Source organism: Cannabis sativa, chromosome X, assembly GCF_029168945.1.
Source record: "Cannabis sativa cultivar Pink pepper isolate KNU-18-1 chromosome X, ASM2916894v1, whole genome shotgun sequence".
NCBI classification, from domain to species: domain Eukaryota; kingdom Viridiplantae; phylum Streptophyta; class Magnoliopsida; order Rosales; family Cannabaceae; genus Cannabis; species Cannabis sativa.
Genome location: NC_083610.1, coordinates 58756115 through 58828203, shown reverse-complemented (window position 1 = coordinate 58828203; position 72089 = coordinate 58756115). Strand labels below are relative to the sequence as shown.

At 35.2% G+C, this 72089-nt stretch overlaps 3 protein-coding genes across 3 annotated transcripts; 2 read left to right on the top strand and 1 right to left on the bottom strand.

The window, feature by feature from the left end:
- The first annotated feature begins 33197 nt into the window (after positions 1 to 33197).
- Positions 33198 to 34762, top strand: LOC133031907 (uncharacterized). Its single transcript, XM_061105675.1, has 2 exons — positions 33198 to 33447; positions 33861 to 34762. The coding sequence occupies exons 1-2, from the start codon at positions 33426 to 33428 to the stop codon at positions 34631 to 34633; spliced, it is 795 nt and encodes a 264-aa protein (XP_060961658.1). The 5' UTR covers positions 33198 to 33425; the 3' UTR covers positions 34634 to 34762.
- Positions 34763 to 35039: 277 nt separating this feature from the next.
- Positions 35040 to 37544, top strand: LOC115703923 (uncharacterized). The gene is made up of 3 exons (XM_061106191.1): positions 35040 to 35110; positions 35194 to 37288; positions 37372 to 37544. The coding sequence occupies exons 1-3, from the start codon at positions 35040 to 35042 to the stop codon at positions 37507 to 37509; spliced, it is 2304 nt and encodes a 767-aa protein (XP_060962174.1). The 3' UTR covers positions 37510 to 37544.
- A 666-nt stretch (positions 37545 to 38210) lies between these two features.
- LOC115721423 (uncharacterized) lies at positions 38211 to 39312 on the bottom strand. Its single transcript, XM_030650720.2, has 2 exons — positions 38912 to 39312; positions 38211 to 38499 (listed from the first exon to the last, which is right to left on the bottom strand). Exons 1-2 carry the CDS (start codon positions 39089 to 39091, stop codon positions 38236 to 38238), a joined length of 444 nt encoding a protein of 147 aa, XP_030506580.2. The 5' UTR covers positions 39092 to 39312; the 3' UTR covers positions 38211 to 38235.
- Positions 39313 to 72089: the final 32777 nt, after the last annotated feature.

Sequence of the window (72089 nt, the reverse complement as noted above, 5' to 3'; positions counted from 1 at the left end):
TCGAGCTTAGCAAATAGAAGTAAATGGATGAGCTCTTGTTTAACTGACTAATTATTAGATCACTAAACACCATTTACAGGTAGCTAAGTGTTTTAAGGGGCAAAATACATTGAGGGGTGAGAACGGTAAAGAAATCCCATCTCGATTTAGATCATCTATATAGAGGATCTTTAAATCACAATAAGATTATAACAATGGTTAAATGAGATAGTATATTGATATCGTGGAACATACAATATGCTCTATATAAGTTTGAGAGTGCAATTTTAAGTTCTAAGAGTGGATTCAACGAAGAATTAATAAGTAGGAATTTACTTGGTAAATTTAGTTCACTTATTGGAAGCTCAGCATATAGATCCATGGTCCCCATTCTAGTTGAGAACATTCTGCTTGTAAGACTCATTAATTGATTCGTGATTGATCAATTATAATTCTAAAGTTAGACTATGTCTAATTTTATGAATTTTCACTAAGCAGGGGTGAAATTGTAAAGAAAAGAGTTTCTAGGTTTATTTATTTATTAATGGACTTTATATGTCTAATTAATAATTAAATTAAATGACAATATTATTTAATAATCTATTTTAGTTATTAAATAATTAGTTTTGGCATTTAAAAGGTTAGAATTGGAAAATTGGCGTTTTTGAGAAAATAGAGATAAAATTTGATAAAACTGCAAAATCAAGTGAACCCCACTAACACACCATGGCCGGCCACTTAGATGAGGTTTTTCAAATTAATATTTTCATTATTTTAATGCCAAATAAATCCTAACCTAAACCTAGTAGTTGCCTATAAATAGAAAGTGATGGCTCAGTCACAAAACATGCTTTCACATGCTTTCATTAGTAATCTGACAGAAATTTCTCTCTTCAGAAAAACTGAGCCTTCCCCACTTGCTATACCTGGCTGAAATCATCCCTCTCTTTTCTCCTTCATCAATTTCGTGACCCTAGTGAAAGAGTAAGTGCCCACACACAGCAAGTAGTAACTCAATCATAGATTGAAAGATTGTGAAGGATCAAACTTGAAGAAGAAGGACATTCGGGCTCAGATCTTGATTATACTCTGCTACAGAAAGGATTCAAGTGTTAGAGATCTGAGTGGAAGGAGACATTAATTCCGCTGCATCAATGTAAGATTTTCTTAACTTTATATGTGTTTAATTTATCGTTTTAGAAAGTTCATATTTAGGGTGTTTAAACAACATACTTGTGAGTAGATCTAAGATCCTGGTAAAAATATTCCAACATAATGGACCCCATTTGGTATTTTTCCAATTTTGACAATTTTCACTTCTATTTTCTAAAAAACGCCAAATTTCCAATTCTAACCATTTAAATGCCAAAACTAATTATTTAATAACTTAAATAAATTGTTAAATAATATTGTCATTTAAAATATTTATTAATTAGACATAATAAAGTCTTCCAATTAATACATAAAACCTAGAATCTCTTTTCTTCACAATTTAGCCCTTGCTTAGTGAAAATTCATAAACTAGACGTAGTCTAATTTTAGAATTATAATTATTTAATCAAAATAAAGTATTTGAGTCTTACAAGCAGTATGGTCTCAACTAGAATGGGGACCATGGGCCTATATAACTGAGCTTCCAAGAAGCCAAACTAGAACTTACCAGGTTAATTCCCTGACTTATTAATTCCTTGTTGCATCCACTCATAGAACTTGGAATTGCACTCTCAGTCATATAGAACGCTCTATATGTTCCACCATATAGATATGCTATCACATTTAACCATCATTCTAATATCGATAATCAAAGATCCTCTATAGATGATTTACACCGAGTAGAAATAAATTTACCGTTTCACACCTCAATGTATTTTATCCTTGAAACACTTAGCTACCTATAAATGATATTTTAGTGAACTAAAATATAATCACTGAAACAAGAGCTCTTCCATTTACATATATTAAGCCAAAATCGAAGGAAATCATCGTTTCACTTCTAAGTACCTATAGAAGCTATAGATTCCATATCTATGTTTAGCGCTCCCACTCAATCATACTACCATGTTCCTAAAATGTACGTATCACCCTGACCAGAAACTAGGTTTAACTAACAAATCAAAGAACATGAATAGCACTCCTAAGATTGAACCTAAGCATATCAAGATTAAGATCTTTTGATCTAAGATCAACTAGTGATATTGACTGAGAAAGATATAACGGTAAGATTTTAATATCTTAACCAAGATCAATATCGGTCCAGTCCCATGTATACTCCATACATTCTGTTATCCCAAATTTGGCACTCGGACATGGCATCACGAGAATGGTGACACGTGGACTCCACTTGGAGCATCTGCTCGAAATGATATGCCGAACAGGACGCCTCGCTGGCACATCCAGAATGAAATATTCAACGAGCCGTGCAGAATGATCGATACTTAGCGAATTCAGCTTGACGCATCATGAGTCATCAGCTCAATCCCTACAACTCAAGGATCAACTTACGTGGATGTGGCATACACACGATCCCCCTATCAGTGTATTCAGCCTCAATCCCACGATCCTTGCATTTAGCATTGATCACACGATCTTTCTATTTATGCGCGTTGGAACGAGAGAGGAAACTCTTCCTCCTCAAGTTTCCAGCCCTATAAATAGTGAGGAATGTTCATTGGGCAAAGGACCGAGAAATTATAAGCCGATACGCAGTTAGGCTAAGGTGATATTATTATCAAAGAATTATATATTCAGAGATACTATTGTAAGAGCTATAAGAGAAGGAAACTTCTTCCTTGTTCTTAAGTCAATACAAATAACGAGGATTAGGCTATTACCGAACTGCTCGGGGCTGAACCTCTATAAAATTCTTGTGTCTTACTATTGCTTTCTTATATATTCTCATTACGATATATCGTTATCGCTTATCAAAAAGACTCATTGTCGTTGGCTAAAAGCGAAGTCAACATTTTGGTGCTTTCATTGAGAGTAGAATCGTAGATCGCTCTTTTAAACATTCGACACGATGGTGCAAACTCGTAGAGGCCTGTTTGACCCAACAAACTCACAGACGCTGGATCCGACATTGCAGGACCCAGGGAGTTCAAGGGTTCCACCCGCTGTCAAGCCTGGATAGACGGGAAGCATGGTGAATGGTTGGACAACTCCTGTTACTGAAACTGCGCCTGGTGTGCAAGAGACTGGGAATAACAGTTCCGCACACAGCCAGGGCGTTCATAACACGACAATTCCACCAGGCATCAACGCCCAGACGACCATCAGAGACGCAACCAAATTGCAAAATCTTCGTGCTGTGCTCAGACTCATGCAGGGTCATAGCAATACTCTGCATCATGATCAGGAGGAACTGCGTGCCGCAGTAAACCTCGCGTTTGACGAACAGAGGTGTATTTTCGCCGAATGGAGGGACAAAGAGATGGAGGCGTTAAGGGCTCACCATGTAGAGATCGAAGATCACAGTCGGCAAGCTATTGTGCTGATACGAAGAGCCTACCAAACTGTAGGCCAACAAACGTCGAGCGTCATTCCCCTAGGAGAAACGGAGGACGACCCGATGATGAATGCTTCCCAGACAACCAACCGGTCAGCCGTCCAATCCCCGGTCACGAGTTCCACTTGTGGGCCAAGAGGTAGGCGGGCAGACCTTATCTGGGAATTCATCAGGAAGAGCCATACCCGACGGATCCACTCAAAATAATGAAGCCATTCCGCCTGTCAGCCAAGCGAATCAATCGTTGAGGCAAGCAGGCTCTTCTGTGTTCGATAGGTTGGGAACGACCCATGACCTAAGGGACGATCTAAACAGAAGAAGGGGGAGAGACGAGCAGAATACTACAACGATCGTGCACCCCAGAGCCCATACTCAAATCCCCGCTCAGAAAGACGCTGACGTAATCCAACCTGACCAAAACACCAATCAAGTCAGCCCAGCCGTACAGGCCCAGCTCGACGAATTGAAGAATATGTTTCATGGCATGGCCAAACAGCGTAACAATGATCTTGAGTTAGACAGTGCACGCGGAACTCCCTTCTCACCAGAGATCAATCTCCTGCCACTGCCCCACAAGTTCAAAATGCCAACGTGGAAGATGTACACTGGGAGAGAAGATCCTCTCTCCCATCTCAAGTATTTTGAGGTGCAAATGGATTTATAAGGAGTGCGAGGGGACGTATGTTGTAGAATCTTCCCCGCCACTTTGTTGGAAGCCACACAACAATGGTATTTCAAGTTGTCTCCTGGAAAGTTTAGTTCATGGAAAACCTTCTCTTCGGAATTCCAAGCACAATTCTCTTCCTCACATCAGCTCACATTGCATCTGGGAGATTGGGTCGAAGTAAAACAGCGACCAGGCGAGCCACTCCGGGCATACATCACCAGATTCATGACGGAAGCGACCAAGGTGTCGCGGGTAACCGAGGATCGAAAGTTATCCGCGATACTGGGGGGCATTGAAGTCCTTGGCAAATTGTGGAAGGATATAAGGAAAAACAGACTGGTCGACTCAATGAGTGATTTCCTTGACTGAGCCGAAGGTTTCATCAAGCTCGAGCAAGCCATTCAGCGAGCAGAAGGTGAGCAAAAGCCGAGCAAAACGAAGGCTCCTTCCATTGGAATTTCTGCCCAAATTCCTAATTATTCTAGCAATTCAAGTGGCAAGCGTTCAGGCAATAGCCACAAGCAAGGAAACGGGAAGAAGGGAAAGTTCGCCAAAAGGTTCGGACAGAATCTGCGTGATCATGCCAAACACACTGCATTCACTCTCCTAACTGAAGATATAGAGAGTGTGTATATGGCAACTCAGTCGTTAATTCTGTACAAGAAGCCCGGGCCCATGAAGAAAGATACCAACACAAGGGACATGACAAAATTTTATCGGTTCCATGGAGACTACGACCACGACACCAATGAATGCTACAACTTGAAACAGGAAATAGAACATCTGATCAAGAAAAACAACCTGCACTTATAGAAGTATGTCAAGGCCAACCAAGGTCAGAATAACTAGGGTCTGTTGCCTCCACCGATAGATGGACACTTGAAAGTCATTATTGGAGGCCCACACATCGCAGGAGATACGTGCAAAGCTCGAGAGAGATATGCCCGAACAACTTAGTACGAGCAAGAAGAAGTTATCCTGGCCGTGGAAGAGAGGAAGCTGAAAGTTCCACGAGTAGGAGAGCCAACCATAACTTTCAACGATGAAGATTCTATCTAGATCAGATTCTCGCACAATGACCCGCTGGTCGTGGAAGTCCAGATAGCGAACAAAATGGTGGCTAGAACCATGATTGATAATGGAGCTTCCTCAAACATTTTGTTCAAGACTGCTTACGAGAAGATGGGGCTCCAACTCAAGGATCTAACTCCATGCCTCCAGCATGTCTATGGTTTCTCCGGTCAAGGAGTTGCACCTCTAGGACAAATACGGCTACCCCTCACAGTTGGACAAGCTCCGACGAGCATAACTATCATGGCACAGTTTCTAATATTGGATGTTCCTTCAGCCTTTAACGTAATGCTAGGTCGAACAGCCTTGTATGACCTAAAAGTTGTCACATCAATATTTCACTCGTGCCTGAAGTTCCCAACCAAAAATGGGGTAGCGTGTCTTAGAGGGAATCAACAATCTGCTCGGGAATGTTACAACCTTGCACTGGCCAAGGCTAAGAAGAAAATATCCTCCAGCCAGAGCTCAGACAAGGGAACAAACATTTCCAAGTAGGAAACTTCCCAAGGCGAGGATGAAGATGTGGATCCTCGACTTGGGGACCCAAGCAGCAATGTTGGACCTGTGGAAGAGTTAGAAGAGATCGAGATCGATCCAGCTATCCCGGCCAGAAAGCTAAAAATTTGAAAGGGTTTGTTGCTCGAAGTAAAATCAGAATTGATAAAATTTCTGAGAGCAAACCTAGATGTTTTTTCCTGGTCACATGCGGATATGGTCGGAATCGATCCTTCTATTATTTCGCACGTCTTGAATATCGATCCTAACATCCAGTCAGTTCAACAAAAATGAAGATTGATGGATAAAGAACGAGCAGTAGCCCTGAAAGATAAAGTTAAAAAGCTACGCAACAACAACTTCATCATTGAAGCCTTTTACCCGGCTTGGGTCGCGAACCCCGTACTCGTACCTAAGCCAAACAAGAAATGGCGAGTCGGTATTGATTTCACAGACCTCAACAAAGCATGCCCTAAAGACTGTTTTCCACTTCCAAGAATTGATCAGCTCACCGATGCAACTGTCGGGCACGAGATATTAAGCTTCATGGATGCTTATTCGGGCTACAATCAAATTAAAATGCATCCACCAGACCAAGAACATACAAGTTTCTGGACAGATATGGGTCTCTACTGCTACAAAGTCATGTCATTTGGTCTTAAAAACGCCGGAGCTACATACCAAAGATTGGTCAACAAGATGTTTAAGGACCAGATCGGCAGAAACATGGAAGTGTACGTGGATGATATGCTCGTCAAATCCGGAAAGGCTGGGGGCACATAGACAACCTGGATGAATGTTTCAAAGTCCTTAGGAAATACAACATGAAACTAAATCCTTTAAAATGCTCCTTTGGAGTCAGCTCGGGAAAGTTTCTAGGCTTCATCGTCAATGCTCGAGGAATTGAAGCCAATCCAGAGAAAATCCAAGCCTTCCTGGATATGAACTCGCCAACAAAAACCAAAGAGGTGCAAAGCCTAACTAGTCGAATCGCCGCACTTAGAAGATTCGTGTCAAAATCAACGGATAAATGTGTTCCATTCTTCAACATCCTGCGAGGAAACAAAAAGTTCGAATGGATAGAAGAATGTGAAAGAGCTTTTCAAGATCTAAAAGCACAGCTCGCAAAACCTCCCGTCCTTTCTAAACCTCTGGACGGTGAGGAACTGGGGATATACCTAGCAGTAACGGAGCATGCCGTGAGCACTGTACTGGTCAGAGAAGAAGACAGCGTGCAACATCCAGTCTATTACATCAGTAAAAGACTCGTCGAGGCCGAAGGCCGATATCCATTGATAGAAAAGATCGCCTACTGCCTCATTCTAGCAACAAGAAAGTTGAGGCCTTACTTTCAAGCTCATTCTGTTCGGGTGTATACCGACCAACCACTACGACAAATACTGCAAAAATCAGATGCCTCTGAACGGTTACTCAAGTGGGCGGTAGAATTGGGTCAGTACGAAATCAACTTCCAACCCCGAATAGCTATCAAAGGCCAAGCCTTGGCTGACTTTGTGGTGGAATGCATAGGAAAAACTGAAAGCATACCAGAAAGCGATCTCGAGTCAATACCACAACCAAGTAATTTTGAAAACAAACCGACCTAGAAGCTACATGTGGATGGGTCGGCAACAGATCAACTATCCGGCGCATGAATTGCCCTTATCACACCTGGGGGAAACACCTACACGCAACAGTCAAATTCGGATTCAAAGCCTCTAACAACGAGGCCGAATACGAAGCCCTAATCGCTGGACTTAAACTAGCGAAGGAAATGAAGGCCGAGCACATTGAGATCTACAGTGATTCACATCTAGTGGTAAATCATGTATCTAGCGAATACGAGGCTCAGGGATAAAAAATGATAGCATATCTGAGCAAAATACATGATCTGCTCGCACAATTCACAAGCTACAACCTCAGACGAATTCCAAGAGAAGAAAATACAATGGCAGATGCGTTAGCCCGATTGGCGAGCAGCAATATAAGTGACAAGGCAAACCTGGTCCCTATCCAGTTCCTCGAAGAGCCTAGCATCACTGGCACGGAATAAATCGAAATGATCGACACATCTCCAAACTGGATGACGCCAATAGCAGCCTACCTCAATTCTGGGGAACTCTCAGATAACCGAAATGAAGCTCAGAAAATGAGAAAAAAGGCAGCACAGTACATCATAGTAGAAGGGATCACGTACAGAAGAGGATTCTCAATGCCATTACTCAAATGTGTCACACCAAATGAAGCTGCACGGCTTCTATACGAAATTCATGATGGATTCTGTGGAAATCATGCAGCCGGACAGAGCTTATCAAAGAAAATTCTAAGGCAAGGCTACTTCTGGCCAACGATGATTGAAGATTAGAGAGCCTATGTCAAGAAGTGCGAAAAATGCCAGAGATTTTCAAAGATACCAAGAGCTCCGCCCAACGAGCTGACACAAATGCAAAGTCCGTGGCCCTTTGCCATTTGGGGAATTGACCTAATTGGACAGTTACCTAAAGGTAAAGGCGGAGTGCAGTACGCAGTGGTAGTAGTCGACTACTTTACTAAGTGGACTGAAGCTGAACCACTCGCAACTATCACATCAAAGGAGGTTCAAGACTTTATAGTGAAGAACATCATATGCCGGTTTGAACTACCGTACAAAATAGTCTCGGACAATGGCAAGAAGTTTGACAGCCAATCTTTCACTGATTTCTGTGCGAACCATGGTATCATCAAAAGTTTCTCCGCAGTGGCACATCCTCAAGCAAACGGTCAAGTTGAAGCAGTCAACAAAACCTTAACGGATACAGTAAAAAAGAAACTCAAAGATGCCAAAGGAAATTGGCTAGAAGAACTCCCCAAAGTTCTATGGTCATACCGTACAACGGAAAAAACAGCAACCGGTCAGACACCATTTGCAATGGCGTACGGTTATGAAGTTATGCTGCCCGTCGAACTCGAGCCACCATCCCACAGAAGATTGACGTATGATCAAGGTACCAATCGCATACTCCTTGCAGAATCATTTGATGCAATCGAAGAAAAATGAGCAACTGCAAACTTAAAGTCGGTAGCTCATCAACAAAAAGTAGCTCGGTATTTCAAGAAACAAGTAAAAGCTCAGAAATTCTTCCTGGGAGATATGGTCCTAAGAAGGGTAGTCCTAAACACCAAAGACAACACGTCAGGTGTACTAGGACCTAACTGTGAAGGACCATACCAGGTGGTCAAAGTTCTCGACTCCAGAGCATACAAACTGGTAAGTATGACAAAAAAAATGCAACTCATTCTAGTACTACGGTACTGGAACAGAGAACATTTAAAGAAATACTAACAATAAAGTACTCAAGTCGGGTAGACCACTTCAAAGTACTAAGGTCAGCTAGACCACTTCAAAGTACTCAGGTCGGGTAGACCACATTAAAGTACTAAATGAACATTCACTTCTAAGTGAATGGCCTTTTGGGCGGACTACGCGCAAAGGTTTTAGAAACAAAGTACTTAAGTCGGGTAGACCACTTTAAAGTACAGTTTCTTATTTGTTTTATGTCATGTTAAGCTAAAAGATCAGTTTAGATCACTAGCTCTGATGTAAGTTACTACGATAACAAATACATTTTCGATCAATAAATGAATAAAGATAGTATTTCCGATTCTATTGAGTCGAAAAAATTAGCATGATTATAATTTACCTAAAGTGCGTACAAAAGGTTTAGTCGAACCCAAAACACCGAACAGATAAGCAATATATTTGCGAAAGACAAGTGACCAAGAGTCATACATCTGCTCGGTCACTTGTGGGGCACCTATACCTGTACAAAGCATTTGGTAAACATAAAGCAATCACAATTGCACGGCAATTGTAAACAGAGAATGAAATTCATTAAGGATGAAAAAAGCACCTAGTACCGGGATTAAAAGTTGTCCGGTCAGCCCGTTGTCCAAAAAATGAAAAATAATTCCAAGTTTAAAGACCGCTTGATCAATCACGATGTCTTAAAGGGCTTGAGGCTGCATATAATATATATATATATATAAACAGGAGATAAAAAAAGAAATGTTCAAAAAGTTGGAGTCCAAGGCTCTTGGTTCGGTTCTTCTGAGCCAACTGGAGCAGGAGGATCTGTTGTTCGAGTAGGAGAAGCATCAGCAGCCTGCCTAGAGGCTTGGCCGGAGGTTGAAGCAGCCGCCTCTTTCCCACCATAAGCAATTTGGGTCGCGCAGTACTCAAGGTACATGTCTTTAGCATCGCCCAAGTAGTCGAAATTGGCCTGGGGATTAGCCTTCCAGAAATCGAAGAAGAGCTCGAGGCTGGCAGTCTCCAAAGCATTGACCTTCCCCTTCAATTGGTCTGCCTCGGTCACCTTGGCGTCCCTCTCCTCCTTCAGCCGAAGAAGAACTTGCCGTAGAGAACTCCTCTCATCCTGAAGACTGTTAACTTCAGCAGATAAGATCTCGATGGTCTCCTAAAAGCGATCAGCAGCTTCGAGGTCCTTTGTTAGCACGGAGATCTTCTTCTCGGTAGCAAACAGCTTCTTGTTGGCTTCGCCCAACTCCACCCTAACAGCTCCAATTTTTGCCCTGGCCTCCTTGGCTTCCTTTTTGGCCAAGTCCGCCTCCGCCCTTAAGGTGTCGGACAAAGTCGCACTCTTGGAAGTAGCAGATTTGGCCCGGGAGTAAGTGTAAGCCAACTTCAAACCGGCCTGCACAAAGGAAAAAAGTCAGCATATGGAGCTAAGTGTGGAAAGTTAAAAGGGAAGTTTCAAAAAAGACTTACCCTGGTGAGCTCCTTCAGGACTCCGCCCACCAACACATCCAGAGATGAGTCACTATCAGCACCAGCCAGTTGCTCACTGACCTCAGGAACCAGCCGGTTCATATAGTGGGACAGCATCTCCTTGCCCTTTTTAGCCTCTTGCAGCACGGGCAAAGGTGGAGTTGGTGCCTGCAGCAATCATTGGTGGTCCAGACTCCTTGGACTTGGCAGATTCGGGGGTAGAAGGGTTTGCAGCAGTCAGCTCCTCGGAAAGATCAATAACCTCTCCAAAAGGTGTCTTCTCCAGAGGAGAGGCGCCAGAGCTTCCGCCCATCCTCTTCCTGAGAGCATCAAGCATCTACCGAGACATGTCTGCACAGACCAAAAATAGTGTGGTTAGAAAACAGCCATCAGAAAATACAAGGCATGAAAGTCAAGAAGCTCAAAAAAGAAGTAAAATGCAGAGTGACTGCCCGCCCACAAAATCAGAAGTCCATCATCACCTGACATCGACTTTATCTCAGACATGACAGCCTTCCCTTTTCCAGCAAAGGGATAGGACGACCAAACATGTGAAGTGGGCTCCCTTATGCGAGTTGCATGTTCAACAGGCCTAAGCGTGGCCGGGAGTTTCTTCTTCCTCTTCAATGGGGTCACCTACTCAGCCTCAGCCTCAACCTTGGCTTCATCTTCAAGATTCAAGGGCTCCTGAGCATACTGCTTAGCCCTGACACCTCCCTTCAACTTGGCTTCACGCTTAAGTTGAATGAGCTCATCCTCCTTATGAGCTCGTTCAAGCCGGTCAGCATCAGACCTCCCCTTATTCCCCGCCACGAACTTAGGAGAAAAGTCTTCTGCGTAAAGCCCATACTTCACCAAATTATCATTGAAGGTCAACTGGATGATATTCCTGTCTTCCTGCAGCAACCAGGCAAGTTTTTGAGCTCTATCTCTAAGAGCAAGGGTGAGGGGAGGATGGTGATATGTCGGGATCTGCTGAAACTGAGTCTGGGTGATGCTCGGATCCTTCACCATAAAGTACTCATCAACAAAATGCCCTATTTGCTGATGGCCTTGTCGTCTGTGCCGCTCAACCACTTAAAGCCTGGCTGAGAGAAGTAAAAATACCCCGACCTGCCTTGCTTGGGGGTAGACTTCAGGTCGAAGAACCAGGCGACCTCGTGGGGGGAAGGAGCATCCCATCCTTGGGAAGCGTAGAGGATGAAGAGAGCGGACAAATACTTGATGCCCTTTGGAGTAATCTGGGTCGGGCAGAGGCCAAAGAAGTCCGCCACATCCCTGAAGTACTTATGCAAGGGCATCAACGCCCCTTGCTGGCCGTGAGCCCCCGACCAGGCGCACATTCCCTTATCAGGATTTGTGGCGCGATTGTCGTGGGCGGGAATATAGCAGTCCAGTTCGCCCAGGTACCCGTCCTGGTCGAGAGTGTGGAGACGTGCTTTCGAAATCTTGGATGGAGAACTTACCCACCTGGCGCCCATGGCACCCTGCCTCCTATGAGGAACTGTTAGGTTTTATGCCCTAAATAAAACTCTTTACAATCTGATTAGTTATCAATATAAGAAATTTGAAGTGATTGATGTTTGCATGAATTTTACATGCTAATGGTTTAATATGTTTAATATGTTTATTACATTCATACACACAAAATCAGTTAAATCCAGATCATATGTTTATTTACAATTACAGTATCGTCAACACAGTGGAATGTGTTTGTGATCATATGAATCAAAAGTTTTGGTCCCTGTTTCATCAGTGTTATTGGATTTACACTAATGTGATAATCAGCGATGATGTGTACTTACACTTGGAGTAAGTGTTATGTTCTTTCCAGGACATTAGTAAAGTATACTAGTTTCGAATGTATGGAGTATACATTGGACTGGACCGATATTGCAACTAAGTTAAGATATTACAAACTTACCGTTATACATATCTTTCCAAGTCAATATCAGTAGTTGATCTTAAGATTGAAAAGAATCTAAATCCTGATATGCTTGGGCTCAACTCAGGAGTGCTATTCATGTTCTTTGATTTATTAGTTAAGCCTACTTTTGGGTCAGGGTGATACGTATATTTTGGGAACATGATAGTATGATTGAGTGGGAGTGCTGAACATAAATATGGAATCTATAAACTTCTACCGGTGTATGGGTTAAGTGATGATTCCCTTCGAGCTTAGCAAATTAAGTAAATGGATGAGCTCTTGTTTAACCGACTAATTATTAGATCATTAAACACCATTTACAGTGTAGCTAAGTGTTTTAAGTGGGCAAAATACATTGAGGGTGAGAACGGTGAAAGAAATCCCATCTCGATGTAAATCATCTATATAGAGGATCTTTAAATCACAATAAGATTATAACAATGGTTAAATGAGATAGTATATTGGTATCGTGAAACATACAATATGCTCTATATAAGTCTGAGAGTGCAATTCTAAGTTCTAAGAGTGGATTCAACGAAGAATTAATAAGTAGGAATTTACTTGGTAAATTTGGTTCACTTATTGGAAGCTCAGCATATAGATCCATGGTCCCCATTCTAGTTGAGAACATTCTGCTTATAAGACTCATTAATTGATTCGTGATTGATCAATTATAATTCTAAAGTTAGACTATGTCTGATTTTATGAATTTTCACTATTCAGGGGTGAAATTGTAAGGAAAAGATTTTTTCTGGGTTTATTTATTTATTAATGGACTTTATATGTCTAATTAATAATTAAATTAAATGACAATATTATTTAATAATGTATTTTAATTATTAAATAATTAGTTTTGGCATTTAAAAGGTTAGAATTGGAAAATTGGCATTTTTGAGAAAATAGAGATAAAATTTGATAAAATTGCAAAATTAAGTGGGGCCCATTACAACACCTATGGCCGGCCACTTATAAGTTTTTTTTTAAATTAATATTTTCATTATTTTAATGCCAAATAATTCTAAACCTAAACCTAGTAAGTTGCCTATAAATAGAAAGTGATGGCTCATTCACAATACATGCTTTCATTAGCTTTCTGACAGAAATTTCTCTTCGTAAAAACCGAGCCTTCCTCACTCTCTACCTTGGCCGAAACCTCTCTCCCTCTTTTCCTTCATCTTTTCGTGACCCTAGTGAAAGAGTAAGTGCCCACACACAAGCAAGTAACTCAATCATAGATTGGAAGACCGTGAAGGATCAAAGCTTGAAGAAGAAGGAGATTCGGCTCGCATCTTCGATTATACTCGCTACGTAAAGGAATCAAGGGTTAGAGATTCGAGTGGAAGGAGACATTTATTCCGCCGCATCAATGTAAGGTTTTCTTAACTTTATATGTGTTTATTTTATCGTTTTAGAAAGCTCATATTTGTGGGATGTTAATAAACATACTTGTGAGTAGATCTAAGATCCCGGTAAAATAATTCCCAAATAACCGGCCTCGCAGCCATGGTAATTGATTTACTTTGCATGTAATTTGGACTTTAAAACGATTGTTTGTATGTTCTTTGGATGGTATTATGTTGTATTGAGTGTTATTTGATGATTGATGATTATGAAATTTTCGTGAAAAATAATTGTTATTTCGGTTCTGGAATTATTTTTATTGATAGTATGGAAAAAATTAAGCAAGTTAGCCTTTTACGAACTCAATTTGGATTTTATTTGAATTAGTTATGATTTTTGGAAGATTTGACAAAATCGGGTCAATCCATAGCTTCCTCATGATCGCAGAGCCTGTCCGTACAGTTTCGATTTTTTTCAATTTTCTTCAATTTTTCATACCTTTTCATGAAATTAACTTCCAATTTTTTGTATGGTTTTATATATATACTATTACTATTCCTAATTCAATTCTAATTATCATTTTGAATTAATTTAATTTTTTTTAATTTAATTCAAGATATTAGTGTAATTTGAATTCGAATAACTAAGATTTATCTTTGCTTAAAAATCTATCTTATTTTTAAATTTGATTATATTTTTTTAAATTTAGTCGATATTTTTTCGATATTTAAAATATCTTTAAGATATTTAAAAATATCCTATCTTTTAAGATATTTTAAAAATATCTTATCTATTAAGATTTTTTAAATCTTTTTAGATATTTTGACCTTATTTAAATTTAAAATAAGATATTTATAATCAGCGTAATTTTAAATAGATATAAGATATTTTGCTAACTTTTAAATTTTGTTATTTTATTTATTTAAATTAAATTTAAAAATCTGAAAAGATATTTTATTTATCTTTTCTAATTTTTATTTAATTTTTATTTTTAAAATAACATTTAATTTTTAAAAAGTAGTTAGCAAATTTTGAAATGATATTTTAAAGGTTGAAACCTAATTTTTCAAATAGTAGGTTTAATTTTAAATTTTTTTTTAAAAAATAATTTCGAAATTTTAAATATTTTTTATTTTTTTTTATTTTTCGAAATTAATTAAATTTTTTTTATTTTTTCGAAATTAATTAAAATATTTTATTTAATTATTTATTTTTCGAAATTATTTATTCAAAATTAAATAAATCCTACTTCCAACTATCCAAATTAACCTTGTATGCAGGAGTATGTGTTTTTTACCTTGTATGTAAGTTTTAAAACCTATTATTACTTGATTGCAAATAGCCATGGTTACTTTTTGCCGCATCTAATGATCCGATGGCTCCCTTGGTCAAGTAAATAATTTGTAACAAAATTTTACAATCTTCTTTCATCCGTGTATGACCTAGCAACATGATAGATCCATCCAAAGTGTGCCCGTGTGAGCCTATATGTTTATTTTATTATATAGATGCATATAGGTTGTTGCTAAATAAAATGTCACACCATGATAGATTTTATTTAGGTCCATTTAGTTATCGACCTATTCAATTAATAACATGCTTATTCATTTTAAGGTTAAATTCCTCTCTTTGGGCCTGTGTGAGAGTTGGGTGCCATAGAAGTGGGTACGACATACCGAACCCAAAGACCCCCTCACATGAACTACCCCAATTGTGAAGGCCCATTTGCTCGATTTGAATAATCGTACTAGGTTAATTATAATAGTTTGACCTAATAAAATTGAATTAGCAACATAATTAACTTTTAAAATATATGAAAATTTATTTTCATTTTAATATTTTAAAGTTAATTTTAAGAAAAACACTTTTAGTTTAGATATTATTTCTAGATAAACTACTTGTATTTTTCTTGTATTTAATTAAATATAGAATTTTAACTAACTAAGATTCTTTCGGAGCTTTATTTAATTAAATATTCCTATTTAAGTTATAAATTAGTTGTATCAACTGATTTTTCTTAACTAACTTAAATTTGAATATTTGATTTAAATTTTAAATCAAGTTGAGGAATCTTAGGCATTAGTTATTAAAGATTCTTAAGATATTTTTTTTAAGTTAATATCTTTTCAAATATTAACTTGAAATGGAATATCTTAGATATTTTTTTGTTAATATCTTTTCAAATATTAACTTTAAAAGATATCTTCAAATTAAGTGGTTACAACTTAATTTGTGATATTTAATTAAATCTAGATTTGAAATTATTTAAGTTTTAGATTTTTTCTATATAACTTAAATTAGATATTTTTCAAATTTTGAAAAGATACTTAGTCAAATAAGATATTTTCTAGATAGTAATTTCTAGACTACTTTATTATTTCTAATACTTATATAGGAAAATATTATACTTTTGTGAAATTAATTATTTAAATAATTAATTTTGGTACAATTTTATTAAGTATATTTTTCCTAGTATTAAATAGAAATTAATAATTAAGGCTTCTCTACACTTAATTATTTATTTCTTGAATTTAATACAAATTAATTAAGTTGAAAAATCTAAATATCTAAGTTGATTTTCATCATGATACTTAAATATTTATTGATTTTTCATGACACTTAATTAAATAGAAAATTAATTTTAGGTTGAAATTTAATTTTTCAACTTAAATTTAAATAATTTTCAAAATATATATTTTTCTTTATTTTATTAATCAATTTCGAAATTGCATTTTAATTATGCAATATTTTCGATTTTTTTGAAAAATAGATTGAGTTGTAAATTAATTATTTATTTTAATTAATTCTTGGACCAACTCAAGTCAATGATTTTTTCATTTAATAGATTAATTTAAAATAAGTGAATTTAAAATATATATATTAGAAATTGAATTAACTAGTCAAAAGAATATCTAGATAGGTGATATTTTTGCTTGAAGTATTGCTTTTCTATTTTTATTATTTTCGAAAATTGTATAATTTTTTTTTATACTTAATTTTCGAACCCAATAAATATATTCTCAAAGGAAATTTTTAAGTTGTTAATTATTTATTTAATTCATCTTAAATTAATTTCCTTAATATTTATATTTAAGATTATTACTAAGATGGAAATAATTAATTTTATTTCAATCACCATCTAGTATAATTTTATAAATATTATATTAAATTCTTATTTTTGAATTTTAATTCTTAAATAGAATTTAATGAGATTTATTTATTAGAATAATAAGAAAATACATTTTAAACAATGAGCTTTATTATTATTAAGATATTCGATCTCCATTGTGGGTTTTACACCGCGTTTGTTTTAGTGAGTAATCCTCCCTAATGGAGGAACGTTCATTAGCAATTTCGCACCGTTTAATCTCGCATGATAAGTGGTTTGTAAGTGTTTTATATGGTATAGATCACCCTAATGGTGGCGACCATATTTGACTTGCAAATTGCGAAACAATGGTAGAAGCTCATGAGATAGAATAGCCTTGACTCTCGCCTAAACGGACAACGCCGGATTCGATCTCGATCGAATAAAAGGTTGCTAGAATGTTTAACATTTTAGATGAGCTGACAACTCTATTCAATGGATGGTAGCTTTGACTCTCGCCTAAACGGACACCGATATCGCCTTGTTGAAAACCTTGGAAATTATTTAGATTGAATTTTTAAGTATTTTCTCATATCATTCCTACTTGCTATGTGCTTATAATTTCTGAATTGATTTTGTGTGTTAAACCATTATTAATTTCTATTTGTTGATTTCTATTATTTTGTAGTATCCTGTTTGTCAAAATGAATCCCATGTTATCACTGTTGACTGAAAATAAGCTGAATGGATCTAACTTTAATAAATGGAATGAGAACATTAATATTGCTCTCATAGAGAAAGTTGCCTTGTTTGTTTTAACCGAGCCGTCACCCGAAGTGCCCGGGGGATAATGCATCCAAAGTCGTGAAAGAAAAGTATGAGCGTTGCGTAAGGCAAATGACAAAGCTCTATACTTTATGCTTTCTAGCATGGTTGACACCCTCAAAACTCCTATTTTAAAACCGAGAAGGCCGCCGAAGTTATGACGAAGTTAAATGAGCTATTCGAGAAGGCATCACTTCGCTCACGCTTTGACGCGACTAAGAAGTACATTAACGCACGGATGGAACCTCATCAAAACGTGCGTGATCATGTTCTTCTCATGTCCAAGCTATTTCCAAGAAGCCCAGTGATCATGGTGCCGAAATGGACAAGGCTACTCAAGTAAGTCTTATCTTGAACAATGTACTCGACTCCAAAGCATTTCTACCATACACATCAAATTATGTCATGAATAAGAAGGAAATTGACTTTCATGAATTAGTCAATGACCTTCAAACTTATGAAAATTTGATTGGAGGACCCAAGAAGAAAGTGGAGTAAACCTCATCCCGGTAATGGTAATGGGACGATGAAACCCGAAGCAAATGTCGCCTCTGCTTCAAAGCCCAAATCGAAGAAGAAGTGGAAGAACACCAAGAAGCGAACAAAAGTCATGAAAAAGATCGCTCCTTCTGGTGATGCTACACTTAAAGGAAAGTGTTTCCACTGCAATAAAAAAGGCCATTGGAAACCCCAATGTCCTAAACTTCTTGCAAAGAAACAAGGTATTTCCTTTCATAAACTTTAAGAGTTTTAGTGAATTATTATCCAATTGGATTTATAATTGACTAACTTTTGTTTATTTGTTTTCTTCTTCTTATAGGCCAAGCTACTTGAACTCAATTGAGTTGATCGCAAGCCGGACCAAGGGTGAAATCGCCAGTATGAAGATGAAGCTCTTCAATTTATTTTTTGAATTAATTGTTTTAGTTTAAAGACAATTTGGATTTCAAATTTTAGTTAGGGATATTTATCCCTGTTTCTATCATATTGTTGCAATATTTTTTTATTATTAATAAAGTTTATTTTTTTCGAAATTCCCTATTGCAATTTATGAGATTGAGCTTCATTTAATTTATCTTCATCAATTATTACCACATTATATTTGTATGTTTGTATGTGTAAGTGTTTTTATTATTGATGCAAATTCTATAATATTTACAACTCTTCATAGAGTTATATTATATAAACATTAGAAATTATTTCTATGTTTATCATAATTGTTAATTCTCATACAATTATTAAGAATTTGTTTAATAAAAGGATCTTATGATCCGACAGGGTGGAGAAAAGTTAAGAAAACTATGCTTCAACGATCTTTTATATCTAATGAACTCTGGATAGTATTCAACTCCACATAAACTCTATCACACTTAGAGAATCATGATCTTTACAACCTTTAGGGGTGGATCATAATCTCTATATACTTAGGGGTGGAGGTTATCCATAGTACCCTATATGTATAGTCTTAGGGGTGGAGTCTATTCCACAATTCCCTATGAAACACATATCTTGTTTAAACATAGAAGTAATATAATGAGTCAGCTATTGTCAATATAAATTCTTGATCTTGATTGTATGTTCCATTTCAATTTTACTGTTGTAAGTAAGAGTTTGATACCTTTGAAAGTTCTTTGTTAAAGTTTCACACTACCTTAATTGAGTGGGAGAATTTTAAAGTTCTATACCCATCTTTATTAGGTTGATAATTGTGATAGGTACTTAAGAACACTACTGAAAAGCAAATCTAACCATTCACATGGATAGGTATAGCTTATCAGAATTATGAGAATAAGATAAAGAACTCTAGTTCGCCTATTCGAATGACTTGAGCCAAGAATTCTTAATCCTCATAAAATTTGATGGTATCTTAATTTTGATTACTTTATCTCCGGCATGTATTTTTCACTTCAAATACTAGTCTCATTATGTCGATGACTTAGTCTTAACTTAAAGTTTCCGTACTAATACAAAAGTCACAACTAGGTAACTCTCCAAACAATCGTAGGTTAAAAGTATTATTTAACCGACATCCGCTATTGAGTGGGAGCTATCCGAGATGTAATCAAATAGTGGAACATTAGAAGATATTCAAGAAGGATTTATGAAAGTGATCTATATGTCGATATTAAGGAACTGTGTATCGCTTGTCTTTGTATCACACCATCTAATTTCGAAATTATTAAGATGGTGCTTACTTTGGGGGTGGAGGAATTATTGTATAATAATTCAAGCTCTACCAGAGAAGAACTATAACTTGGTCTATTCGAAAATACCGTAAAGTTATATCACCGAAGAAAAGTCTACACCGTATTATCTCAATTACATATTTTAAAATATGAGAGATATGTCCTCTCGTTAATCTCGTATGTACTTTTAAAACAAGAAAGATTTCAAAATATCCCTTAATGAGTAAAGCATATAGTAAAGGATGTTTCATAAGAGTATTTATGAACTTGTTTCCGTAAGTTTGGGTGGATTCAAATATACTACACTTGATCTAAAGTTCAAGACATCGATTGACCTATTTGCACGCTTGTTTTATATTAGTGCAAGTGGGAGTTTGTTAGGTTTTATGCCCTAAATAAAACTCTTTACAATCCGATTAGTTATCAATATAAGAAATTTGAAGTGATCGATGTTTGCATGAATTTTACATGCTAATGGTTTAATATGTTTAATATGTTTATTACATTCATACACACAAAATCGCTTAAATCCAGCATCATATGTTTATTCACAATTACAAGATCGTCAACACAAAGTGGAATGTGTTTGTGATCATATGAATCAAAAGTTTTGGTCCCCGTTTCATCGTTGTTATTGGATTTACACTAATGTGATAATCCGATGATGTGTACTTACACTTGGAGTAAGTGTTATGTTCTTTCCAGACATTAGTAAAGTATACTAGTTTCGAATGTATGGAGTATACATTGGATCGGACCGATATTGCAACTAAGTTAAGATATTACAAACTTACCGTTATACATATCTTTCCAAGTCAATATCAGTAGTTGATCTTAAGATTGAAAAGAATCTAAATCCTGATATGCTTCGGGGCTCAACTCGTGAGTGCTATTCATGTTCTTTGATTTATTAGTTAAGCTCTACTTTTGGGTCGTGTGATACGTATATTTTGGGAACATGATAGTATGATTGAGTGGGAGTGCCGAACATAAATATGGAATCTATAGCTTCTACCTGGTGTATGGGTTAAGTGATGATTCCCTTCGAGCTTAGCAAATAAGTAAATGGATGAGCTCTTGTTTAACCGACTAATTATTAGATCATTAAACACCATTTACAGTAGCTAAGTGTTTTAAGTGGGCAAAATACATTGAGGGGTGAGAACGCGTAAAGAAATCCCATCTCGATGTAAATCATCTATATAGTAGGATCTTTAAATCACAATAAGATTATAACAATGGTTAAATGAGATAGTATATTGGTATCGTGAAACATACAATATGCTCTATATAAGTCTGAGAGTGCAATTCTAAGTTCTAAGAGTGGATTCAACGAAGAATTAATAAGTAGGAATTTACTTGGTAAATTTGGTTCACTTATTGGAAGCTCAAAGATATAGATCCATGGTCCCCATTCTAGTTGAGAACATTCGGCTTATAAGACTCATTAATTGATTCGTGATTGATCAATTATAATTCTAAAGTTAGACTATGTCTGATTTTATGAATTTTCACTATTCAGGGGTGAAATTGTAAGGAAAAGAGTTTTTCTGGGTTTATTTATTTATTAATGGACTTTATATGTCTAATTAATAATTAAATTAAATGACAATATTATTTAATAATGTATTTTAATTATTAAATAATTAGTTTTGGCATTTAAAAGGTTAGAATTGGAAAATTGGCATTTTTGAGAAAATAGAGATAAAATTTGATAAAATTGCAAAATTAAGTGGGGCCCATTACAACACCTATGGCCGGCCACTTATAAGTTTTTTTTTAAATTAATATTTTCATTATTTTAATGCCAAATAATTCTAAACCTAAACCTAGTAAGTTGCCTATAAATAGAAAGTGATGGCTCATTCACAATACATGCTTTCATTAGCTTTCCTCGACGTAAATTTCTCTCTTCGTAAAAAACTGAGCCTTCCCTCACTCTCTACCTTGGCCGAAACCTCTCTCCCTCTTTTCCTTCATCTTTTTCGTGACCCTAGTGAAAGAGTAAGTGCCCACACATTACGTAAGCGTAACTCAATCATAGATTGGAAGACCGTGAAGGATCAAAGCTTGAAGAAGAAGGAGATTCTGGCTCGTATCTCGATTATACTCGCTACGTAAAAGGAATCAAGTGGTTAGAGATTCAGTGGAAGGAGACATTTATTCCGCTGCATCAATGTAAGGTTTTCTTAACTTTATATGTGTTTATTTTATCGTTTTAGAAAGTTCATATTTAGGATGTTAATAAACATACTTGTGAGTAGATCTAAGATCCTGGTAAAATAATTCCCAACAGGAACTGCCTCAACAAGCTCCTCACTCACGTAGTCCATGCCCTCAACCAGGACGTCTCCGTCAGCATCGACTGGCTGCCCTGCCTCATTGTACTCCCCAAAGTCAAGGGGTCCAACCACTTCCTCTCCCTCCGCAGCGGGAGGACTGCCCAAGCGCACCTCGGCCAGCTCCTTAACCTCCTGGACCTCAGCGTCCCCCTCACGGTCCTCCTCTATTGGGACGGGTGAATCTTGTTCGGCGTCGGGCAGAGTGGCGAGCCGAGCAACTTGAGGATCAGAAGCGTCGGTCAGACGCGTGGTTTTCTTTGTACGAGCCATCATCCTATGGCTGGGTACGAGGTCAGAAGAATTTCTTTCGTTAGAAGGAGGACTAGCACGAAGACAAGGATGAACTTCGTGGAGAAGTTGAAGCAAATCCTGGTCGATCTGATGCCCGAATTCCCAAGACTCACCTGGGTTCATCTACAAAAGACAACACACAAGATGAGTGTTGGACGGAGTATCAAACGGAAAACAAGCAAATATACCGACCAGGAGTACTCAACAGATTAAAGAATAACTATGTTCAAAGAAAAGTCAAAACTCAAGAAGCCAGAAAGTTTTCTTGAGTTAGGGCAAAAAAGTTCATGAAGCTTGGAATAAGCAAGATGGAAGACAGACGCAATGCAGTTCAAAAATAAGCTCTACGACTGAAAGCCAACATAAGGACATGGAAAAGAAGAGTCGCAGAAGTTTCTAACCCTAGGGTTTCCTAAGCATTCTTTCTACAGCATAGTTACATTCAAAGCGTAAACATGCAAAGGAAAGCATAAAGGGAATCAGAAACTTACTCAAAGATTCGAATGTCCAAGTTCAAGCCAGCAATCGTCTGTAGGCACTTCGACAACTTTGAAGCCAGAAAACTCTCTCTTTTCACTCTGGAGTTTACTTAACAACGAAGGGTGATAAAATGATTAATGTGCCAGTACAATGAGTATTTATAGGCAAAAGGGGTAACTGCATACAAAGGAACCTTAGACGCCTCGACTTCCCGCCTCAAAAGTGAATATGGGAAATCAAAAGTAACCGAGTGCAACCGTCAACCGTGGAGAGAGAAATTCGGATTTTCAAAATATTAATTGTTAGAGCATTAATTAGCCAAAAACTGAAGGGACGCCCAGTCAACTTCACATCGAGTCTCGAACGGTCATGCTTGACACATGTCCCCATCCAAAGGCAGAGCCAGCTCGGAATAAGTCTACACGCAACCTCGGAGGTCCCGTAAAGACTTGGGGGGCAAATGTTATCCCAAATTTGGCACTCTGACGTGGCATCACGAGAATGGTGACACGTGGACTCCACTTGGAGCATCTGCTCGGAACGATATGCCGAACAGGACGCCTCGCTGGCACATCCAGAATGAAATATTCAACGAGCCGTGCAGAATGATCGACACTTAGCGAATTCAGCTTGACGCATCATGAGTCATCAGCTCAATCCCTACAACTCAGGGATCAACTTACCTGGATGTGGCATACACACGATCCCACTATTAGTGTATTCAGCCTCAATCCCACGATCCTTACATTTAGCTTTGATCACACGATCTTTCTGTTTATGCGCATTGTAATGAGAGAGGAAACTCTTCCTCCTCAAGTTTTCAACCCTATAAATAGTGAGGAATGTTCACTAGGCAAAGGACCGAAAAATTATATGCCGATACGCAGTTATGCTAAGGCGATATTATTATCAAAGAATTATATATTCAGAGATACTATTGTAAGAGCTATAAGAAAATGAAACTTCTTCCTTGTTCTTAAGTCAATACAAATAACGAGGATTAGGCTATTACCGAACTGCTCGGGGCTGAACCTCTATAACACTCCTGTGTCTTATTATTGCTTTCTTATATATTCTCATTACGACGTATCGTTTATCGCTTATCAAAAAGACTCATTGTCGTTGGCTAAAAGCGAAGTCAACAACAAGAAATAAATAATTAAGTGTGGATGAAACTTAATTATTAATTATAATTTAATACTAGGAAAATATACTTTATTTAAATTGATCCAAAATTTATTATTAAACAATTAATTTTCAATCTAAAATATTTTCCTATTTAATATTAGAAAATATAACTAGTACTAGAAATAACTATCTAGAATATATTTCAATTAACTAAGTGTTTTTCTAAAATTAAGTTTAAAATATTAAAATGAAAAAATAAATTTCATATATTTTTAAAGTTAATTATGTTGCTAATTCAATTTTAATTTGGTTATACTAATATAATTAACCTAATACAATTATTTAAATAAGGAAAATGGGCCTTCACAATTGGGGTAGTTCATGTGAGGGAGGGTTGTGTCCAGTATGTCGTACCCACTGCTATTGGTCCCCTAACTCTTACACAAGGCCCAAAGGAGAGGAATTTAACCTTTAAATAAACAATTGTTATTAATTGAATAAGCTCAATTCTAATTGGGCCTAAATAAAATTACCTAAGTGTAATTTTATTTTAGCAACCTAGTCCATTTAATTAGTACAACTTAAATGGGCTTCCTATATGCATCCTAGCCCAATAAGCTAACACATAGGCTCACACAGGTCAAATAATTTGGATAGGCCCTATCATGTTACTAGGTTTACACAGATGAAAGAAATACAAAATTTACCTGTTACAAATTATTTATAAGATCTATTGACAATTGGACTATGATTAAAATCAGATCATTGGATCTGTCAACAAATTAATCATAGCAATTTAGATCAAATAAATAACAGGTTTGTAAAAAAAAATTGAACATATATATAATATAATAATCAAAAAATACAAACAAATAGGTAACTGATCTGGAATGCCTCGAAAGTAAGCTAAAATATCTCAATTTTAAAATTTTAAAAAAAAAATAAATTTTAAAATAAATATCTTAACTAGAATTCAAATTTAGGTTGTTAGAGAATATTTAAAAAAAAATTAAAAATTCCACAAACTCCTAAATTTCCTAGATTCTAACAAAAAAAATCAAAAAAAAAATATCTAGCCAATTTTCAAATATCAAGTTTATTCAAAATTTAAATTTATTTAAAATTTCTAATAAGATAATACAATAAAATATCTTGAATTTTAAATTTATATATTTCAATATTATATTCTAAGTCTTATAATTTAATAAATTTAAATATTACATAAATAAAATAATTTAAAAAATAAGATATTTTATATGGTTAGAATATTTTATTAAAATAATAAAATAAAATAAGTTTGAAAATTGATGGTTAGAAACCCTAAAATTTCTATTCAAACCTAAACTAACCAAACTTTTCAAATTTCATGTTATTTTTGCCAAAACATAATTTAATAAAAGAATGTCTAATAAGATAAAAGGTTAAACCTAACATATTACTAATCTTATAATTTTAATTTATAAAATATATTTTAAAAATAACAAATTTGAAAAAAAAAATATGATATAGTTAGCAAATTTAAAAAATTTGAGCAAGATAATTTAAAAGATAATATTATAATATCAAAGTAAGATCATTCAAATTTTAAAAATAATATCTGATCTTATAATTAAAATAAATAAAATAATCTAAAATTTCAAAATTAACCATAAGGCTCTTTTTGTGAGAAATCAAAGCCTACTAATATCTAAAACTAATTTTAATTAATTAAAAAATTAATAAAAATTAATTTTATTCTGACAATTAGATTTTTGATTGAAAAATCAGATTCCACACAAAATTCTACCAAAAATTGGCTTTTGTTTCAATGAAAAACGATTTTGAATCAAAAGATATGAAGAAAATAAGTTTCAGGCACAGGGGTATGCAATGCATACCCCTACGCGAGCGGAAGCATGCAAGCAGCCTCATTTGACCGAGGGAGCTCAGCGCTGGCAGCCTGTTCAGACAGGGCATGTCTGAGAAAACTCGATCATTTCTTTCTGAATGGTCGAGCGTGTCCGAGCGGCTCCAAGGCTCGTGCGCGCGCGTGTATGACTAAAATCCTGATATTTTCGTTTAAATTCAAAAAATCATATCTAATTCATAATAAATCCTAATTAGGTTCTCTAAAAGCCTAAATTTATCAATTTTTTGTCTACTTTGTAGTAAAAATAATTCCAGATCGAAATAAAAAATATTTCAGTAACATACATTGCGATTTCTAAACTATCATCACATAAGCACATAAACCACATGAAACCATCCAAATCAATGCAAATCATAGTTTTAATTCATATTTCATTAAAGTAAATTATTACCATGGCTTTGAGGCCAGTTGTTGGAATATGTTTTACCAGGATCTAGATTTACTAACAAGTATGTTTCATTAACATCCTAATATGAATTTCTAAAACAATGAAATTAAACACATATAAAGTTTCAGAAAACCTTACATTGGGTGCAGCGGAATAATATGTCTCCTTCCACTCAGATCTCTAACCCTTGTATCCTGTCTTTCACATAGTATCACCAAAATCTGAGACTGAATGTCCTTCTCTTCAATTTGGATTCTTCACAATCTTCCAGACTAGGATTGAGATACCACTTGATGTGTGTGGGCAATCACTCTATCACTCAAGGTTTTGAAAAATAGAAGAAGAAAATAGGGAGAGAGAGGTTCGGCTATAGACAATAGGATAGGAGGCTCAATTTATCTAAAGGCAAAAATTCATCAGATTCTACATTCTCTTTAAGTTGTGAGCCATCACTATCTATTTATCGGTAACCACTAGGTTTAGGTTAGGAATTACTTGGCATTTAAATAATGAAAATATTAATTGAAAAATTATCATTAAGTGGCCGACCATAAGGTAATGGGCCCCACTTGGTATTTTTCCAATTTTGACAATTTTCACTTCTATTTTCTCAAAAACACCAATTTTTCAATTCTAACCATTTAAATGTCAAAACTAATTATTTAATAACTTAAATAAATTATTAAATAATATTGTCATTTAAAATATTTATTAATTAGACATCATAAAGTCTTCCAATTAATAAATAAAACCTAGAATCTATTTTCTTCACAATTTAGCCCTTGCTTAGTGAAAATTCATAAACTAGACATAGTCTAATTTTAGAATTATAATTGATTAATCAAAATCAATTATTTGAGTCTTAAAAGCAGTATGGTCTCAACTAGAATGGGGACCATCGGCCTATATAACTGTGCTACTAATAAGCTGAACTAGAACTTAACAGGTAAATTTCCTAACTGATTAATTCCTTGTTGCATCCACTCATAGAACTTGGAATTGCAATCTCAGTCATATAGAACGCTCTATATGTTCCACCATATAGATACGCTATCACATTTAACGATCGTTCTAATCTCAATAATCAAAGATCCTCTATAGATAATTTACACCGAGTAGAAATAAATTTATCGTTTCACTCCTCAATGTATTTTATCGTTAAAACACTTAGCTACCTGTAAATGATATTTCAATGAACTAAAATATAATCACTGAAACAAGAGCTCTTCCATTTACATCTATTAATCCAAGCTCGAAGGAAATCATCGTTTCACTTCTAAGTACCTATAGAAGCTATAGATTCCATATCTATGTTTAGCGCTCCCACTCAATCCTACTACCATGTTCCCAAAATGTACGTATCACCCTGACCAGAAAGTAGGTTTAACTAACAAATCAAAGAACATGAATAGTACTCCTGAGATTGAACCTAAGCAGATCAGGATTAAGATCTTTTGATCTAAGATCAACTAGTGATATTGACCTAGAAAGATACAACGGTAAGATTGTAATATCTTAACCGAGATCAATATCGGTCCAGTCCAATGTATACTCCATACATTCGAAACTAGTATACTTTGCCAATGTTCTGGAAAGAACATAACACTTATGCAAAGTGTAAGTACACTTCATCACTGATCATCACATCAGTATAAATCCAATCCACTGATGAAATAGGGACTTTGTCTTTCAAAGCATATAATCACAATCACATTCCACTGTGTTGACATCACTGTAATTGTAAATGACTATATGTTCTGGACTTAACAGATTTTGTACATACATTAAACCTCAAACATAAAAACAATATGTAAACATAAATGACTTCTAACCTTTTATTGATAACAAATCAGATTAGATTTTAATGTGTTTTATTTAGTGCATAAAATCCCAACAAATTGTTATTTGCATTTTGTCATCATGAAACATGGATTATTAATCAAGAAAGGCTAAGAAGTCATCAGCTGTCCTGCTTCCTCAATTGATGCTCCAGGAAGATAAAGGCACCAACTTCGTGGGAAGGGCCTCTGTAAAGAGGAGTTCCCTGACTGCTAGCTACACGGAGGGTATCCGTGAGCGAAGGTCTCCCTCGTTCCAGGTACTAAAGCCATCTGCTCCCGAGAATAGTATGGATTTTCCTAGAAAGGACCAAGGCATTCTGAGACACACTAAATCGGGCTACGCCTTTAGCCTACGGAAGCCTCACCTAAATGCGTCAGACTATGGACATAATGATCGGGCTTTTTCGGGTACAATGGTAGAGGTTGTCTCCAGTGACAGGCTATCGTACAGAGCATGTGTATCCTTGTGTACTTGACCAAAATAATCCAACGGCTAGGGATAAGGAAATTCAAAAAGGAGAAGCCCTTAGCTGACACGCGTCCGAGGCCCAGCTCGTACGATCTGATACCCTTAAATGTCATATGGGAAAAATGCCACCTACAAATCCAATGGTCGGATTTTGCCCCAACGATAATCCATCTATGGAAGCACATACAAAGGAGTTGGTCTATAAATACCCTCGAAAAAGCATTAGAGAGGAGGACCTTTTTTTTGGGGATAGAAGACTCATTCTTCATCATCCCAAGAAAACACATTTTTGTAACCCTATTATCAACTCCAAAATATTCTTACTATGCTTTCTCTTCTTCAAGAGGAACATGGTGGAAAGGAGTTTTAGTCCATTGTATCTCTATTTGTATAAACAGTTACCTGCCGATGAGCCTAATAAAATGGACTCATGGACTAAGGATAGTTAACGCTTGAACCACGTAAAAATCTCTTATTTGTTATCTTGCTATTTAACCTGCCTTTAAAGAAAAAGACAATTAAAAATTACTCTAGACAATTAAAAAGTGAAAAGAAAAAGACATGCTATAGTCTAGAGCCTAGAGGATAAAGCCATATCAAGATAGAAATAAAAATTACTCTGATTTTGAATCTATCCACATTTAACAAGCCTCGAACAGTAGCGTTGACCGACGTGAATAGTGTAATTTGTAGTAGTGCAATGAAACGCGGAAGTACATGCCATCTTGTTGAAGCTCAACATAGATGTACTCAAATAAGTATTGTATATCCTATTGTAAAAATTATTTATCAATGCTCAAAATAGCAAGGAAACATAAGGTTTCTACTCCACCAGCTTCGTCGCCCTTGCACGAGAAATGCAATTGTGCAAGTATCCATAACAATCTCTAGTTTCGTTGATAGAAAGAGAATAGAGAAAATAAAGGGAGAAAGTCATATAAAAAGACAGACTAGGAAAGTTAGGGAAAGAGGAGATGAAGATTTAGAGCTCTCTTTTTCTTATATATATATATAGTATAGGTGGGAAACTAAAAATTATAAAATATTTCAGAGCCTTATTCTTTGCCATTGCTTTTTTTAAAGAAAATAAATAAATAAATAGTTAGAGTTAGAGTTAGAGTTAGACTCACACCCAACGTAAATTTTTGGAAAAAAATTATATCCATAAATTTAAAAAGTAATTATTTAATTAAATTTTAAATATATAGCACCCCTCTACTTTTTTATGTCCAACATTGTCTGACATAATACAAATTTTTTTTCTAGTCCATTAATATTGTATATGAAATCTTCTTACAAAAATTTTCATGTCCAACACTAATTTTGTTGAACATAAAAGAAAAGACATGAAAAGGGTTATTTGTAGTAATGATCCCTGGTAAGATAAAAATAATACGACAATGGATAGTGAGTTATGAAGACATCGGAAGGATAAATGTGTGCAGGAGAAGAGATAATTTTCCAAAAAAATTTGTCTTCGAAGTCAGGGGACTTGTTAGGGAGTTAGATGATTATCCAACGGTCGTGAGTGTTGGTGGACAGGTAATAAAAGCCATCAAATTTCGATTTCTAGATGGGGCAACCTTCAAGGTGTAAAATTAGCTAATTTGATAGGGAGTTAAGGTCTCTCATCCCATCATCTTCTATAAAGACTTCAAGGATGCCAAGATCGTGTCTCTAGTTAGAATTAGTTTGAACGAAGCTATTCCTACAAAGTCTATAAATTCTTTCAAGAAATTTTTGAGTGGTAGCAGAGCCCCAACCATTATGTACTCCATGCTCTAAGCACCGACTCGAGAAGAGCCACTTGTATTGCACTCCTATAATTCATCAAACTTAGTAGGAGGTATGTAACTCTTTTCATCCGGGTTGGTCGAGCGACGGTAGAAACCATCTGTGTACTTTGTGCTGCATTCCTTAAAGCATCAACCATGTAATGAAACAAGGTGATTTTAAAAAGGGAACTGATCGACTTCAAAAGGATACATTGGGATTTTGTGAATCTTTTGATATGAGAGGTTTAGAAGCCATGCTTTAGAATTCAAACTCACCATGTGGAAAAGCAACTGCTACAGTGGATTTATTGTAAGGCTTATTTAAAGAAAATTTGGTTAAAAATATCAGCTCAAGCAATGTTACATCTTGTAGAAAATACCTTTACCTTAATTTACTTCATCAATTAAACGTCTATAGTGAGTAGAGATATCTACTCCGCCTTACCTTTCATCATTTTCCCTAATTCGTTTGTCATTGATTTCTAACATAGTTGTAAAGACTGAGAGCAACACCAAGGAGACACCAAATATCATATATGACGTGAATGGAGGGTCTAACGAGGCTGCATTTCTTGCAGCATTTTGAAGTTTTGTCTACAGTGCACGACATATATGTCGTGCACTGTAGACACTGCATATTTTTTTTTAATTTAATTAATTTTTATATATATTTATAAAATTAAGAATTGTTTTTTGAGAAATTTTACAATGCACTTTTTTAAAAGTGATGCACGAATTTATTCCTATTTGTTTCGGCACATGACAGATTTTTTTAGTCTATTTTTTATATAGTCGTGTATATTATAGTTATTTAAGACATCCTGCAAAATTTTGAAAAATTTAAAAAAAAAAATTAACACGCCGAAAATAATGCACTTCTTTAAAAGTGGCGCACTGATATACTCCTACCTGTAATTAGCACTCGAGAGATTTATTTAGTCTTTTTTTTATAGTCGTGTAAATTATAGTTATTTAAGGCATCATGCAGAATATCGAAAAATTTAAAAAAATTTAATATGTTGAAAATAAAATTCAAACTTTCTGTCGCGTGACTCTTTTATTTAGAGAGATGCATTGTAAAAGCACCTTATAATATTTATATTATTGCAATATAATATTTTAATTTATCGACTTTAGTCGATTTTACAGCATTATTATCTTTAATCTAATTAGTAAGTTTATTTAAATTATTAGTTAAATATAAAAATTGTGGTAATTTTTGTTAATTAATATGATATTAATTTTTTTATTTTATTAAAAATTTAATATAATAATAAAAAATATTTTTTAGTGTAATTTTTAGTATTGTGGTTGGAGTGAAAATATTTTTTAATGCTAGATTTGGTGATAGTGTAACACAAAATTTAGTGTATCATTGGAGATGCTCTGAGTTTTGAGTAAAAGGGTAACACTGTGCATACGTCAATGGGCATGGGTCCCTCCCAAATTCTGGGATTTTTGTTTCATGATAAAAAACAAACATTTCTTTAAAAATGTTTGGGAAATTTCAGCTTTTTCTAGATTTTAAACCCTAAAAATTCAAATACCTTGAAAAGAAATAATCTACAACTATCGTATAATAAGAAATAACGATTAAATGAAATAAACCAAAAAAAAAAATACACAGTGAAAAATGAGAACTTATTGTTTTCAAGACAAGGGATGGATTTATAGTGTGTACTTCACTTGAAACCAACAATATCAGGGTCTGGTATATAACAGGATGTTCATTTAGAAAAAATAGTGATGTGGACGATAGAGTACTCGAAAAAACAGTGAGGGCATATATGACTCACAAGGAAGAGAAGAAATAGATAATCTTTAAGCACTCTAAGAGCATCTCCAAGGCAAGCAATATTGAAAGTTGTCATAAAACTTCACATTACTCAAAAATATAATATTTTATTTTCTCTTTCCTCCATATCATTTTTGGTCACTTTCTACTAAAAAATACTCCAATGCTAAGCAACTCTAGAAATTATATCTCATACACGTATCATTCATTTTAATTATAATATTCTATTTTATTATTTTCTTTTGTTTAAGCAAATAACAATTATTTGAAATTAAAAAAAAAAAAAAAAAAGGAAGAGAAAAGTCATATCACCATTGCTCCTGTCAAGCTACTGTAGTTGCTAACTATTTTTATCCAATGATATAGCTAAAGCTAAATGTAGCCCACCTCCTGACAAGCTTTGATGAGCAACATTAATATATAGAGCATTGGAGCTGCTCTAAGCATCTCCAATGGAAGTGTAAATAAGTGGTAAAAAACTAAAATATAACTCATTTAACAAAAAGTGTGCTCCAATAGTGTGTTAAAAAGTGATGTAAATTAATTTACACCACAATAAATGCACTACTTTTTCATTTACATTAATGTTATTTTTATTATTTTATTAAGGGATAATTGCGGCAAAAGTCCCCAAAAACTTGAGGTTGATGCCGATTAGTCCTCAACCTCAAAAATTGGCGGTGAAAATACCCAAGGTGGACAAAGTTGTTTGTCTGTTCATACTCAGTCCGTTAGTGAGACTAACGGGACACGTGGACGCACCAGATTTAATCCCCTTTTTTTTTTAATTTTCCCCTAAAATATAAAAGTATTAACTAAAAAAAATTAATAAAACCTAAAAAAATAAATAAAACAAATTAATATAACAAATTAATTAAACAAATTAATTCAAAACCTGAAAACATTTCAAAAAAAAAAAAACTTCATTACAGAAGTAAAAACCAAACACAGTGAACACGAAATCGAGGCCCTCTGTCCACACCCAAACCCTAATCACGAATTTGAAACTAAATCCCTCAAAATCGAAGGCGAACACTGTGTATCCATTAAAATGCAGTCGATTTTTCGAATATTGACCCCATTCGAAGAGCATTCTTAAGGTAAATCCCTAAAGGTTGAAGATACAGCAAAGGAGGTCCCCAAAAAACCAGTCGTATAATGGAGGACGACGATGGTGAAGGTACAATCCCATTTTTCATTTCCTTGCTTATTCATAGTTTATTATGTAATTTTAGTGAAGAAAAATGGTTTGCAGTAAATTTTTTGTCTATGGTTTTACTGAGAAATGGTTTGGACTAAGTTTTACTATGTATTTTTTTTTCCATTTCCCATTCACTGTATGAAAAAAGTGTGCAGATGATGGCAGTTTGATATTTATATAGGGTTGAGTATAATGTGTTAGGTGTACACATTTAATTGATCTATATTGTTTTTGTTGGGACATGATAAAGTTGGTATTAAACTATTTTTCAATGTTGTGTGGGGTATAGGCTTTGACTAGTGAGCATGTGAGCATGTGAGCATCTTTGCACATAGTTTTAGGCTCTATGTCATCAACTTTATTGTAAATTGGCCTTGGTTTGTTGCTGGCAGGTTTGTATTTTAGTGTGAATATGCACCATGGGGGTTCTTGGTGCACTAGAAATGGGTTGAAACACTATGTGGGTGGCACTACAACCGAGTTTGATAAGTGCCATACAGATTTCTTCAACATGATGGAACTTGAAGGGATGCTTTTGCAAGTACAGTGGTGTCATGGTTCCCCTCTGTATTTCTGGTTTAAGCCTAAAGACAAAGAACTACATGATGGATTTGAGCTTAAGACTGACAAGGATTTGTTGGCTATGTTTGAGGACATGAGACAACAGAGATATAGGAAGGTGGATGTTTATGCTGATTTATCTGGAACTTTTGGAGGCAACAATGGTGAATTAGCAATTGTGCCTGTTGATGCAAATGTCAGTGTTGAGAATACACCACCTGCTGGAAGTAAGCTGAAAAGATGCATAATAGAGGAGCTACCAGATGATGCAAATGTGATTGTTGATGCTCGGGTAAGTGCTAGACCAGATGACTATGTTATGTCCAAAGCAGCAATGAGGGATGTTGAAGAGGAATTGGCAGAGAATTTACAGGATTCCAGTGGTGATTCTGATAATGGGGTTGATGAGTTTGTTGTGTACATGCCAGATATTGACATGCCAGAGTTTGACATGGAAGATGGTGTTGGAGGAAGTGATGAAGACACTCATTCTAGTGTCCAAATTATTGAGACAGTGGTGGATATTGAGTCTGACAATGAAGGCCCAACAGAGGAAGCCCATTTACACCCCCAATACCCAAACACATGCCCAAAACATATTTGAAACACCATCCAAACCAAAAAAAGCCCAAACCAGTAAAAGAACACCAAAAACCAGATCCCAAACACAAGGCAAAACTAGCCATTTAAATCCCTGCACATCACCCAATAGAAGGTCCCAATTAACATCCAAAACACCACTCCAACCAAGAAGAAAAGTTGCCAGACTGAGCTGTTCCAATCACCCAAAAGTAGGTCAAAAACTCCATCCAAAACACCACCCCAAACCAGGAAAAACAAAGGGCAGTCAGACCTCAACAAATCACCCCAAAACAGAGCTCAAACAACATCTAGAACTAGGAAAGGAGAGGGTTGTTCGAGAACACCACAAACCAGATCCCAAAGAGCTTCTACAACACCTCAAAACAGTCACACATTAGCCCAAACACCACCCTGTACCAGATCCAGTAATGTATCTCAAACACCACCCCAAACCAGATCCAAAAGTGTATCTCGAACACCAGCTCAAACTAGACAGAGAGTAAGAGAAACACCATCCAAAACACCAACCCAAACTAGAAAAAGACCAAGAGAAACACCAACCAAAACACCAACCCAAAGCAGAAAAAGAGGAAGAGAAATACAAACCAAAACACCAACCCAAACCAGAAAGAGACCAAGACAAACACCATCCAAAACACCAACCAAGAAGAAAAAAAACCAATCAGTGGAAGAGGAAGATTTTTTGGAAGAGGAATATGCTGCAGATACCCAAGATCTTGAATTAGCAGAAGAAGGAGCAGCTGACCCTAGCCAATGGTGGGGGTCAGTCAATGATCTATGCAGTCAAGCTTACCAAGATGATGATGATGGTGGAGGATATGAAGAGGATGATGATTTGGTGAGCTTGGTTAGTGATGAAGAAGATGGACCAGTGCTTAAAAAGAAACACATTGAGTTTGATCCACACTTCAAGCCTGAGAACATCAAGTTTGAGTTGGGAATGGAATTCCCTACTGTTGAGCACTTGAGGGAAGCATTGAAGGAGCATTTCATCAGCATTGACAGGCAGTACAAGTATATTCACAATGACAGGTTAAGAATTAGAATTGTATGCCAAGGAGAAGGCTGCAAATGGTTAATGTATGCTCGAAGGATGAGAGATGATTGCACTACAATGCGAATCAACAAATTTGAGGAAGAACACAACTGTGGAATTTTATGGGAGAACAGGCTGGTAGATGCTAATTGGATTGCAAAAGAGTTCTTGGAGAAGTTCAGAGCAAATCCAGCCATGTCTTTTGGTGATTTCAAGAAAGCAAATCCTGAGGGTAAGTACTCCAAACTTTCCTCCTGGACTTTTTATCGAGCTAAGAACAAAGCAATGGCCAAGATACATGGAACCGTTAAAGATCAATATGCTATTCTGCATGATTATTGTGCTATATTAGTGAAACTGAATCCTGGTAGCACAGCTTTCATCAGAACAAGCTTAGTGGATGATGTAAGGTATTTCAAGAGGATTTACATATGCCTTGCAGCATGTAAAGCTGGTTTCAAGTTCTGTAGGCCCATCATCGGGTTAGATGGTTGCTTTTTGAAAGGGTATTGCAGGGGTATGTTGCTTGTAGCCATTGGTATAGATGCAAACAACAGCATGTTTCCTCTTGCATATGCTGTTGTTGAGAAGGAAAACACTGATAGTTGGACTTGGTTTGTGCAACTACTGAAAGAGGATCTGGATGTACAAGACACAAGATTGTTCACATTCATTTCAGACAGGCAGAAGGGGCTGGAAAGGGCTGTAGCAGAAATTTATGAAGGTTCTGAAATACGTTTTTGTGTTAGGCATCTTTATGCCAACTTCAAGAAGGAGTTCCCTGGATTGTTGTTGAAGCAACAATTATGGGCTTGTGCTAGAGCTACAACAGTGGAAGAATTCAAAAGGAGAATGGATGAACTGAAGGAGACTAATGCAGCAGCTTTTGAATGGTTGTCCAAAAAGTCACCATCTGAATGGACCAAGTCCCATTTTAGGACTTTCAGTAAGTGTGATATGTTGCTAAATAATCTCTGTGAGAGTTTCAACTCAGCCATACTAGATGGAAGAGACAAGGCAATCATAACTCTGTTAGAGTATGTAAGATACTGGCTGATGGATAGAATGAGAAAGCAAAGAGAAAGTGTTAGTAAGTGGACAAAACCAGTTGGGAAGAGAATCTTTGATATCCTGCAGAAGAATAGGAAGTTAGCAATGAAATGTCAGTGTACAAAATCTGTTGGAGGCTTGTTCCAAGTGACAGTGTCTACTGGCCAGGTGGAAGCAACAAATTTGGAGACCAAAACATGCTCTTGCAGAACTTATGACCTCACAGGTATTCCCTGTGGTCATGCATTAGCTTGCATATGGTATTCCAACCTCAGTGAGTATGGTTTTCTTGCTGAATGTTACAAGAAAGAAGCCTTCTTAGCAACTTATGAAGGGTCAATTGCACCTATGCCTGGTCCTGAGCATTGGCCTAATAAAGGCCTGAATCCAATCCTTCCACCAGCAGAAACTGTTCTACCTGGCAGGCCTAAGAAATCAAGGAGAAGAGAAGTAGATGAACCTCCACCTGGTGCAACTAAAATGAGGAGATTCGGGCAGTCTAACAACTGTTCTAATTGCAAAAAACCAGGCCATACAAAGACCACTTGCAAACAACCAGTACAGGAGAAGGTATATTATTTCATTAATGTCAATTAACTTTGTATTGATTTTTCCATGGTATACATATAACCTAACATTTATCATGGTATCAGGAACCTCCTCAGAAGAAAAAGATGGGTCGTCCTCCCAAAAAGAATCCAGATCCTCAAACTGTTCAGAGGAACATGAGGAGAACCAAGCAGCAACAAAGGGAATCAAGAAACACTCAACCACCATCTTCTGCAAATTAGTTGCTGCACTACTCAACTTTTGTATTGTATTTTGGATTATGTCATAATAATTAAAGCCATATTTTGTGAACACCTTAGATGGCATATTATTAGTAGTGAATGTTATGTTTTATGATCTTTTTTATCACATTGCCTAGTGCTTTGTGGTTTGATGACAGACTTAAAACATTGCCTTTGTGCATTTTTAATGGTATCTGTAGTGAATGTGATATTGTATGATCTTTTTGATCACATTGCCTACTGCTTTGTGCTTTGATCACTAAATTAGAACATTGCCCTGTGCTTTTTTAAAGGGTATTGTCTTAATAGTTCAATATTTTGTTGTGTGAAGTTCTTCATTACAGGTTTATATACTGTTTTTGTGATATTGCATTACCAAAAATCAAATTACAGGTTTTGCTTCAAATGACATAGTTCTAATTGTACCAAAACTACAATTTCAGTAATGCATTGCCATATTGTTTGAAAAATACATTCCATTAACAACTTTTGTTGTACACACACCAAAACCAGTACCACCTACTTGACAAAAATACATTCAATTAACAATGGCAATACAAGTGCCATGTCCATTACATAATACCATTACATATTGTACCAAAACCAGTACCAGTACCACATATTGTACCAAAAATACATTCCATTAACAATGGCAATACAAGTGCCATGTCCATTAAATAATACCATTACATAAAATTGAAAATTGCCATTACATAGAGATTAGCACTACTTCACCAGATAACTTACAAAAACAAATACACAAGTAATCATCAGAATTTTTCTCCAATTTCTCAGTACCCATATGTGCCCACAATCACAACCATGAACCTTTCCCAAATCTTGATTTGCTTGCAAATGTTCATTTGCTTCATACAACATCAATTGATCTTCAAGTTTGGTTATCTTTCTCAAAAGTCCTGGAATTATTTCTCTGCACCTTCCACAAGATTCAACATCCATCCATTCAAAGAACTTACATCCTCCATCAGCCTGAAAAAATAATGACAAATAACTACTGAGTGAACACAAGTGAAGACAGTTGAATTCAAGTGTATTACATATATTTGTACTTAATCTGGCTAAACCTTTCATTTGCTATATAAGCAAGCCAACATTCTGCAAACTTCAATTGCTCATTTTTAACTAATTTAATATATTTTGAAAGTAAAAGTAAAATATAGATGTGGTGGGATCAAGTAAAAGATCCATTATTCACAAAACACTGACTTTTCACAACAAAATACATATTATGTCTAACTTGATCATCTTCAAGTTAGTGTTGCTCTAAAGTTGAACAAACCGTGAAAAATAATATCGAAAGTTGAAAAATAAGCTGCTGCACACATAAGGTTCTAAGTTCAATTTATATGATGTAGGGATAATTCAAAAATTAAATCCTTACACTTGAAAATCTGCACCTCCTGAAACGACGACCTGGGTTTGCCTCTGTGTTCGATGTTCTTGAAATCCACGGGATACCACAGTAGCAATTTTGAGGTTCCCTTTCATGGTTTGAACCACCAGCTACTCTCAACCTTCTATTATTGACACCAGAACTACTGTACGAACCTTCCCCATCCATTCTTCTCAACCTTCGTCCAAGCTTCGTTGTTGTTAAGCTTCGTCCATCATCGTCGTTCTTAAACCTTCGACCTAGGGATTTAGGGATTTAGGTTTGATTTAGGGCTTCGTGTTTTCAGTGTGTTTGGTTTTTACTTCTGTAATGAAGTTTTTTTTTTTTTGAAATGTTTTCAGGTTTTGAATTAATTTGTTTAATTAATTTGTTATATTAATTTGTTTTATTTATTTTTTTAGGTTTTATTAATTTTTTTAGTTAATACTTTTATATTTTAGGGGAAAATTAAAAAAAAAAAAGGGATTAAATCTGGTGCGTCCACGTGTCCCGTTAGTCTCACTAACGGACTGAGTATGAACGGACAAACAACTTTGTCCACCTTGAGTATTTTCACCGCCAATTTTTGAGGTTGAGGACTAATCGGTATCAACCTCAAGTTTTTGGGGACTTTTGCCGCAATTATCCCTTTTATTAATATATTTAACTATCACATTAAATTATGAAATATTTATATATATATTATTTTTTTTATTGTCTTACATATTAAAATAATAATAAAATTGATTATAAAGTTATTAAATTTTATTTTTTTTAATAGAACATTAATGAGATATTAAATTTTACATCAAAATTTTGCAATTGTGCATTAGAGAACAAAGCTAAAATTTACCACAAAATTACTTTTTGTGCTAAATATAGCACAATTTTTACATCTCCCATTGAAAATGGTCTAAGTTTTTGACAAAATTGGCAAAAATATGAAATGAGAAGAATGGTTTTCAACATATATGGAGACGAAGCCCATGAAAACCATTTGATCAAAATGAACATCTAAGGTGCCTGGTGTAACACCCCACCTTTTTGTAAATAATTAAGAAGAGTGCTAATCACACCCTAATTTACACTCTCTATATTCTAATGACAAGTGTCATTTTTTAAACAATATTTATTTATACTTAATATCTAGTCATAGTATTATAACTTTATTACACTTGTGCCATTTATTAAATTATTCTACTAGTTAAATAATTTGTTCATTTATTTATAAAAAAAAATGAATATTTTTAAGTGAAATAATATTTACACCCCAAAATATAAATATATCTTGCATAAAATATATATATAATTCATTTTTTTTCTTTCTACGTTGTGAAAAAATGCACACATGTAAAAAAGAATATATTTTGAATATTAATACAAAGAAATTAAAAAACAATATAGACAAATATTAGAGTGAAAATAAAATAAAATTATTATTTAAAAAAATATATGAAAACAAGATTAGAAAAATAACTAAAAATTAACAAAGAAGAAATATATATTAAAAAAAGTATTAAGTGTAAATTTTAAAATAATTTTAGTTGATTTATTCTATTGGGATGTATAAATAAATTTGTAGAGTATAGATATAAAGTTTTTTAGTTTATTTTAGTTCTCCCATCTTAAATTGAACAAATTAAATTAATTATCATTATATATTTTTGTCCAACATCAATAAATTACTGATATGATACATACAATTAAAGTAAAATCAACTTTGACTCAATATATAAATATATTAGAGCTTATTTTCATTTATAAATAATGACTAAAAATTTAATTAGTTCCATAAATATTAATTTATCATTAGAACATTATAATGAAAATAATGACTAAAGATTCTCTCTCCTTCTTTGCTCCTGTCAGCTCTCTAGGAATTGGTGCCATGGCGAAAACAAGGGCCAAGAATGTGGGAATATCGAAGGTTTTGAGCAAGAAAATCAAGAAGAAAGGATCGAATTCAATAGTAGAGGTGAAAAAGACAAAATCAATGGAAGAAATCCTTGGGGTGGAACCCCTGGAGTTTACTGATGATGAAGGAGACAGAGATATATCGGACCCTCTTCTTCGCGATAATTTTCAACCACCTCTGTCTCTTGATTCATTGCTGCAATTGATGAAACAATACGATGAGATAGCTGCAGACTTTGGCTTCCTCCTAACTGCTAATCAGGAATGTCAAAGTTCTATCTCAAAAGGTCATAATGTTAACCCACCGATGCTTAGGTTTGAGAATGTGATGAGAAGCTTGGACTCTTCCTTTGCTAGCTCGAAGAAGGTGGAGAAAGTTAGGATAACGATGGATGATATAGAAGAGGAAATGTCCTGCTGGAGATCTGCAATAGTCTACTACGTGTTGGGTGCCAACCCACCTCTCTTAGTTCTGGAAGGTTTTGCTCGAAGGATCTGGAAAGATAAAGTGGATAAAATAGGTATGATTTCCTATGCCATTTTCTTAATTCGATTCTAGTATCAAGGATAGAGATGTTATCCTATAAAGAGGTTACATTTTCTTTAATAAAAGGCTAGTAATAATGAAGGCCTAGGATCCGAATCTTAATCTTCAAAAAGAAGATGTCAGAACCGTTCCTATTTGGATTCAATTAATGGATCTGGAGTTGAAATACTGGGGTTAGAAAGCCCTTTTCAAAATAGTTGGACAGCTAGGGAACCCGATTATGGTGGATGAAGTCATTAAAGGAAGAGACAAGCTCACCTACCTCAAAATTCTAATTGAAGTTTCTGTTGGAAATTATTTTACCAGGATCTTAGATCTACTCACAAGTATGTTTATTAACACCCTAAATATGAACTTTCTAAAACGATGAAATTAAACACATATAAAGTTTAAGAAACCTTACATTGGGTGCAGCGGAATAATATGACTCCTTCCGTTCAGATATCTAGCCCTTGATTCCTTTCTGTAGCAGAGCATTATCAATATCTGAACCTGGATCTCTTTCTCTGAATCTTTGATGCTTAAACTCCTTTGCTCATGATCTTTCTTCACGATCTTCCTCACTATGATTGAGGTATCACTTGCTGTGTGTGGGCACTACTCTCACACTAAGATTTTCGAAATTGAAGAGGGAAGGAGAAAGAGAAGGGTCAGCCAAAGATAGGGAGAGAGAAGGCTCAGTTTTTTTCTAAATCAGAAGTGTAGAAATTTAAGTGTAAATTTCCTGAAGCCTTCACTCTCTATTTATAGCATTCCACTAGGGTTAGGTTTGAATTATTTGGCATTAAAATAATGAAAAAAATCAGTTTAAATTTCCTACAAAAGTGGCTGGCCCTACACTTAGTGGATTGGGCCTTGCTTTTTGCAATTTTGCAATTTTAACACCTTTTGTATATGATTTTCTCAAAAATGCCAATTTCCTAATTCAACCATTTAAATGCCAATTCTAACTATTTAATAACTTTAAATAATTATTAAATAGCATTGTCATTTATCATATTTATTAATTGAACCATACAAAGTATCATAATTAACAAATATGCCCCTATTAACTCTTTCTTTACAATTTTGCCCTTACTTAGTAAAAAATTCACAAATAGACATAGTCTAATTTGAGAATTATAATTGATTAATCAAAACCAATTACATGAGTCTTACAAGCAATATTATCTCAACTAGTGGGGGGACCATGGGTCTATATAACCGAGCTTCCAATAAGTAGATCAAGAATTTAGCACTAAAATTCACTAACTTATTAATTCTTCGTTGAATCCACGCATAGAACTTAGAATTGCACTCTCTCAGTATATAGAATGCTCTATATGTTCCACCATATAGACACATCATTAGTTATCCATTGTTATAATCCTAATTTGATCAATTATCCTCTATATGAATGATCTACACTGTAAAGGGATTAGATTACCGTAACACCCTACTATGTATTTTATCCTTAAAACACTTGACCCCGTATAAATGATATTTCAGCTTATGTGAAATGAGATCTCCACCATTTATGCTCGTTTGGTCAAGCTCGAAGGAGATCATCCTTTGCTTACTATTCGCCAGATAGAAGCTATAGATTCCATGTTTATACTAGCGCTCCCACTCAATTGCACTACCGTGTTCCCAAAATGTACGTATCACCCTGACCTAAAAGTAGGCTTAACTAACAAATCAAAGAACACGAATAGCCTCTCGAGATTGAGCCTAATCATATCAGGATTAAGATCATTTGATCTAGGATCAACTAGGCGATATTAACTTGAATAGATATTACAGTAAGTTTAATAAATCTAAGTCAAAGTTCAATATCGGTCCCTTCCGATGCATACTCCATGCATCCAACCTGAGCTTTACTTTAACCAATGCTCTGGAAAGAACATAGCACTTCTCCAAATGCAAGTAAACTCTGTTGTAGATTATCATATCAGTAAAACCCTGTTTCTGATAAATCTAGGAAACTTTATTCACATAGTCATGTTTACTTTCCAATGTGTTGACTGCACAATAAACAGGATCAAGTATGTGAAAAGGGTTTCAGATGAATTTATACATTATGTACATATAATCATGAAATAAATCATGTGAACCATGCAACATTAAATGTTATTTCTGATCTATATTAATAAGTAAATCTGATTATATTGAAATGAGTTTTATTTAGGGCATAAAACCCAACAGTTTCAATTGAACATGAGTTTCCAGGTTTGATTTACTTTGAGAATGAATTGGGAGTGAGGTTTCAGTCATTGTTAACTGTGAATGGAAATCTATTACTTGCAAACATTACAACAGAATGGGACATTCAATTGAAGATTGTAGGAGGAAAGAGGGGAAAAATAAGAATGGACCATTAAAGATAAGAGTAAACAAGGGAATAGAGATGCAGGGGAACATTAGGATGTTGAAGATTTCAAGCCTGTTGTTAAAGGCTAGAGACCCAAAACTCCAACACAAACAATAGAAGCTCAGATGTCAAATTCATTTACTACTTTAGAAGCAAAAGAAGAGAAAGGGGAGCAGGTGGCACAACAGAAGGAAGGTAGTGTTAATGAGGGAAATAAAGGAGGAGGGGAACAAGCTCCTTTTCTGAATGGATAAAATAATAAGTTGGAACGTTCGAGGAATCAACAATCCACATAAGTAAAATGAAGTAAGGCAATTTATTGCTAAGAATAATGTGGGTCTTGTTGGTCTCCTTGAGACGAGAGTTAAGGCTCTAAATCTTGGAGCCCTTATATGTTAAGATGTTTTCCAATTGGTGTTTTACAACTAATATAGCTTGGCGTAAAGGAGGGAGAATAATTGTTGTGTGGAATCCATTAAGCTTTATGGTGAATATCATTTTTTGCTCGAGTCAAGTTGTTCATCTTTATGTTTCTACTATGGACAAGAGGAACAAGTTCTTTGTTTCTTTTGTTTATGGGGTTAACAATGAAGAGGGGAGAAGCATGTTATGGAAAGAATTAAAGGAGTTGAATACAAATGAACCATGGATGGTTCTAGGGGATTTAATGACATATTTGAAAGAGGTGAAAGAATTGGAGCTCGGGTTAGGTATAATCCTTCATCTTTTAAGGACTGTACTATAGCTTGTAAGCTTGAAGATATCAAATTTGGTGGAAGTTTTTTCACCTGGAACAACAAACAGAAGGGTGAAAACAGGATCTATTCTAAAATCGATAGAGTGATGGCAAACAATAGTTGGTTGAATGGATACCCTAATGCTGAAGCAATTTTTCTAAACAAAGGTGTGTTTGACCACACTCATGCTTTACTTACTGTGTATCCTAATATCCCTAGTGGTAGGAAACCTTTTAAGTATTTTAGGATGTGGTTTAGTCATCTTCAGTTCAAGAAGTAGTTGGAAACTGTATGGGGCCAAATTGTGAGGGGATCCAAAATGTTTCAAGTAGTTTCAAAGATGAAAGCTCTTAAACCTGTCTAGAAAACAATCAACAAGCAAGGATTCTGTGATATCCAAGCTACTGAGATGAGAGCCAAATAAAGGTTGTTGGAATGTCAAAAGAATACTCAAAGAGATCCCACCAATCTTGAGCTTCAACAACAAGAGCTGGATGCAAGGGATAATTATGCAGAGCTTCATAATGCATACATTTCTTTCTTGCAACAAAAATCCAAGATCAATTGTATTAAAAATGGTGACTCTAATACAGCATTGTTCAATTCGAGCATAAGGGATAAAAGAATTCAGAATAAAAAATTTTTTGATTACTAATGCTATGGGGAGAGAATTGATGATCAAAATAAAATTACTGCTGCTTTTTTGGAGTATTACAGAGGCCTACTGGGAACTAAAATGTAGGGAAGACATCATGATGTCCTTCCATAATTCCTAATCAAATCCTGACATATCATAATGTTATGTGCAATATATCTACCTTTAATGAATCCCCCCTGATTTAGAGATCCTAGATTAGGAAGGATATTTTTAAGTCTAGAGCAAATAAGTTTGGTAGCAACCTTATAAAGCACATTACAACTTGATATAGGCCTAAAATCACTCACCTTATCAAGGCATTTGATTTTAGGGATTAGGGTTATGACTGTAGAATTTATTTCTTTTAGGAGGTTACCTGATTAAAGGAAGGAGGAGGAGATAGCTTCACAAACATCATTTCCAATTCGATCCAAGTTGTCTTGAAAAAAGAAACTACCAAAACCATCCGGTCCAGGGCTCTTTACTCCAGGCATACTGAACACTGCATTCTTGATTTCTTCTTTAGTAAATTCTTGCATCAACATCTCAGCCTGTGTCACAGATAGCAGTTGCATGATTAAGCTTGATCTGCAAAAGGCCTATGAGACTTTAGATTGGGATTTTTTGGAAGAAATGTTGCAGGCTTTAAAGTTTATAGGAAGGTTCCTTAATTTGGTTATCACTTGTGTCAAAACCCTTGAATATTCATTAATGTTCAATGAATCTATGCATGGATTCTTTGAAGCTTAAAGAAGGTTGAGACAAGGAGACCCAATGTCTCCTTTGCTCTTTGTTTTGGGTATGGAATACTTAAGCAAAATCATGATTAAAGTTGGAAATAAGAGGAGTTTGGCTTTTATGAGAGGTGTTCAGAAATTAAGCTAAACCATCTTAGCTTTGCTGATGATGTGTTGTTGTTTTGTAAAGGAGACTTTAAAAGCATCTACCAAATGATGCAAGGCCTAAAGTTATTCTCCCTCAGATCTGGATTACAGCCAAATAAAGCAAAATCTACTTTGTATTACACTGGAATTGATGAAATAAAGATAAGAAGGGTGTTGGATATGTCTGGTGTTTCCAGGTAAAAGGAACCTTTCAAATATCTAGGGGCCCCCCATCTGTACTAGGAGGATTGCTGCTACTGATTGTAGCAACCTCGCACAAAAAATGACTGCGAAGGTCAAGGTTTGGAGCATTAAGAACCTTTCTTTTGCGGGTAGGCTAGTGCTTATAAACTCTGTGTTACTCACAATATACATGTATTGGAGTCAAATTATGATACTTCCTAGAAAAATCATCAAGGAAATTGAAGCTATTTGCAGAATTTTCCTTTGGACAGGTAAAAATATGATGACAGGGGCAGGTAACATTGCTTGGGAGAAATTACGCAATCCTAAAAAGGCAAGAGGTCTGAGACTTTTGAACGCTGCTACATGGAATATTGCAACAATGGCTAAACATGTATGGATTGTGGCTAAAAAGAAAGATAATGTGGGTTAAATGGGTGCATTGTGTATATATCAAGCATCTTGACTGGTGGGAGTATAAGGCTCCACAGAGCAGCAGTTGGTATTGGAGAAAAATAATGGAAATCAGAGACAAAATCAAGCAGGTAGTGCAGCCACATTTGTTTTCTAATAATGAATATAGAATTTCTATTGGCTACTGTTGGTTTGAACATGGTAAAGACAAGGTAGAATGGTGTAATGAGGTATGTTCTAGACTCAATTCTCCTAAGCATAGTTTTATGATTTGGCTGGCTATTCTAAATAGGTTAAAGACTTGGGAGAGGCTATTCAAATATAAGGTGGTTGATGTCGCCCAATTAGTTACACTGCGGTCGCGTTAGTAAACGGGCTATGTCGTATCTACAGAGAGGCAAATTACCACTAAAGATTAGTTTAGTAAATTGAAAATGATAGAAATGTGAATGAATTAAAAATAATAAAATGGTGAGTGAAAGGGGATGATCAGATAAAGAGCTTAGTAAGGTAGAGATGTAGTTCTGCAAATCCTATTCTAATATTGATATTAATTCAGAACGCAGTTGTAATTCTACACTATTAATTACAACCCAGAAGATATATATGTTATGAGCACAAATCAAATAATCTTGAATAAATTGAATCTCACCTCTAACTTAACAGCATATCATATTATACATCATAAATAGACAAATTACCATTGTTGGCGGAATGCAGTAAACGACATACAATATAATAAATACACCTAAATAATTAATAGTATAACTTACATAAGAAAAGCATGACTAAACTTATATAAAAGATACTATTAACTTTGGAAGAAAAATTAGAAGATGAAAAACAATTTAATAAATGAGATATGGAGATGAAGCACAAAAGAATCAATATCAATAATAGAAATAAGGAATACAAAAGCTATACTCTAACCTCACCAATATTTTTAAAATAGTTCACTTATTTTTGTCACTCAAATAAGTAAAATAAAATAGAAATAAGAGAAAATAAGATGAGAAAGTGTTCTCTATTCTAAAATCTGATGCATTTACATTGAATTTGAGTCATATTTATAGTGCAAATTTGCTCTTCAAATATGGTATTTTGGTGTACCATTTAGTGGGATAAATGGCACAAAAAGCTGAGAAAAGTGGGGGACAAAATGTCCATTTGCGTCAGGCGGAGTGGGAAAGAGGGACAAGCTTTCAGAGGTGGCGTTGAGGGAGACTCTCAACTGGAGTGGGGCATGCGTAAGAGAGGTCAAGGGAACAAGCAGCCACGTAGCATCTCTTGCTGCTTCCGTCAAGTAATAGGATCGGCTAGTTACATGTAGTAGTAGCAGCAGTATAATTGTTGCAGCAACTAAAAAATTGGGCTCTTATAATTTGATTTATTTGAATAAAGCCCATTTGAATTTCCATGGCCACGTGTAGCAAATTATGGGCCTTAGGCCATGTTGATGACTAAAAGATGAGATTGCATTGCCTTGATGGGCCTTTTGAAACTGGGTTTTTGTATTTTCCTTTTACCACTTTTTCTGAGAAATAATATAAATTTAAAGTAAATTAAATATTTCTAATAAAAATAAATTTATCATTAAAATATTTAATTTATATTAATTTTATATGCATAATTAAAGATTTAAAATGTATAAATTTGAGCCTTAATCGGTGGTCGACTCTCCTTGCATTTTTTGCAGCAATGGAGATGAATCAGTTGACCATTTGTTTTTCAGTTGTGAGACTTCCTACAAATGTCTTAAACAACTGAAATCTTTGCTAAATTGGCACACTACTGCTAATTCATTGCAGGGGCTACTAAAATGGATAAGGAAAGCAAAGTAATCTGAATTCCAGAAGAGTGTTAAGGCAGCTGCAATTGCAGCTCTTGTCTACATGATTTGGAGAGCTAGGAATGACATGCTTTTGGAATTCGGCTAGAAGCAGGTCTCTGAGTTTGTGCAGTAGCTAAAGTGGGTAGTTAAAAATAGAATAATGTTTGTAATGCCAAAAAAAGTTAAACAACATGATAGAGATTGGTTTCAGATTTTGTAAATATTATTGTATAGATAAACTTAAGGCTTTCTTTGAAGTGCTTTTAAGATGTACAAATGAGATATTAGAGCAATGAATATACTGATTCATCAAAAAAATACGAGAGATATGTGTAGTGAATTTAAATTTGAATTGTAATGTTTTTTAAGAAAAACAAATACTTTATGTTCTATAATCACATTTAATATAATATAGATATTTACAGTGTTAAAAAAACATGTTAGGTTGTGTAGTCACATTTAATATAAGATAAAACATAAGAGAGATAAATGTAATGAGTTTAAATTTAAGTTGTAATATTTTTTTTTTTTAAAAAAAAATATTTATGCATGTTATATAACCATATTTAATATAAAAAAGGGAAATCACTCAATATATCATTTTTTTTTTCATTTTTATGGTTAGTGCTCAGGTGAATATTGCTCTGTGGGTTGTTATGTGGTTTTGGGTTGCAATTTAGGTTGCTACGTTAGTTTTTATGTGAATTTTTAATAAAAAGTAAAAAAAAAAATAAAAAATTAAATGTAAAAATAAAAAAATTCATACAAAAAATATGGATATATATATATATATATAATTTAATTAAATTTTTGATTGGTGTGTTAAAACTTGGATGATGGAAAGGACACTATAGGGTGACCTTTGGTTGGAGGTAATAAAATGAAATAGAATGGAAAGGAAACAATTTTCATTCCATTCTTTTGTTTAGTTGTATTTTAAAATATTTGAAGTCATTCTAATAAAATACAATTTTTACCATTTTTGTGTAATGACTATTTTATTTTGAAATAGAAGGAAAATCATTCCAATGTAATTACATGAAAAAAAATTTAATAATTTTTTTTATACATTTTTTTATTTTATTTCATTCTATTTTTATTCTTATTTTCATTCTAATTCTTATTTTTATGGTTTGATTAATCTCAACTAAACGCTACCTAGTGCCCATAATAAACTCTTGACATCTAATTTATTCATACTGGCCAGGCGAAGGGTGACGGCCGGGAAAAGCATTTTGGGGATAAATTTTCTTTAAATTTAAAATAAAGTTTTCGGGTTACGTGATATGATTAATATTATATAGTTGACATATGAGAGAGATGTATAGATGCCCACTTACATTGAATAATTCGAAATCAAGTCCATCAAAGTACATTTGATACAAACGATATTCCAAAGAATGCAAAAGAAGATTACAATACTTAATTGTTTTTATTTCTTGAATCAAATTTACTACATATCTGCCATTTCCATCCGTTTCATATTATTGGAGAGTTGATCTCAAGCAGCCAGCTAACTAAATTGGCCGTGTCATGGGTAACATGTGAAGATAGCTAAGAATTGTTTTTGGGTGGTATATGCAGTGTAGTTACTCTCTCTCTCTCTCTCTCTCTCTCTCTCTATATATATATATAAAGATATATTTAGTACTGTATGGACTAAACATATTTATTTGGAAGAATATTTTGTTTTCAACTTTAGTCAATGTTTCATTTACACACTTTAAAAGTCATGTGATCACGTTCAATTGTGTGCACTTATTTTCCTTCATTTTTCTCCTCTCCTTTTTTCGTAACAAACTTGGCTACATAAGCAGCCCAATAACCGATATATCTATAATAAGTACACACAAATATATATTTTAAGCAGAAAAATATTCATTTTTTATATTTATAGTGGACCTTTACGCCCGACATTTGGAGTTCATAATGCAATGAAAAGTTAAATATTGTGTTCATAAAGAAGAGAAAGTAAGAAGAAAGTTGAAAGATCATACAAAGAAGTGCACGAAGGGCCAAAGTTCCTCATTAAACAGTTCAAAGTAGATCATTAAAGTTTTAGGCTAAGTGATTGAATCGGACGTCCACTAACTATACATATATATAAGAACATGAAGCCCTACATTAAAAATATTTATATCAAAGACCCTTATTCGAAGGAAATGGGTCGATGCCATGTCATGCCTACGGTCTCAGTACATCATTAATTATAATATATAATGATTAATTAACTAAACATAATTAGTTATATAATAATATGGTTAATGGATCGAAGTGTCCTACTTCTTCTTAGTAGTATATATATTGTACAAAATGTACCACTAAACCTACCTTTCAGACTATATAATAATAATAATAATAATCTTAAGTTATTATGGAATGTTGCATAATGCATTTATTTGCATCAGTACAAACATAAGAACCATTGAACTTGCTTTTGGGACTATATATAATATTTCTCTTTATCAATATGTATTTTTGCATTCAACTTTTTAAATTCTATCTATATATATAGGTAATAAACTTAATCAACAACAAGAATTTGTGCATATTATTATATTATAATCTAATTTCCAAGAGATAAGAAATATATTTTATAATATAGGGCGAGGATTTAGATTAATCGTGATGATGCGTTATTGTTTGATTTGATAATGGGTGAGAATATGTATTACAGTAATAGGGTATAGTAGCTAGAAATTAAGCAGTAGATTTTTATTGATAGTTGGTTCTTTCTTTTATCACAAACCATATTTTTCAGGGAAATTTTTAATATTATACTAATAATATATTCAATTAACAAAAATATACCTGAAATGAAAAAAACTTGATAACGTAAAAAAAAAAAAAACCAGAAACAAACATACGCGCCAATTAATCCACAAATTATGGAATAGATTTCTTAAAACAATGCGTGAAACACAAACGCACATACAAAACATATAAATTCACGATTTGCTGAGTTTGCGAATCAATTTGAATCATTTTTACATAAAAAAAAAAAAAAACACCATTAACGATAAAAAAACCTTTGAATACAACTTGAACTCCAAAAATCAACAAATCGAAAGCAAAAACCGATTCCGAATCTGTATACAATTTTGATTCTATGTTACTGTAAGTGAAAAACAGAAACAAATCTGAATAGATTCTCAAAAAGAACAAAAAAACCATTGACAAAGAAAAAAGCTTCAGTAACGATCTTCAGAATTTCAATCAAAAATCAGAAGCAATGTTGTTTCTCAACAAAAGAAAACGATCCTCAATAATATAAAGATTGCAGAGTTGTTGCTGGCCAAAATAGAAAATAATAGAGAAAATTCGTTAGCTGCAGAAAAATTTCTCAACAGTGCTCTGTTCTCCGTGTAGCCAAAAATAATCATCAAACCAAAAAGTAATCTAAAACATTGTTGTAATATTACATGGATAAAAAAGATCATTGTAAATAACATGATCATATATTTTCATATACACAGTGCGATTTCTTCCTATTTATTCTAATGCAATTCATCAAAAATTTTTCGAAAAAAAATAAAATTGATTAGTGTGCAAATAATATCTATATTATTTTTCACAAATACTTAAAAGTTTAATAAAAAAAATGTAATAAACTAATATGTATATGATAACACACAGGAAACAATGGATCCCATGACAATCATTATTTTCTACAATGCAACATGGGTAGACAGAACAACATACAACGATTATGAAGTGGCAGGTATACTAATCCCAACAAAATGTTCGTATAATATTCTTGCACGGGAAATCTATGAAACATTATCAATAGACAGAAACAAGTATGAAATTACAATCAAATTTCAAATTAAAGAATGGATACCACCAATAACCATCAAAGATGACAAAAATAATAAGAAAATAATAAAAAGTAAACTAAATCATATACAAAAATATATTTAAACATATTAAACACCTAACAACTACGGCAAGCATTTGTATGTATTGTGCTTGCTTTGTTAACATAAATGTAAATGTAAAAGAAACAAAAACAAAAACAACAGAACCAATGCCCCTAATAACTACGGCAAGCATTTGTATGTATTGTGCTTGCTTTGTTAGTGTGTCTATTTTACAGTTGTAGGAATAGTAAAGTATTGTAACACCCTAACTAACATAGGCGTATTACGTGATTTTTAAACATACTGTGCTACTCGTTGCTAATCAACGAGGTTTATGGAAAAATGTGATTAATTAAAATTTTGCTTTTTAATTAAACTTATAAAACAATATTACAAAAGACTCGGGATCCCGATTATAAAATCATTTACAAAAGATTTAACTGATTAACTGATACATAAAATAAATGTCGTCTAACGACCAGTTACAAAAATCAGCCTCGCTGTCCCGATGATCGTACGCTCCAGGCCTAACCGCCCCGACATGTACAATCTTCACAAGCTCGCTCACGGTCCATCAGCTTTAGCCTTGCCTTTACCTACACATAAACGTAGAACTGTGAGTCGACAGACTCAGTAAGAAAAGCATAATAATACTCATACATAATTCTAACTGCCGTGTCCAACACGATACTGAGTCCCGCTACTGCCATGTCCAACATGGTACTGAGCCACTACTGCCATGTCCAACATGGTACTAAGTTCTGAACGTTCATAGGGACGGTACTATTGACACGTAACAACCTGATCGGTCGAACCGGTCATACTCCGGCTGCTGGTCATACTCCAGCCTGTACCGACGTGTTACTATATCCTCCTGATCGGTCGAACCGGTCATACTCCGGCTGCTGGTCATACTCCAGCCTGTACCAACTAACAGGGTTGGATGGTTCGAAGCCAACATACATAACTAATGTAATCTAATAGGCTTCCTACATGCACGCTAAACATGTAATCTACATATGCATACTGTTATACTAATCTTACCTGGATTCTGAATTCAGGTGTGCCGGTCAACCTGACTGGAACTTTTAGCTGAGCGGCGGATTACAGGCTCCTAAACCATAAAAATCACAACGCTATAAGTGACACGCTAAATCACTTCCAGGGGACTTAAACTAGGAACTAAAAGTTTCCCTATCGATAAAAAGCATGGCAATACCCCTTAAAACATAAAAACGAGGAAAAACACGGGTTTTGAAAATTCCCCAACCGGTAGACCGGTTGCCCAACCGGAATTCCGGTTCTGGGAAATTCAGGATCCTCATCCGGAATTCCGGATGCACAACCGGAATTCCGGTTCCTCGCAGGCAGCAACACTCAAATTTTCATATCTTGCTCAAATCAACCCCAAATTGATTCAAACTTTCCAGACCTGTTCTATACCTTCCCTAGAACATATCCAAGGCATCGAAACAACCCAGAAACCTCAAACACGAAAAATGCCATTGGAGCTCAAGCTTTGAGTTCCAAACTCAAACTTGAGCAAAACCACCTAATCATGCATTCCACTAGCTTAAATCCACATAAACAAGCATATCTAACCCTCAGAAAACAACTAAGAACATCCAGCAACTTCACAGCAACAAATTAAACCATTTCTTTCAAAAATCATAACTTTTTACATAAAAATCTAACTAACTAGAACAAGAAACTCAAGCATGCAATTCAATCTCATTAAACCTACTAATTTCAACATTTTAATCAAAGAAACAACAACAACAATAACCAGCAGCAACAACTCCAAAAACATCATGCATTAACTCAACTTTTTCATTAAAAATTCAACAAATTCAAGAAGAAACAAGAGAAGCTAACCTAGCTTTGAAGAATGCTTAGATTTGGATGAGAATTCACTTGAAAATCAGAGCAGAAATCCAGCCCTTACACCCACATGCACAGCCGAGAGAGAGAGAGGAAAAGAGAGAAAGAGAGTTTGAAAATTCTATTTTTCTTTACTTAGTAATTTTTTGTAAAAATTTGAATAATGAATAAACACTTAACATAAATCCATTTCAGCCAATTAAACACTCAAATAAATATTTATTTCCATCTAATCAAGTCACTAAAAGACAAAAGTCATTGGGGCAAAAAGACCATTTTGCCCCTCCACACTAAAATCACATAAAAATCACTAAAGGGGGTATTTTTGGGACATTCTAAATTCCCGGCCATTCCCGACATTCCCAATGTCTAAAACCCGTCCCAAACTAATAACATGCTAAGTTGTGATTTCTACTGAGCCAAACGCCGAGTTCCAAAATACCGGGCACCGGAAATGCAAAATATGAAAACTACTGAATAACATAACCATGCATTTCTGAATTCCATAAATAACAGTATAATAAATTATTTAAATAGCTATAAATAATTTCATAAATAATCATGGTTAACTGCTAATTTCCAAATTAACTAAGCGGGCTTTACAACTATCCCCCCCTTAAAAGGATTTCGTCCCCGAAATCTAACCTGAATAACTCTGGATATTGAGCTCTCATATCTGACTCTAGCTCCCAGGTGGCTTCCTCCACCTTCTTTGTTTCTCAGAGAACCTTGACCAATGCTATGGTCTTATTCCGAAGGACTTTATCCTTTCTATCCGGGATCCGCACCGGCCGTTCCTCATAAGTCATGTCCGGCCGTAGCTCAAGGCTCTCATAACTGAGTATATGAGAGGGATCTGAAACGTATTTTCTCAACATCGAGACATGGAATACGTTGTGAACTGCTGATAAGGCTGGAGGCAATGCTAACCGATATGCCACTTGACCTATCTTCTCGAGAATCTCGAAAGGTCCTGTAAATCTAGGGCATAACTTTCCTCTTTTCCCGAAACGTTTAATCCCCTTCATCGGAGATACCCGTAAAAACACATGGTCCCCTACTTGGAACTCAACATCTCTGCGTTTCGGATCTGCGTAACTCTTCTGTCTATTCTGTGAGGCAAGCATTCTAGCTTTTATCTTCTCTATTGCCTCATTGGTCCGCTGCACTGACTCCGGACCTAGGTATTTCCTCTCCCCTGTCTCATCCCAGTGGATAGGGGATCTACATTTCCTACCGTATAACAGTTCATAGGGAGCCATCCCTATCGTACTTTGATAACTGTTGTTGTAAGAAAATTCTATCAACGGTAGATACTTATTCCATGAGCCTTCAAAGTCCATAACATAGGCTCTCAACATGTCCTCCAATATCTGAATTGTCCTTTCGGACTGACCATCTGTCTGAGGATGGAATGTTGTACTAAATTTCAGCTTGGTACCCATTGCCCGTTGCAAACTTTGCCAAAATTTGGAGGTGAACTTCGGATCCCTGTCCGAAACTATAGACTTCGGTACTCCGTGAAGTCTTACTATCTCTCTGACATACAGTTCTGCCAACTGATCCACTGAAAATGTTGTTCTAACCGGCAGAAAATGAGCAGATTTCGTAAATCGATCCACCACTACCCAGATGGAATCAAATAAACCCGTGGTCCTAGGTAACCCGACCACAAAATCCATCGTAATATCCTCCCACTTCCATTCTGGTAGGGTTAGAGGCTGCAACAACCCTGCTGGTCTCTGATGTTCAGCCTTAATCTGCTGACAAGTGAGGCATCTCGATGCGAATTCTACCAAATTTTTCTTCATACCGCTCCACCAGAAGTACGGTTTCAAATCTTGGTACATCTTGGTGGTGCCAGGATGCAGAGAATACGGGGTAGAATGAGCCTCCTTAAAGATCTCATTTCTAAGTTCCACACTGTTCGGAACACAAACCCTGGCTTTATACAAAAGCATCCCACTATCTGACACTGAAAAGTCCTTGGCTTGACCAGCCAACACCTCATCTCGGATTTTCACTAACTCCGGATCTGTCATCTGAGCGACTTTTATTCTTTCCAACAGATCAGATTGCAGCGTTAAGTTGTGAATCTGACCTACCACAAACTCAATGCTGGATCTAACCATATCCTCTGCTAGCTGAGGTGGGATCTGAACCATACTAGCTACTTGCCCGGGACCCTTTCTGCTCAGGCATCTGCCACTACATTGGCTTTTCCGGGATGATAGAGGATCTCACAATCGTAATCCTTCACTAATTCCAACCAACGCCTTTGTCTCATATTCAAATCCTTCTGAGTAAAGAAATATTTGAGACTTTTATGGTCGGTATAGATCTCACACTTCTCCCCGTAAAGGTAATGCCGCCAAATCTTCAGTGCAAAAACCACTGCGGCCAATTCTAGATCATGAGTCGGGTATCGCTGTTCATAATCCTTTAACTGACGGGAGGCATAAGCGATGACCCGATCGGCTTGCATCAATACACACCCCAAACCCTGTTTGGATGCGTCGCAATATACTACGAACTTCTCCTTGTCCGAAGGCAAAGCTAGCACTGGAGCGGTAATCAACCTCTGTTTCAGCTCCTGAAAACTAGCTTCGCATTTATCTGACCAGATAAACCGCTGATTCTTCTTTGTAAGCTCGGTTAGGGGCATTGAAATTTTGGAGAACCCTTCGACGAACCTACGGTAGTACCCAGCTAAACCCAAGAAGCTTCTGATCTCTGTCACTGTCTTCGGTCTCGGCCAATCCCTGACGGATTCAATCTTCCCGGGATCCACCTTGATCCCATCTTTGCTCACAATGTGCCCTAGGAAGGACACCTGAGATAGCCAGAACTCACATTTCTTGAACTTGGCATAAAGTTTATGTTCTCGAAGCCGTTGCAGTACCATCTGAAGATGTAACTCATGCTCCTCTTCTGATTGAGAGTACACGAGGATGTCGTCGATAAACACAATCACATAGATATCGAGGAAATCCTTGAATACTCTATTCATCAGGTCCATGAATGCTGCAGGAGCATTGGTTAGTCCGAATGACATAACCAAAAATTCATAATGTCCATACCTAGTGCGGAAGGCCGTCTTTGGAATGTCCTCCTCTCGGATTCTCAACTGATGATAACCCGAGCGGAGATCAATCTTAGAAAAGACCGTCTTCCCCTGAAGCTGATCGAACAAATCATCGATCCTAGGTAATGGATATTTATTCTTCACCCTCAGCTTGTTCAATTCCCTGTAGTCGATGCACATCCTCATAGATCCATCCTTCTTCTTGACGAATAGAACCGGGGCTCCCCAGGGTGACACACTGGGCCGAATGAACCCTATGTCAAGCAACCCTTGGAGCTGAATCCTTAATTCCTTAAGTTCAGCTGGAGCCATTCTATATGGGGCTTTGGAAACCGGTTCCACCCCTGGTGCCAAGTCAATCACGAAATCAATCTGATGTGGTAACCCTGGAAGTTCTTCGGGAAAAACATCCAAAAATTCCCGAACCACTCTGATGTCTTCTGGCCGAATGGTATCTGGCCGAGTGGTGTCCACCACCACGGCCAGAAACCCTAAGCAACCGCCGTGCAACAATTCTCTAGCTGACATAATCGAGATCACCGAGATCCGAGATCCCTGAACTGAACCAACAAAAACAAATGGTTCTTCACTTTCCGGTTGGAAGACCACCATCTTCCTTTTACAGTCAATGCTCGCCGAATATTTAGATAGGAAATCCATTCCTAAAATGATATCGAATTCGACTAAACTCATCTCTATCAGATCAGCACTTAACTCTCTACCATCTATCCTGATCGGCATAGACCTAATCCACCTATTGGAGATAACCAATTCTCCGCCAGGTAACAGGGTTCCAAACCCTGATTCATATCTATCATACGGTCTATCCAATTTACTAAAGACTCTGGCCGTCATATAAGAATGTGTAGCCCCAGAATCAAACAACACTGAATATAGCGAGTTGTTAATAGAAATCTGACCTGTGACAACTGATGGGCTGGCATCTGCATCAGCCTGAGTGATAGCGAACACCCTGGCTGGAGTGGGTATCGCTGGAGCTCTCGGTGCCTCTGATCGGAGCTGGGGACAGTCCCTCTTGAAGTGTCCGGGCATGCCACAATGAAAGCACCCCTGACCTTTGCACTCGCCCCGATGGTGCCTCTTGCAGCTAGGGCAATTGGGATAGGAGAATCGGGTCTCAGTACCACCAGGACGACTCCCTCTGTTCTGGTTCCCCCGAAACCTCTTGTTCTGACTCGAGCCACCGGAAGCAGTGGGTGCTCTCTTCCTCTGATCAATGGCCGAACCACTACTCCCCCTGCTATAGCCTGATGCAGGAGGGGTAGGAGCTCCGCCACTCACCGGAGTACTGGCTGACTCTGACATACACCCAACTGCGCCCTCAGCACGCAGTGCCTTCTCCACCATCTGAGCATAGGTGGTGTTGTCGTCTGTGGTGATCATCAGATCATGCCTGATCCTGGCATTCAACCCGTCCAGATACTTCTCCTTCTTGCTGAAGTCGGTCGGCACAATTCCCGAGGCTTACCTCGCCAACCGATCAAACTGAGTAGTATACTCAGTGACGCTCATGTTCTCACGCTGGGTCAGGTGAGCGAACTCTTTTCTCTTGGCGCTTCTGACCGCCTCGTTGTAGTACTTTGCGTTAAAGAGTTCCTGGAACCTTTCCCAGGTCATGGTGGTGACGTCATGGATCTGAGACACCATGTCCCACCAGACCAGAGCGTCCTCCTGGAACTGGAATGTGGCGCATACCACTCTGTCGTTACCGGTGACACCCATGAAGTTCAAAATCTTGGTGATCACCGTCAGCCACTGCTCGGCTTTCATTACGTCCGGACCTCCCAGGAAAACCGGAGGTGCTTGCTTCCGGAACCGTTCGTACAAAGGTTCCAACCTATGGGCCGCCACCACTATCTCGGCCTGAGCAGCAGGGGCAGGTGCCACTGGAACTACGGGCACTGGAACTGCAGGAGCACCCTGCTGTCTCAACCTCTGAATCTCGAGGTCTTGCTCTTCGATCCGGGCTTGCATCTCCGCAAACCGTAACTCCCAGTTCTGGGCTCCACGATCGGCCGGGGAGCACAGGCGGCTGTGGTGGGTTCTCATCACCCCGACCACGAGCCCTGCCTCGGGGACCTCTACCTCGGCCCCTAACAGGTGGGCGAAACTGAGCTCCCTGACCTTGATTCGACCCCACTGAGTTGCTCTGACTCCTGGTGGTCCGCCTAGCGTCCATCTGATTAGAACCGCCTGCGAAACCAAGAGTTGGCATATCAGGTCATATTCAAGGAGAGCTTACTAATGCCGCTTAATTTGGAAATTAAAAACGAAACATGCGCCTATTCTACTATCAGGCTACTAACATGCTTCCTAACAGGCTTTTCTTTTTCATAACTGAATAAAATAAACTACTAAAGCAATAAAGGCTTACTGAACCGTGAAACGAGCTACCTGTTGATGATGATTGTACATGTCGTGACGATCTTCGGAAGACAACACAGCGGCTACGATACCAAATTGTAACACCCTAACTAACATAGGCGTATTACGTGATTTTTAAACATACTGTGCTGCTCGTTGCTAATCAACGAGGTTTATGGAAAAACGTGATTAATTAAAATTTTGCTTTTTAATTAAACTTATAAAACAATATTACAAAAGACTCGGGATCCCGATTATAAAATCATTTACAAAAGATTTAACTGATTAACTGATACATAAAATAAATGTCGTCTAACGACCAGTTACAAAAATCAGCCTCGCTGTCCCGATGATCGTACGCTCCAGGCCTAACCGCCCCGACATGTACAATCTTCACAAGCTCGCTCACGGTCCATCAGCTTTAGCCTTGCCTTTACCTACACATAAACGTAGAACTGTGAGTCGACAGACTCAATAAGAAAAGCATAATAATACTCATACATAATTCTAACTGCCGTGTCCAACACGATACTGAGTCCCGCTACTGCCATGTCCAACATGGTACTGAGCCACTACTGCCATGTCCAACATGGTACTGAGTTCTGAACGTTCATAGGGACGGTACTATTGACACGTAACAACCTGATCGGTCGAACCGGTCATACTCCGGCTGCTGGTCATACTCCAGCCTGTACCGACGTGATAGGGTTGGATGGTTCGAAGCCAACATACATAACTAATGTAATCTAATAGGCTTCCTACATGCACGCTAAACATGTAATCTACATATGCATACTGTTATACTAATCTTACCTGGATTCCGAATTCAGGTGTCTTGGCCAACTCGACTTTGTAACTTTTAGCTGAGCGGCGGATTACAGGCTCCTAAACCATAAAAATCACAACGCTATAAGTGACACGCTAAATCACTTCCCGGGGACTTAAACTAGGAACTAAAAGTTTCCCTATCGATAAAAAACATGGCAATACCCCTTAAAACATAAAAACGAGGAAAAACACGGGTTCTGAAAATTCCCCAACCGGTAGACCGGTTGCCCAACCGGAATTCCGGTTCTGGGAAATTCAGGACCCTCATCCGGAATTCCGGATGCACAACCGGAATTCCGGTTCCTCGCAGGCAGCAACACTCAAATTTTCATATCTTGCTCAAATCAACCCCAAATTGATTCAAACTTTCCAGACCTGTTCTATACCTTCCCTAGAACATATCCAAGGCATCAAAACAACCCAGAAACCTCAAACACGAAAAATGCCATTAGAGCTCAAGCTTTGAGTTCCAAACTCGAACTTGAGCAAAACCACCTAATCATGCATTCCACTAGCTTAAATCCACATAAACAAGCATATCTAACCCTCAGAAAACAACTAAGAACATCCAGCAACTTCACAGCAACAAATTAAACCATTTCTTTCAAAAATCATAACTTTTTACATAAAAATCTAACTAACTAGAACAAGAAACTCAAGCATGCAATTCAATCTCATTAAACCTACTAATTTCAACATTTTAATCAAAGAAACAACAACAACAATAACCAGCAGCAACAACTCCAAAAACATCATGCATTAACTCAACTTTTTCATTAAAAATTCAACAAATTCAAGAAGAAACAAGAGAAGCTAACCTAGCTTTGAAGAATGCTTAGATTTGGATGAGAATTCACTTGAAAATCAGAGCAGAAATCCAGCCCTTACACCCACATGCACAGCCGAGAGAGAGAGAGGAAAAGAGAGAAAGAGAGTTTGAAAATTCTAGTTTTTCTTTACTTAGTAATTTTTTTGTAAAAATTTGAATAATGAATAAACACTTAACATAAATCCATTTCAGCCAATTAAACACTCAAATAAATATTTATTTCCATTTAATCAAGTCACTAAAAGACAAAAGTCATTGGGGCAAAAAGACCATTTTGCCCCTCCACACTAAAATCACATAAAAATCACTAAAGGGGGTATTTTTGGGACATTCTAAATTCCCGGCCATTCCCGACATTCCCAATGTCTAAAACCCGTCCCAAACAAATAACATGCTAAGTTGTGATTTCTACTGAGCCAAACGCCGAGTTCCAAAATACCGGGCACCGGAAATGCAAAATATGAAAACTACTGAATAACATAACCATGCATTTCTGAATTCCATAAATAACAGTATAATAAATTATTTAAATAGCTATAAATAATTTCATAAATAATCATGATTAACTGCTAATTTCCAAATTAACTAAGCGGGCTTTACAAGTATATAATAAAAAAATAACAAAAAAAGTAAACTAAATCATATACAAAAAATATTTAAACATATGAAACACCTAAAAGAATTCAAATAAAAAAAAACTAAATATACAAAAAGAAAAACGAAAAAAACTAGATCTTAAAGAAACAAACCCTAATGTTAACATAAATGTAAATGTAAGAGAAACAAACCCTAATGTAAACAAAATGTAGATCTCCGACGAGTAAAAAAATAAAGAAAAACTAACAAAATGAAAAACAAAAATATATAAAAAAAAAATAAAAATAACAAACAAAACTAAATTGATAAAATATAAATTGAAAAATTAAAAAGAATACCTAATTCAGAAAATCACAGAAAAAAAAAACTGAAAAATGAAAATGAAATATAAACAAAAAAAGAACACATGCCTTCATCGATTCATTATTCTCAACTTCTAGATCATCACTGTCGTACAAATCTTCATCATATTCAACAGCTTGTTTCAACTTTTTCAAAGGCTGATCGTCAGTAACCTTCTTGTTTCCACGATTATATTGCTTCCTCTTAACTTCCTTAATTAACAGAACATCACCAGAATCATCAGAACCACCAGAAAGATCTTCGTTGTCATCTTCAGAAATTGTTTTCTTCATTTTCTTCTTGTCAAGAAGAAGCTTCGAGAAATCAGAGGGAGAAAGCGAAGAACGAGTTTTAACCATTTACAATAAGTTTTTTCTTGAGAAATTTTGAAATGAAAAACCCTCTATGAAACTATCACTCTAAATAGAGAGAAAATTTGAATTTCAAAACTCTCTCTAAAAAATTCTCACACTAGAAACTTCTAAACTTAAAAAAATGAAACCCACTAAAATCACTATAAACCGCTCGCTCCCTCTAACTATACAATATACTAATAAGTCTACAAAATAGGGTGCAATTATCAAAAGTATCAAAAAACGTGAAAACTTGACGCATGTGAGGTACAAGACGTTGGCAAATGGACAATGCGTGATAAGACAAAGAATGACGTCACCTGCAAAACGCGTGGCTAAAAAAAAACAATTAAATTAATTACGATATGAAAAAACGATAAATTTAACCAAAATAAAAGATCACGACAAAAAGGGAAATTAGATCAAACATGAGGCTACAAATATAAATTTTTCTATTTTTTAAACACATTATGTACCTAAAATAGAGAGTAAACTTTATAAAATGAGCTCTAATTAATCATACAAAAAATGACTTCTTATAAGGGAGAATAGATAGCGAACTCTCAACTTTTTTATTACCAAACTTTTTAATAGTATTTTAATAATTAAAAAAACACTTCTATGTACTTTTTTATTATTTTTTAGATTAATTTAGATTTAATAAATTTAAATTATATAATTTTTATTAAAATAATCAATCTTAACTAAAGAAAAAGCATAATTGGGGCAATTGGAGTAATGATAAATAGATCTTTGTTTTAACATTTTAATTATTTTAATTAGAATTTAACTAAAAGATAAATAGTACTTTTGGAGATACTAACAATTTAATATTGATAAAGATCTATAATGGCTAACCCTGTTATACTTGTGTTCAAGGGAGGAGCCTAGGGGAACATATAATGTAAAGTCATGTGTCTCATTCCCTCAATTAATAGGTTTCTAAAAGATTTATGTGGCGTAAATATTTAAGTTTGTCTTCTAGTTGCAGATTAATACATATGTAATTATTTTCACAGTAAAAAATACCTTCAGGAAAATTAAACTAGTATCCCTACACAACTCACTGTTAGAAATATTTTACCAGGATCTAAATTTACTAACAAGTATGTTTCATTAACATCCTAATATGAATTTCTAAAATAATGAAATAAACACATATAAAGTTTAAGAAACCTTACATTGGGCGCAGCGGAATATAATGACTCCTTCTGTTCAGATCTCTTGCCCTTGATTCCTTTCTGTAGCAGAGCATTATCAAGATCTGAACCTGGATCTCTTTCTCTCCTTCTTGAGTCTGATTCTCCTTCTTGTTGATTGGATTCTTCACAGTCTTCCACACTATGATTGAGATACCACTTGATGTGTGTGGGCACTCACTCTATCAATCAAGGTTTAAAAATTTGAAGAAGAAAAGAGAGGGTATAGGTTCGGCTATAGGTAGGAGGCTCAATTTTCTGATGACAAGAAATTTCATCAATCTTTAAGTGTGAGCCATCACTATCTATTTATAGGTAACCACCTAAGTTTAGGTTAGATTTAATTAGCATTAAAATAATATAAAAATAAATGGTAAAATCCATGCATATTTGCCGGCCATGGGTTGGATAATGGGCCCCACATTGCAATTTTGCCATTTTGTCATTTTTTCATCTTATTTTCTCAAAAATGCCAATATTCCAATTTAACCACTTAAATATCAATTCTAATTGTTTAATAACTAAAATTTGATTATTAAATAATATTTTCATTTAATATATTTATTAATTAGACTTAATAAAGTCTCTTAATTAATAAATAAGACATAGGATCTCTTTTCTTCACATTTAAGCCCTTGCTTAGTGAAAATTCATAAACTAGACATAGTCTTATTATAGAATTATAATTGATTAACTAAAATCAATTAACTGAGTCTTACAAGCAGTATGGTCTCAAATAGTATGGGGACCATGGGCCTATATAACCGAGCTTCTAATAAACTGATCTAGAATTTACCAAGTAAATCCACTAACTTATTAATTCCTCATTGCATCCACTCATAGAACTCGAAATTGCACTCTCAGTTACATAGAACGCTCTATATGTTCCACGATATAGATACACTATTAATTATCCATTGTTATAATACCAATAATCAATGATCCTCTATAGATGATTTACATTGCATAGGGATAAAATTACCGTTACACCCTTTCAATGTATTTTGTCCTTAAAACACTTGACCACCTTTAAATGATATTTTAGTGAAATAATATAATCACTAAAATGAGATCTCAATCATTTATCTCTATTCAGCCAAGCTCGAAGGAAATCATCGTTTCATTTCTAAATACCTATAGAAGCTATATATTCCATGTTGGAAATTATTTTTACCAGGATCTTAGATCTACTCACAAGTATGTTGATTAACACCCTAAATATGAACTTCTAAAACAATTATGAAATAAACACATATAAAGTATTAGAAACCTTACATTGAGTGCAGCGGAATAATATGACTCATTCCGTTTAGATATCTAGCCCTTGATTCCTTTCTGTAGCAGAGCATTATCAATATCTAAACTTGGATCTCTTTCTCTCTTTCTTTAGTGCTGAAACTCCTTCTTGTTGAATGTCTTTCTTCACGATCTTCCTCACTATGATTGAGGTATCACTTGCTGTGTGTGGGCACTACTGTAATCACTAAGAGGTTCGAAATTCAAGGAAGAAGAAAGAGAAGAAGGTGGCGGCTAGGTATAGAGAGAGAAGGCTCAGGTTTTTCTCTGAAGGAAAAAGTAGAAAGTTAAGTGTAAATTTCCTGAAGCCTTCACTATCTATTTATAGCATTCCACTAGGGTTAGGTTTGAATTATTTGGCATTAAAATAATGAAAATATCATATGAAAAACCCTATAAAAGTGGTCGGCCTATACCATATGGATTTGGGCCTCACTTTTTGCAATTTTGCAGTTTTATCATTTCTGTATCTCATTTTCTCAAAAATGCCAATTTTCAAATTCAACTATTTAAATGCCAATTCTAACTATTTAATAACTATAAATAATTATTAAATAATATTGTGATTTATCATATTTATTAATTGAGCCATACAAAGTATCATAATTAACAAATATGCCCCTAAAACTCTTTCTTTACAATTTCTCCCTTAGTGAAAAATTCACAAATAGACATAGTCTAATTTGAGAATTATAATTGATTAATCAAAACCAATTATATGAGTCTTACAAGCAATATTATCTCAACTAGTGGGGAGACCATGGGTCTATATAACCGAGCTTCCAATAAGCAGATCAAGAATTTATAACCAAAATTCACTGACTTATTAATTCTTCGTTGAATCCACGCATAGAACTTAGAATTACACTCTCAGTATATAGAATGCTCTATATGTTCTACCATATAGACACATCATTAGTTATCCATTGTTATAATCCTAATTTGATCAATGATCCGCTATATGAATGATCTACACTGTAAAGGGATTAGATTACCGTTACCCTACAATGTATTTTATCCTTAAAATACTTAACCCCGTATAAATGATATTTCAGCTTATGTGAAATGAGTACTCCACCATTTATTTTCGTTTGGTCAAGCTCGAAGGAGATCATCCTTTACTTACTATTCGCCAGATAGAAGCTATAGATTCCATGTTTATGTTTGCGCTCCCACTCAATTGCATGACCGTGTTCTCAAAATGTACGTATCACCCTGACCTAAAAGTAGGCTTAACTAACAAATCAAAGAACACGAATAACCTCTTGAGATTGAGCCTAATCATAATAGGATTAAGATCATTTGATCTAGGATCAACTAGGCGATATTGACTTGAATAGATATTACGGTAAGTTTAATAAATCTAAGTCAAAATTTCAATATCGGTCTCTTCCAATGCATACTCCATGCATCCAACCTGAGCTTTACTTTAACCAATGCTATGGAAAGAACATAGCATTTCTCCAAATACAAGTAAACTCTGTTGTAGATTATCATATCAGTAAAACCCTGTGTCTGATAAATCTAGGAAACTTTATTCACATAGTCATGTTTACTTTCCAAAGTGTTGACGACACAATAAACAGGATCAAGTATGTGAAAAGGGTTTCAGATGAATTCATACATTATGTACACATAATCATGAAATAAATCATGTGAACCATGCAACATTAAATGTTATTTCTGATCTATATTAATAAGTAAATCTGATTATATTGAAATGAGTTTTATTTAGGGCATAAAACACAACATTCCATATCTATGTTTAGCACTCCCACTAAATTGTACTATCGTGTTCCCAAAATGTACGTATCACCCCGACCAAAAAGTAGGCTTAACTAACAAATCAAAGAACACAAATAACACTCTTGAGATTGAACATAATCATGTCAGGATTAAGATCATTTGACATAGGATCAACTAGGTGATATTGAATTGAATAGATATTACGGTAAATTTATCATATCTAATCAAAGTTCAATATCGGTCCCATCCATTGTATACTCCATAAATCCGATACTGGTAAACTTTGCCAATGCCCTGGAAAAAACATAACACTTATCCAAGGTGTAAGTATACCTATCGCTGATTATCATGCCAGTCTAAATCCAGTGAACTGACAAATCAGGGAATTAAACTAATGAACATATAAGATTATATTCTACTGTGCTGACAACACTATAATCATGAACAAATACATATGTTCTGGACCTAATAGAATTTATAATCATGAAATAAATCATGTGAACCATGCAACATAAAATGATTTCTTATCTTTATTAATTAGTAAATCTGATTATATTGAAATTTGTTTTATTTAGGGCACAAAACCCAACAAACTCCCACTTGCACTAATATAAAACAAAAAGTGCATTTCAAATAATCTCAACATCTTGATATCCAGTTCAAGTGTAGTATGTAGTATTCTCTCTGTAATAGGATCTGATAGGTTGTATTCAATATAACCTTTTCTCCACCATTACATTTCCTTAATCACAAAATCCTTGATATTGTTAAACTCCTCTCTATATGTCTACTCTTTTAGGGATAATGGATTCTTTACTTTTGGCAATTACTTTTGCGTTAATCAGGAAGTAACACTAATAGTTAATAAATGTTGGCACAATGCCAAAAATGTATAGAACTTTCCTTAGACTGAATAAGTATCTTTCCTGCAACTTTAACATTCAGTCTATCTGGTAGACTTAGAGATTTTAGATAGGTTTTTACACTTCTCCAAAATCACTACACCACCCCCAGAGTAATCACCATCTCATCAAAAGACTTTCTAACACTAAGGCAAGTCTAGAAATCTGATTTGGTGTAGTCTAAGAGTATTAAATACACCCTTATCGACTAACGTATAGTTCCTCTTCTTGATCTTAAGATTCACTTGATTGTCTTCCAATGTTCCTTTCCTGGATTAATCTGATACCTACTCATTACTCCCACTCAACAGCAAGTGTCTGGTCTAATGCATAGGAAAGCATATTTGAGACCTCTCACTGTTGATCTTAAGGAATTCTTTCATGGCTTTATCTTTTCTAGAATAGTTTAGACTTTTCCTTAGATAAATGAAATCTATGTCTAGAAGTCAAGAAGCTTCTCTAGATTGTCATTGGAAAAATGCTCCAGCATCTTACTAAAGTAAGTTGCTCGCACTAGAATAAGTAAATTACCAGGGATACCACAAGCAATAGATTTAGATAATCTCAAACCTATAATACTTGGAACAGGAAGTTTTGTTAAGTCCATTGAATAGACTTATTTTCAAAATTTCCTTTCTTTTCCTTGTAATAGAAAACTTTTGGTTGTTCCATATGAATGGTTTTAACCATAGTTCTCTTGGCTTTGCTTCTTAGTTTCTTATTCTTACAAACCATTATTACTTGTTTAAACTTACAATGGATTTTCATCACAAGTGTCTTCCAAGTCATAATAGGGTGAGTTCCTTGAAACCCTCCCACTACGATAAGGTACCGTGAATTTTGTCTAAGAATACTAAATGGTATTGTCCTCTTCGGTTGTGTCAAAACAACAGAGGCAGTCGGATCATCATATATCGAATAAGATGATTGAACACTTTTGGAATCAAGAAAAAATATCTCCTTTATTTGCTACTTTGTTTTTAGACTTAGTCATTTTCTTAGAAAAGTAGTATTTGTAGAAACAAACACTTTCTTATCTAATGACTATGGGATGGTCCACCCCTAATCACTTAGAATAGTTAACAAACATGCAAACATTGGTTAACAGTTCTAGTTTTTCTTAAGATTACGATTAGGTCATTCATGAATCTAGTAATGGTTTATACTAAGTACACAACCATTCCATCATTCTGAAATTTTCCTATCACTAGGATATTTCCTTAGAAGGACTTAGGCAATGACTAGTAACTAGTTATAGACCTTATATTATCATTAATATGCAAATGGAATTTTTAGGGAGGCAAGTTTGAATATAATTCAAAAAATCAACTTAATGATCTTTGAACTGCATATCGACCAAATATTTCTCCACCCCTATCAGTTCGCAAGATCTTTTACCACTTACCTTGATGGTTTTTCACCATTGCTAGAAATTCATGAAATTTTTCAAACATTTCAAATTTCTTTTGCATAAGGTAAAATCTAGAGTGATCGTTTTAAGAACATAACGAAAACTCATATCCATCTTCGAATGAGATGATTATACTTTCAGTGGATATAGGCATATTGACTCTTTGCAGAGAATGATCTTGTCAAAACCACTATTAACAAGATACAAATGCCATAGATACTAAAATGTGGTTGTGTCTTTTGATGACTTAGGTTTAGTTACAATAAAGAGTTCTTACAATAGTCCAAGTGGATCCTGGTCACAGAATACTAAACTTATATTCCATACTTTAACATACAGTTTGAATCCATTGACAGAAAATGGATATCAAACACTTGTGAAAGTTGAACTGTATTGTATTCTGAAATAGAAATAAAAAATTTCTATTTGAAATCTAAAATTTAAAGTCAAAGACTTAAATTTATACCAAATATACAATGAGTAATGATTCTAGCTTGGGCCACCACTACTAATCTAACTCTGAGTTTAACTTGCCTAAAGTAAGCATATATAAGTAGGAGATTCTAAGATCGAGGATTATATCGTTTCGGGATAGAATGTCGGGATTATAGTCATCTATGCCATCCAATTTCTTAAGAGAAAATAGAATGAGATTATAAGCAAATGATTTATGAACCATTCATCCAATGATATACTATGTAAGCAAATTCGAAATGAATAAGCTATGAGGAATAAGTAAAGGATAATTTCGATTTAAAATAAGAATCCAACGATGTCCCGATAGGCGAGAGTCATAGTTATTCTTATTTGTATAATCTTCTTGTTTCATATTGTAAATACTTGTCTAAGGTGTCATCTAATGATGAACAACTACATGTTGCATTTACAAATATTTATCTATCGAGATCTAACACTATTATGTTTGTTTAATGGATGACAATTCATTAGGATTTGTCCCATTAAAAACAACAAGCTTAGTTAGACCAACAATAAAGATTCGAAATTAAACTACAATTAATAAGAGAAAACAATATGGTTCAATAAAAATTCACACACAATTCAGAAATTATCAAGCATTTAGCAAATAACAAAGACATGTGAAAATAAAAAACAGGCACATCTTAAATAATTTCTAAGGTTTCCAACAAACTGATACAGTGTCCCGGTAGGCGAGAGTCAAAGAATCATTCATTGAATAGAGTTGTCAGCTCATCTAAAATGGATACCATTCTAGCAACCTTTTATTCGATCAAAATAAGAATCCAACGTTGTCCCGGTAGGCGAGAGTCAAGGTTATTGATCTTATTTTATGAGTTTCCACCATTGTTTCATATTTCGTAACTTTATCTCTAAGTAGTCACCGTAGGGGAAAGTCTAATAGAGACGAAAACTTATAAAATACTTATCATAAGAGACCTTACGGTGTTAAATGCTTTCAACAAATAACCATCCATAAGGGGGACGAAGTCTAGCGTCTCGAGGTTATATTGAAAACATTTAACTATTGTAAGACCAACAATGAAGATCGAATATCCTTATAACTAAAAGCTCATTATTTTAAAGAGTTATATTTTCTTTGATACTTATTTTAATCTATTTATTTTAATATATATTTATTTAATTAAAATTACCAATTTAGAATAAAATTCTAAATATAAATTTTAATTTAATATCTATAAAATTATACTTAAGGAAGATCTGGAAAAAAACTAAAAATAAATTATTTTTCATCCTTAGTATTAATTTTCCAATAAATATAACGAAAAATTATTCAATTTAAGTTGATCCAAAATTAATTAAAAAATTTCAACTTAAATTGAATATTTTATAAATATATAATGCAAATTCGAAAAATATTGTATTTAAAATAAATACAATTATCGAAAATGCTATAAAATAAAATAAAATAAATCTTGGAAAATTATTCTAATTTATGTTGATCCAAAATTAATTTTCAACACAAATATAATTTTCCTATTTAATTAAATATTAAGAAAAATATCAAATATTTAAGTATCATGATAAAAATTAACTTAAATATTAATTTTCTATTTAATTAAATATCACTAGAAAAACTACTTAGAATGGTCTGAGGGACTACTTTGCTACTGGTTTTTGACCTGGGATTTATGGTTTATTTGTGGCTGTTGATTAGTTTAATGATGATGGGGGATGCAGTAGCGGATGTTGATGACATTGTAGCTATGACTAGTAAGTTGGGAGTTGCTCAGGAGGAGGAATGGGAGGAAAATTCTGATGCAGTGGCGTCATTTGGGGGAAGTTCTCTGGTTGGAAAGATTATTTCGAAGCGGGACATTAGTGAGCGATTGTTGATGAATATGTTTGGTCGAATGTGGAAAGGAATTAAGGATTGGGATGTGAAGGTGTATGAAGAGGAAGGGGATAATCATATTGTAGGATTTTCTTTCAAAACCTCACAGGATGCAAAATTAGTGCTAGCTAAACAACCATGGTATTTTAACGGAGGATTATTGGTACTAGAAGCTTGGCCGGATACGGGACAGTGGAGGGATTATAATCTGAATAAAATATCTTGTTGGATTAAGATGAGAGGATGGCCTTTAAAGCTATTTACGCAGAGGAATGTCAGGCGTATTGGTGAAATGGCAGGGGAGATTGAGGATTTTAAATGGCAGAATGATCGTAGAATGTTTCTCAATGGCTATGTCCGAATGCGTATTGGTTTTCTGTTGAATAAGAGTTTGTTCGTGGGCCGATTTCTACCGAGCGATGGGAAGCGATTTTGGATTCAATTCAAGTTTGAGAGATTATCAATGCTTTGCTATGGATGTGGTAGATGGGGACATGAAAAAGAGGATTGTGATAAACAAGTAGTGATGGAAAAGGATGAGAATGAGCTGCTGGTTCGTAAATATGGCCCTTGGTTGAAGGAAGATGATCCTATACCAAATTGCTTTGTGGCGTTCAAACAAGGCCAGGTGATGGCTAGTGATA

Bases quoted from the DNA above. Each gene is read 5' to 3' on its own strand.
- LOC133031907 (XM_061105675.1), top strand. From the start codon at position 33,426: ATGGAGGACGACGATGGTGAAG. The intron at 33,448-33,860 runs GTACAATCCCAT...TGTTGCTGGCAG, and splicing joins GGAGGACGACGATGGTGAAG to GTTTGTATTTTAGTGTGAAT.
- LOC115703923 (XM_061106191.1), top strand. From the start codon at position 35,040: ATGTATCTCAAACACCACCCCAAACCAGATCCAAAAGTGTATCTCGAA. The intron at 35,111-35,193 runs GTAAGAGAAACA...AACCCAAAGCAG, and splicing joins CAGCTCAAACTAGACAGAGA to AAAAAGAGGAAGAGAAATAC. The intron at 37,289-37,371 runs GTATATTATTTC...TCATGGTATCAG, and splicing joins AACAACCAGTACAGGAGAAG to GAACCTCCTCAGAAGAAAAA.
- LOC115721423 (XM_030650720.2), bottom strand. From the start codon at position 39,091: ATGGATGGGGAAGGTTCGTACAGTAGTTCTGGTGTCAATAATAGAAGG. The intron at 38,500-38,911 runs GTAAGGATTTAA...TTATTTTTTCAG, and splicing joins GGAGGTGCAGATTTTCAAGT to GCTGATGGAGGATGTAAGTT.